This window comes from Hemibagrus wyckioides, linkage group LG07, assembly GCF_019097595.1.
Source record: "Hemibagrus wyckioides isolate EC202008001 linkage group LG07, SWU_Hwy_1.0, whole genome shotgun sequence".
NCBI classification, from domain to species: Eukaryota; Metazoa; Chordata; class Actinopteri; order Siluriformes; family Bagridae; genus Hemibagrus; species Hemibagrus wyckioides.
Genome location: NC_080716.1, coordinates 5,876,564 through 5,943,404, shown reverse-complemented (window position 1 = coordinate 5,943,404; position 66,841 = coordinate 5,876,564). Strand labels below are relative to the sequence as shown.

Here is a 66,841-nt window from a genome sequence, read left to right as displayed (position 1 = left end):
AAAACTCCGCCCCCCTCCTCCGCCAATCTCCTCCACCTCCGCCAGCATCTTCGTCTGATCTTCAAGGTAAATACACTTAATAAAACCAGTTTATTTCTTTACATTCTTTTTTATTATGTATTATTATTGTTTTATACATTATTTGTTATTTATAAAGTACATTTTTCTTATTTAAAAACACATAAAAAAAAATTGGCTGGAACAGATTAATAGCATTTCAATTCATTTTAATGGAGAAATCTAATTTTATATACGAGCAAATTGAGTTACGAGCTCAGTCACAGAATGAATTAAACTCATAAGTCAAGGTATTACTGTATAATCATCTAGCACAATGTATAAAATTTACCGCAGGTTTGATTTCCTGACTCCCCTGTCCTCACAAAACACAAAACCATTAGGAGAATAATGGGGAACAATGCCATTGGGATATTTTCTGCAAGGTTGACAATGTTACTTTGGGACACCTTGGGAAATATTATTCTCCATCCCTAGATTATACTACACCTCTTAAATTAGACACTTCTGAATGTTGTGAATCCACAAACAAGTTGTAGTGGGGCGAGGAGCTGGTCGGTTAGAGAGGGGTCCAGGATATCATGGGCATCAGCCCAGGAACATTCTTCTGGGCCATATCCTTCCCAGTCCACCAGATACTGTAAAGCGCCCTCTGAGGCATCACAAATGTATGAGGGCACGTACTCTGTAGGCGGGGGCCCCGTCAAAGTCCAGTGGCGGCGGTGGTTCACAACCGGGGGATTCAGTGTTCGGTGGGGTGCGGGCTGGCTTAAGAAGTGACGCATGAAATGATGGCACAATGCGGTATGTGGCAGGAAGCTGGAGGCAGTAGGTGACTGGGTTTATTTGCCATTCGATGTAAAAGCGGCCTATGAAACGAGGGCTGAGCTTACGGCAAGGGAGCCTGAGTTTTAAGTTCTGTGTGGACAGCCAGACCCACTGCCCCACCTGATAATCGGGGTGTGGGATAGAGCTGGACGATTAATCGTTATGATCGATTAATTCGAATTTATAGTTTATGTCGATGTTGAAAAAAGACTTCGGCTCCTCCTTGTCTTTCAGTGCGTTCTTCAGTCCGACCGAAGAAACCGCGGCATCGCAGAGCGAGGATCAGAGGACAAGTGTGTGTGTGTGTGTGATCAGGAAGACTCGTATTTGGCTTGTTCAGTACTCAAATGTTATAAAACACATCTATGCAATACAGTGGAATGCTGCAATAAGTTTACCATCCTACCCTGTTAGTCAAACCTTTATTTTATTTATTTATTTATTTATATTTTTTACTATTATACCCTCATTGGGGGCTGAGCCCCCTTAAATGAAAATCCTAGACTCGCCCCTGATTGTGCCCATATACACAGATGTAAAATGCTGTCTGGCACCTGTTTGATTTTATTTAGCGTGTTAGTTGCATGTTGGTTTTATTTAGCGTGTTAGTTGCATGTTGGTTTTATTTAGCGTGTTAGTTGCATGTTGGTTTTATTTAGCGTGTTAGTTGCATGTTGAACTGATTTACAAAATTGTTTTTCTTCAGGGATTTTTTTTCAGGTGACAATTATTTATTTTATAAAAAGTGATTTAAGTTAAGTCTGCAGTTTGCACTTTACAAATCACTCATATTTTGTTATATTACTTTATTTTACTAGAATAATTAGAACTTGTAAAGACTGGTGAAAGTTTGCATTTTATAAATCCCCAAAAAAGGTTTTTATGTTGTATTGATTATTGTTTTTCTAAAAGTAAATTTGAAAGTAATTTTGCACTTTGCACTTTTAGTCCAAATTAGCAGTTCATATGTTTGGTTATATTGTTTTTGCTCAAATTAAAAAAAAATCTATTCTATTGTCTCTAGTGTTTTATTAAATTTTTTTATAGAAAAATAATCGTTTTAAAATCGAAAATCGAATTTTGTTTTTAAAAAATCGGAGATTCAATTTTTTGGCCATATCGCCCAGCTCTAGTGTGGGAGTCTGTGACGATTGGCCTGAAGTCTTTGGCGACGGATGGCCCTTTGTAGTCGGACATGTGCTCTCTCCCATACCCCTTGGATACGGCAGGCCCAATCATCTATGGCAGGGATATCTGAGGGCTCACCAGACCATGGGAATGAGGGCGTTTGGAACCCCAAGGTGCAGTGGAATGGTGTTAGTCCAGTGGAAGAGTGGATGAGTTAGTTTTGAGCATACTTGGCCCATGGCAGAAACTCACTCCACCGGTGCTGTTCCCAACTGCAGTACACCCTGAGATACCTCCCGAGCTCTTGGTTTAGTCGTTCCGTCTGTCCGTTCGACTGGGGGTAGTAGCCCGAGCTCAGGCTCTTGTTGATCCCCAGGTGGTCACAGAAGGCCCGCCACACTCGGGAAGTAAACTGGGAACCCCGTTCAGATAATATGTCCTCCGACAGACCATAGTTCCTAAAAACCTGATGGAACAATGTTACAGCAGTTTCCATAGCAGAGGGTAGCCCCTTTAGTGGCACCAGTTTGCAGGCCTTGGAGAATCTTTTGATGGCCACAAGTCGATGGAAATGGGTGAAAAATAACGCCCAGTGGGCTTGGCGGGAGTGCAGAATCTGAGATCTGCATATCTTTGATAGTAAGTTCAGTAGAGTCTGAGGATGTTTTTGCATTGAATAGAGAGCCAGAGGGGTTGAACTGAACTGAAATATCTGACTTTGCACCTTTAAGCAGTAAAAACTGTGGTGCACTGTTAGGATATTGTTTGTACCAGTAAAGCCAAATGTCATCACTGCTTGACTGATGAAAATGAATTAATAATTAGTAACTACAGTGAGAATCAGTGATATGTATCTCACTATGTATAGTAAGTTGTATAGTTGAGCCATTTCTGAACACAGCTCTGTGAGGATTCTGTATAATAGTGCTGTATGTGCTGAACTTTACACATCTCTAGAAGGCCACACCCAGGAAGTGATGCTGTTGTAGCATAATTTTACACAGATCATCACTTCACAGTATCAGTGAACTGAATCACCAGCACAGTACAACATTATTCCAAAACCACACTGGGAATTATTATTGTCCTTTTCTCACTCATTTGCAGTCAGATATATACAATATGAATATGCACAGAACTTAAAAACTGTCATGACTGAATGCATTTTCACCATTAAACACAATTCTTTACCACACAAGTGGTCATATATTCTGTAGTATGCTTTCTTAGAGCTTCTTATTAAACTATTGATCTGTATTTAAATGCATTTCAGATGCATTTGTCTATATCTTGTTTACACATGAATATACAAATACAATATGAATCACTTAAAACTTTCAAATGGAAATTAGTATGTCATGTTAATATAGACTTATTGATATTAATAACTGGTATAACAGGGTGGATAAGTAACACTGTTTTGTCAGTTCAGAGCTCTCTTATATAAATGAAAGCTTTATATCTACATTCACCACTGCAAATGAACATTTTGTTCAATATGAAAATAAAATAATGAATAATATAAATGATCTACCAACATCAGTTATAGCTATGTATCTATAATCTTGTATAAGTACATACAAACCCTCTTTACCTAATAAACAACATAAGCAGCTGCTTAGTGTCCTGCAGCTGCAGCTTAAAAAATGTTGGCTAATGAAAATATGTTGTCAATTAAGCTTGAGTGCTAGCTCAATATAATTAATCATTTCTGATCATAGAATATAATCATAAAAATCACTGAGAGTTTACTTTTTCATACCTTTCATCTATTTACATGATCATACTCATGATGAAATGTTTTGTAAAAGGACATTGCCTTAGCTCACATGCAGCAAAGTAACATGCAGTTGTATTTACATGCATAATGACTGTCTGAATAGATGAATAAACACTGGTTACAATGAATCATAATAAAGTGTAAAGAAACTAAATCCCTATAAATATTTATATGTACTGTATGTATGATTATATGACATGCATGGTATATGATATTCTTTTGAGATGTTGTGTATTAATCATTTTATATTAGCTCTTACATTCCAATTGCATTTACAGCACTGGGTAGTGTGTGATGGATAGTGGTGTGATGGAACTCCCAGTGTATTTTTATCTGAAATGCTGCTGAGTTTGTATTTTTGTTTTTGTAATTTGTATATAAAAAAATTACATTTCTAAATGTAAAACAATAAAGAAATTTACTTATTAATAAACTTTAGTTATTTATTAATAAACTAAAAAGTAAAAACTAAAAGAAAACAATTTATTAATTCACATGACATACTTTCTGTACTTTTGCCTCTAATTGTTGATCATCAGGAGTGCTCCCAGCACCTGCTTTTGACCTAACACCTTTATACAGTAAAAACTGTGGTGCGCTGTTAGGATATTGTTTGTACCAGTAAAGATCAATGTTATTGCTGCTTGTCTCACTCATGAACATTTCAGAGTAACAGTGTCTGTGTCTTTCCTAACAATGTTGTCATCTTCATCCATCCAATATTTCGCAAAACTGCTTGTTGCATGGCAAGTATTTTGCACGCAAACACAAAAAATGTAAAAGATTAGTAATTTAATTCTTAAATATATTGGCAATTAATACAATTATGTAAGTGATGAAAATGAATTACCTGTAGCTACAGTGAGAATCAGTGGTATGTATCTCACTATGTACAGTAAGTTGTATAGTTGAGTCATTTCTGAACACAGTTCTGTGAGGATTCTGTATAATAGTGCTGTATGTGCTGAACTTTACACATGAGGGAACACGTCTCTAGAAGGACACACCCAGGAAGTGCTGTTTTAATGTAACTGTACAGAGCATTTCCACTGTTGCAACAATTCCACTGTTGATGATCAAGCCACTGCATCCGACCTCATCTTTTTAGCATATCTTTTGGAGTTAGAGACCTGTTATAGTTGCAAGCAATGATGATCGGGCCCAAGCAATGGTGCCATCGCTGCCCAGGCACACTGGACAGAGTGGACACAGTGGGTACATGCATTTAATGGGGGAATACCAAAAGGACAAAAGTGACAATTTGGGTCTAATGAAAGTGATCACAGCAATGTACACTATGGCAAAAAGAAAACTGACTCTCCCTCTAAACTATATTATTATATCAGTATATATATATATATATATATATATATATATATATATATATATATATATATATATATACATATACATACATATATACATAGAGAGAGAGAGAGAGAGAGAGAGAGAGAGTCACCCAGAACAATTTATACACATTTCAGGAAAAGAAATACATTATGATATTATGATAATAATATGATAATATTTTTAAAATTGTACTAATATTATAAACATATTTTTATAATATTATAAACTATTTTTCTTTTCCTGAAGTGTATATACATTTTCTGCCTGAAACATGAAGCCATATTTAAAAAAATAAATAAATAAAATAAATGGGAAAGAGCTTCTATGGACATAGCCTAGTACTGCAGGAATCAGGCCAAAACCATGTCTAGTCAATGGACTGATGAATGTAAAAATCTGTTGTGAGCCGTTAGAGCATCACAAAATCATGAAACGAAACAAACTTAATCACAACCAGTTGTTCTTTCTATGTAAAAGGTTTTGAAACTTTAGGACATTCCACTCTTACAATTATAAGACATATTAATCTTCTTCTATTATGTCCTTATTTAAATCCTCACCATAGCAACATCATTCAAAATATCACAAATTCCTTCACAGTTTCACATCAGCCATGTTGTGACATTATTCCAACTGATTTTGAACCAAATCATGTGAAAGTAAGGGACGAAATATTAGATTTCTAAAACTGACACACTTCCTGCTGCCTATGCCTAGGCAATAGTGCCTGGTGGCACTATGACTGAAACTCAAAGTAGTCAAGTCATTTGTTCTCTTAATATACAGTTGAGGTTTGATGTACATCACTCAATGTACACAGAAGTTATTAGCCACTCCCTGTTTCCTTTTATTCACCATATGTTTAAGGGCTCCTCACAGCTGAACCGTTTGAGATATCAAGAATCCCTTCACAATGTTAGATCCTCAATGTCTTCTGATCATATTGGACCCTGTTTGGTCAAAATCATACAAATCCCCTAGGAGGAGTATATCAAAATCCACTGGGTGCATTTTTCAAACATCTCAAAATAACTGATTTCCTGTTAAGCAGATCCTGTGACAGGTGGATGAATGTCATTTAGCTCAATGAGATCTAAATGTTTACCGGGTCTCATGCAAGTGAATATGAGCTCTGCGTTTAGATTCCTGACAAAGTTCCAGGGGGCACTGTGTACGCCCTGTGCCACGCCCAGGGACCAGCCACACTGGTCTTTATCACCATGGTGTAAAGAGTAATTATTTGACTGATCATTGCTTTCCTCTCAGCTCCAACCAGTCTGGCAATTCTCCACTAGTCTCTGTCAGTAACAAGGCATTTCCATCTGCAGAACTAGCACTTGCAGGAGCTTTTTGTTTTTCACACCATTTTATCTAAATTATAAAGACTATTGTATGAAAAATCCATAGACTAGGAAAAAGTGTAGACATTATATTTTTCTTTTGTTTTGTTTAAAATATTGTTGGCAGTTTACAATACATGGAAACAAAAAAAATCTGGTGTTTGACCAATGTATGTTATGGCATATTATGAACAGTAAATATGCCATATACCAAGAACAGTATGGTGATGGGATTACCATACAGGGCCATAATACTTACTGTCCATCCCTGCAGGTATTGAAATATAACATGAATAGTACATCATAGCTATTTATAATTCTAAATAATAATGTATCAGTCACATAATGTGGTTTCCTAACTGTTGTGGTTTTGCATGCAGTGCTGGTTGTTCCAGTCTCTTCATTTTTTGTTTCCTTTACAACAGCTATACTGTGGTGTGTGTGTGTGTGTGTGTAAGCAGACCCAATGTGTGGCAGATAAAAGATGACTGCAGCAACCATTTCCATTTCAACCAGAACCACTGTGCTGTTACTAGCAGCTTATAAAGTACAATGAAGAGCAAGTAAACTCACTGCTGGCCTGCTTGAGGAATTCTGTTCAACAATGTTTTTGTGAGATTGCTAGCTTGTTAGTTGCTAGCTTGCTTTGTCAGCTCTTGGCTCTGTTAAGATCTGAAATTACATGTAGAACAAACAGAACCCTAAGCAACAACAGTAACAGAAATAGCATACAACTGTCAGAAAATAATTGGGGTATGTTCCCTATCCATATTAGATATACTAAATAGTACACAAATGGTGTGATTCTTCACTGTCATTTACACAGCCTATCTAGTGTATATTATGTTTTTTAACAAATACCTAAATTTCATCTGAATGTAGATTTATCTTGTAAATGAATGTGCACTGATAAGAAGAACACAGGTGAACGTTCCAACTACAAACCGTGGATGACTGCAAAAGTGCGTGCTCTCCTGAAGCTGAGAGACTCCGCCTTCAGAGCTGGAGACAAGATGGCCTTAAAAACAGCAAGGGCCAAACTGTCCCGAGCCATCAGAGTGGCGAAGCGTGCACAAGCCCAGAGAGTCCACGGCCCCTTTAAGGACAGCAGAGACTCCCGGCGCATGTGGCAGGGCATACAGGCAATCATGAACTACAAGACCACATCACCTGCCTGTGATATGTGCTGAATGACTTCTACGCTGAATGACTAATATGTCATGTGATGTTTATGCCTAAAACAGAACCTTGTGGAACACTGAACATAACCTTGGTATGCACAGAGAGGTCACCATCTAGATCTACAAACTGATAATGGTCAGTCAAATAAGACCTGAGCCAGGAGAGTGCTGTTCACCGACAAAATGTTCTAGCCTATCAAGTAGAATAGTGTGGTCAATGGTGTCAAAAGCTGCACTAAGATCGAGTAGCACCAGTATGGAGACACAACCCTGATCAGAAGCCAGTAACAGGTCATTGACCACTTTAATCAGTGCTGTCTCTGTGCTATGATGATGGTCTAAATCCTGACTGATACATTTCATAAATGTTATTTCTATGCAGGTATGAACATAACTGCTGTGCTACTGCTTTTTCTAGGATCTTGGGGATAAAGGGCAGGTTTGATATTGGTTAGACAGCTGACAGGGGTCAAGGTCAGGTTTTTTAATCAGGGGTTTGATTACTGCTAGCTTAAGTGATTTAGGCACATAGCCAGTGCTAAGGGAAGAATTAATAATTTTTAGAAAGAGTTCGGTAGCTACTGTTTAAGGAAAGACGTGGGTAAAGGATCTAGGATGCAGGTAGAAAGTTTTGATCAGGCTCTTGAAGTGGAGTGAAGCATTCTAAGCTCTGATCGGAAATAGTTATATTATCTAAAGGATTATCTATCAAATAATTTGGTTTTAAGTTTTTGCCTGATATTGTCAGTTTTTTCATTGAAAAATGAAAGTCATGAAGTCATTGCTGCTGCATATAGATGGTTTTGCTACAGTACTAAATAAAAATTTAGGATTATTTTTATTATCTCCAATTAGGGCAGAGAGATACAGTACGCTGATCTAGCTGTCTAATTTTTGTAGCTCAGAAGGCTTTCCTTCCATGCTAACTGAAATACCGCCAATTTAGTTTGACACCATTTACATTCTAGTTTCCTAGCTGATAGTTTTAAAGCTCGTGTGCTTTAAAGCTCATGTGTGGTCGTTGTACCAGGGTGCTAGTTTCTTCTCTTTAATTGTTTTCCTTTTAAGTGGAGCTACAGTGTCTAGGATGTTGCAAAACATTGACTCCAGGTAATCAGTTGCCTGATCAAGTTCTGTGGGGTCAAACGGCAAACCAATCATGCATGATAATTATGGGAGACTATTGGTAAATCTCTCTGCAGTAGCAGATGTAAATGTACGCTTGATACGGTAACGTGGCAAATTGCGTATGGAAGTATAATAGTGCCAAAATTCCTAAAAAAAAATAGCATATTGAATCTGAACTGAATAAAAACTTGTCACAAAAAAGAAGTTTGAATTTTTCTGTTTTGTATTTACAAAAAAATCTTCATTATTTTTCAACCTCACAAATTCAGATGGAAAAAATTCAGGTATTAAAATGCAGGTGGAAAAAATTCAGGTATTAATATTCAGGTGGAAAAAATTCAGGTATTAAAATTCAGGTGGAAAAAATACAAGCCTTAAATTCAGGTGGAAAAAATACAAGCCTTCAAATTCAGGTGGAAAAAATATGAGCCCTCAAATTCAGGTCGAAAAATTCAGGTCTTAACATCCGGGCTATTACAGGGAGAGCAATGGATTGCTTGATGTCCTGGCCCGTGTCTCAGTGCACATTGGAACACGGCCCTGTAATTAACCTGCAGTGGAGACACGCCTCTGAGTGAGAGTGCATAGGGATTGCAGGCTGTGAAGGCAATGGACCAAGGGGTAAGTTAAATTAGTTTAATTAATTAACAGGGCAGTATGAGTTATTTTAGTGCACTGTTAATTTTTTTTTGTGTGTGTGTCTCCGGCACAATGGTAGTCAATAAGTGAAGTTACCTTCTTTTCTTAGACTAATATTAGCTAGCATGCATAGTGTTAGCAAGTCTTGCCCGGCTATGACCAGTCTGGTTGCAAATGTCAGTGTAGTCTTAGCTAGGTAACTAGTTATATTTTGTGGTAGTCATTAAGCCATTGAATGTTTTTTTATTAACTGTTTGCATGAATGGCCGTGTTCTTGTAAGTAATGCTGCAACACTGTAAGGTCAATTACAGTTGGTAACTTAACACTAATACTTACTTATGTAGATCAGTCACTTAATAAGGTAAAAATTAGTTCAAGTTAATTTACAATTTTTGCATTAATTCATTTCCCCTCAGCACCTGCTTCTTACATTAATTCATCAGAACATGCCCAGGAGGGAGACCCCTGTTGTCATCATTCAGCAGGAACAAGGGGCAAGGGGGTGTCCACGTCTCGAAGTCTCATCTGATCATATCAAAAACCTGTTTCCACTATTGCCAACATTCTAGGGATCAGTAGACGGACTTTGTTCAGATGAATGGCAGATGATAATCTTTCAGTTCGAGCTCTATATAGCAGTCTCACAGATGAGGAGTTGGATGTTTCTGTAACAGCTCTGAAGCAAAGCATGCCTCACTGTGGCTACAGAATAATAAGAGTGGCATTGAAGGCACAAGGATACCAGGTGCAGTTTGACCGGGTAAGAGCTTCAATGCACCGAGTTGACACAGAGGAAGTCATATCACGTTTGACAATGATTGGGTGTGTATTTCGAAGGACTTACTTAGTCTCTGGGCCAAGGGCAATTATGCACATCGACACCACAAGTCACAAGTTGATTCGGTAAATAAATAGATTGTGAACTTTAGGCTAGTAATAGAGTTTACTTAGTTAAATCATTTTACTGTTTTGATTTTTGCTGTTAACAAAACATTTGTATAATTTTAGCTACAACAGTCATTTTTGGAGGTGTAGAAGGCTTTTCACGGAAGGTACTCTTAATTAAGTTACATAAGTTAATTTTGAAGTGAAGAAAGTTATTCAAGTTGTCTTATGTTCCTACTTCTTTAACTTCATAGATAATGTAGCTTGGTGCTGTGCCTAACCTTACTTGAACTACACTGGCTTTTTTTCAAGATGCTGTGGAGACTTTTGGCTGTCCACTAATGTACATTACTGATAAGAATCACAGTCCAAGTATAAAAATAGATTTAATGGGATTTGATTTTTTTTTATCTATACGGTATGGCACCCATTCAAGAAATACTATAAATTAGTTAAAGTACCAGAATTACCTTAAACTTATTGTTTACTTAAATTTAAACCCAAACTGGTTTTTCTCTAATTTGGTATACAAATCCCAAAATGTGTTCAGGGGTCTTGGGTCAGGAGAGTGGTTAATTCTAGGACAATCGAGCTTAATCAGAATATGAGAAATAAAATTTACTAAAATGCTTGTCACCTAAATTTGCATACTAACGTTTTTATATTTTCAGGGTAAGAGCTGATCAGGGAGTTGAAAATGTGGATGTTGCTCGACTGATGTTTACAGTCCGTGGGACAGACAGGGGCAGCTTTGTTTCAGGAAAGAGTGTCCATAATCACCGGTGTGCTGATATAGATTATATGTTTAGAACCATATTTTTACATTTATTGATGTTTCTGCTTCAAAAAAATTATTTTGACTTTTCTTATTTTGTGTGGTTCATTTATTTTAGGATTGAGAGGTTGTGGCATGTTCTCTGGGCATCTGTAACAAATGTCTATTACGATATTCTACGCTCTTTAGAGGAATATGGCTATCTTGACATTTCAAACCCAACCCACCTATTTTGCTGTCATCATGTGTTTCTTCCACGGCTTCAAAATGACCTTGACCTGTTTCGTGGCACCTGGGACAATCACCCAATTCTCACAGAGGGCAGTATGACACCTAACCAGTTGTGGGCAATGGGAAGTGTCTACCATCCTGTACCAGAACCCAACATAGAGGTATGTTTCCCACTTTTGATAGCAGTAAGCAAAATGCATTTGTGGTGGTATCATGCTTTATTCTTTTAGGATGAACGATAAATAAGAATGTGATTAAAGTCTGTTGTATTGAGATCCATAGGTAGGCCTTCATGTGTTATGTTAAATGAGCGAATATTTGTCTTTTAGGGACTTAGCATACCACATACTGACTGGGAGAGTAGTGGCCTCATAGCAGATGAACACACCAGCATCTTTATTTGAGGACTGAATGCCCCTTGATTGATGGACAAATGGCAGCACTACAGGAATCTGTAGACCTCAAAGCAACCTCCCAGACATTTGGCTGGGACATCTATCTAGCAGCGCTTCAATTTTGCCAGTCTGTTCTTGTGGAGTAATTGTCTATATTAAAAGCAGATCACATTTATTTAGAACTTGACATTAATGTTTCAACTAAGCACCTGTTGGGAAGAACTTTGGGTGTTTTTTGCTTTAAACTAGCACTAACTTGTTTGGCCTAAACTGACATTCAGTTACAAATGCTCTATATCAATGGAACAAAATTGATAGAAAATATTGTTCACAATGCAAAATTATAAAATACATTTATTTTGACATAATAAAACAGTACAACACATGGAAGCTGCATTCATTTTGACCAAAAAAAATTCAACTGAAAAATATCTTGTCAACTTATTGTGTGGTGGGTGAAGTAGAAGCATATAACAGGCCATTTTGGCAAACACTGCAAACACACTAAACTGACCACAACTCTACTACTATTTGAATGTGATATAAACAAACAGTCATATTACTGGATATTGCTAAAGTTACATTTAAACATTGAAGCTGTGATAACACAAATAACTGCTAAAGTAAAGAAATTGCATAACGTTGCCACAGGTGAGTGATTAAGGCTAATGTTAGACAAGCCCAAATCCATACTTGCATGTCCCAATGCACCTAATCAGGTCCATTTTGAAGGAGTGATTCTTTGTAGTGGCCTGGCAATGGTAGTATACAGAAGCAGGTAGAGGATCTTGGGAGATCACCTCTTACAACTAGGTTTACTACAGCCAGGTTTTCTTTCACAACTTCCCATCCAACCCAAAAATTCAGCAAGTCTTTCAGCTCTTTGCTGGATGCTGAAATGTAATATATATTTTTTAAACTTGGAAGTTATATTGCCATTTATGATGGCAGCATCATTTGTGCTCTTGGACACTGCAAATTGCACAATTTTTATTTTTATATTACATGTCACTGAAAAAGATGCATAGCCAGCTAGAGATGAACAATTATGTGTCATGATTTATAAAACATCATTTACATCTGTGTGTAACGACAAATTAAGCAGGCTGTATAGAGTCGGACATACTTTGCAGGTGCCAAAATGTCTATGAACACATACCTGCATCAATGTACTGCTTTAAGTATCCAGTGATATGCTGGGTTGTTTCAGCTGGATATTCCTCCTCCTCCTCATCGTCATCATAAGTAGGCCAGGATATCTGAGAAAGCAGCATCTACAGCAGCAAGTTTCAGTGCCTATGACTAGAAGACTGTTGGCAAATACTGACTTTGAATATACATTGCTATGAAAAATGATTTGCCCCCTTCTTGGGTTTGTTTTTTTTGTTTGCTTTTTTTGCATATTTGTCACATTGAATGATTCAGATCAAACAAATTTTAATATTACACAAAGAAAACCCAAGTAAATATAAGCTGCAGTTTTTAAATGATGATTTTGTTTTTTAAGGGGGGAAAAAAGCTGTCCAAACTTGCCTGGCCCTATGTGTTATAGTAATTGCAAAACAGTTCTAATCAGTCCACAAAATACTTGCCCAGAAATCTTGGGGATAATCAAGATTTTTTTGGCAAATGTGAGAAGAGCCTTTGTGTTCTTTTTGGTCTTTCGCCTTGAAATTCATTGGGTACGGCAAGAGAAATTTAATTCAGCTGAAATTTGAATCAATTACTTTTACATGGGGCTAGGTAGGTTTGGACAGCTTTTTTCCTTTAATAAATAAAATAATTACTTAAGAACTACATTTGGTATTTACTCATGGTTTCTTTGTGTAATATCAGAATTTGTTTGATGATCTGAATCATTTAATTATGAATATATGCAAATTAAACAACAATCAGGAAGGGATAAATGCTTTTTCTCAGCATTGTATTCAACATTAATTATGAAGAAAAGTGCAAAATGTATACCCAATGTATAAAATCAATCATTACCTCTGCAGAATAAGCATCCTCAGATTCCATTGGAAAGAACATCACATCATTCCTTTGAGTCAGAAGTGGCCAAAGCAACGTCTCCTTAAGTCCTTGTCTGATTTGTGTAATTTGGCGTGTTCTTCTCAGGAGAAGAACACGCCAAATTAAACAAATGATATGATTAAATATGATTATAAAAATATTAAATATTTCTCAGAATGCATGAGAAGCCCTTTCTCACTGTACAATTTGTGTTAAATTTATTGCTTTTTAACTCAACAATCTATGTATAAATACGTTTCAAACTGAGAAAAATCATAACATTCACGTCTAATATGTAGTTAAGATACATCATAACCAAAAAATTACATTACCACATGTGGAAGCAGACGTTCATTGAGCCAATGTCTGTTCTCTTTAATTGGACCAGGAAAATCCCAAGACAAACAAAGTTCCAAAACGTTATCACGTTGGTTCTCATCCAATGTATCTGGTCCATTAAGCTAAAGTAAATAAATAAATAGTCAGTACAAAACCACCCAAAGACAGAAGAATATTTGTTGAATAATTAACAAAGTATCTGTACTGTATATACCTACCAGGTTGATTGTCTCTCTCAAATCAATATCAGGGCAGTCCTCCAACAGTATAGTGGCTGTATGATGTGAGCCACCAAGCAGAACATGAACAAAAGCTCTGCTGAGCCCTGCAAGGCATTTACCATTATCCACACATGGCACTTCCGTTGTGGTGTCTGCTGTATCGTCAAATGTTCTACAATTTTTTTATTTTTTCTCACATAACAGGTTTTATCAGTCTCGTATACCTTTCCCCACAAACGCTGGCATGAATTTCTAAAACATTGTGGGTCATTTGTTCTTGACATATTGGACAGCAAGCCTATGGGGTATAACACAAAAAATATGGAATGGAGTACAAATTGCACACACAAAAAGGAACAATATGGTTCTAACAAATACAGCAAGTTTTACTTAAATTGCAGGCAAGCCATAATCATCAAAGTCAAAACAAACACCTGAAATATATCAGTCTGTGTGTAATGAATCTATATAATAATTGAGTTTCTCTTTTTTAATTGAATTATTGAAATAAATCAACTTTTTGATGATGTACTAATTTACTGAGATGCCACTATATATATAGCAATAGTACAATTGTTCACACATGCAAGTTTGAGTGTAGTAAGCAAGACCACCTATTCATTTTTCTCTGGTTCTACATCATTGTTGTCCACCACAGCAACAGAGCATGATTTAATGTGGTCAGGAAGGACTTGAAGAGGATACAGCAAATTTCCCTTCTTACATATTGCCTTTGGCATATTCTGAAAGGCCTCAGATGTTGGTGGCAATGGACTTGTGTCAAGCTCCTCCTGGAGCAGAGCTACATATATAACAGAATTGTCCTTTGCTCTTGCAGATTTTACAATTCTCCCCATGTAGTCACGGTCTGCTGGAGCTATCACACTTTCTGCTTCCCCAAACACCCACAAGGGAAAACAAACGCAGTTATCCAAATATTACATACTATACACATCTACATTACACATACAAAAATTAATGAAGCAATAACCTGCCTCCAAAACTTACCACCTGATCTGTAAAGTAACCATCCACCTGTTACATCCTTCAACTTTGGGTACAATTCAGTGAGCACATCACATACCTTTTAAAAGGAAAAACAAAACACAATTCTAAAATTACAACATGTTAGCCCTGCTGTGCTTTAAAATTAACCAACTAGCTAGAGACAAACACCATATACCTCTTCATGAGTCATGTTGTCATCTAAATTCCCATTTCCAGCCTGAGCATGAAGCAGATGGTCTTGGTCATTTGGAGACCTATCATTCTGTGCTGGAAGAAGGTAAAACAGCACCTGAAAGGAACAGGACATGCACCAGAAAAACTGCATTTTCCCCTCTGGTTTGCAAACAATCCTGGGAAGGATCTGTTGAAAGAGAATTAATTTTACTAAAGTTCGCTGGCAACATCTTTTCTATAAAGACACTGTCTATCCATTGTATTTTATTGCATTCTAGTAACATAAAATGTGCTAAACCTGGTCATTTCTGTCTGAACAGATGTCCTTTGTGTATGTCCTCCTCGACTGTGTGGTCTGTAACTATATTATAAAGAGTGAAACAAAACATTGTTTACAAAATATACATTTCAATTCCCAATGTAGTATTTAAATCTTTAATGCTGGAGGCATGAGGCCACAGTACTATGCACTATGCCATCGTACCACCTTACTAACTGTGTGTGAAAGTACTACCTGCTACTGTTCTGGCTAGGCCCACCAGAACCTCATTGGACATTGTTCAAGAGGGACAAAAGATTTCTGGCTGACCTTAAAACTTTCTCATTGCCTGCCTGTGAAAATATCGGAATATTTAATTTTGAGTTTGAATAAATTATTATTCTTATTATAGTATTGATACAGTGTATTACTCAGTGTATACCATACAACCACAATCATGAGGAAGACTGCTGAGTTGAAAGTTATCTAAAAGATGATTACACTGAGTTATACATATTCTAACTAATAAATAAAAAGAAAATCACTCTAGCTTTTGAAATAATTATTTTAATGAACTTTGAACCAACTGAACAGGTTACTCTCCAAGTTTTCTGAATCTGTCCAACTAAGCATTGTTTAGCTTTTGTGTTTTGTTTCCTTTTAAAAGAAAAACAAAATTAAATAAGCTGCATTACACTTTAAGTGCTCTAGCATGCAGGTTGTGCTCCCGTGAGATTTCTACCTCAGCAGATTGTTGCACACAACATGCCATATATATATATATATATATATATATATATATATATATATATATATATATATATATATATATATATATATATATATATATATATATATATATAGCAAATATAGTTATTTGTCTGTACAAATACAGACTGCAGTATCATCTCTGAAAATCCCTCCCTAACATACATAAAAGGTTTCATGCTGGAGTTAACAAATATTTGACAAAATGAGTCCTATTTGTCTCAGAAGGTATGAACACCATTTGACAAAAGTTTTGCAATGTTAACAAATCCAACCAACATTAACTGATTACAGATTATTCTCTTTTCATCACTAATGCTAGTGTAAACTAGCACTGGTTCCAGTAGTCAACATAAAAAGACTTACACAAATAGTAACAATGCGCAAGGCTTCATGATGTTTGTTAGTGTCCATGTGCTTGATTCTCAGTATTTTTTCTACTCCTGTGATATGGTGTGTTTCCTCCTTGTGCCTAGTGTGTCCATGATAGATTCTGGAGCCACCGTGACCCTGATCATGATGAAGTCTTTACTGAAGATTAATGAATGAATCCATTGTGGTATTCAGTTATGTAATGATACACATTTAAATACATATTGTATTTAGTCATATTAAAATGTTACAATCTGGGAATTATGTTCTGTTGGCTGAATTTACCATCTACTGATTAGGTCAGTAAAACATTTTAAATCTTCATCTACTGCCATCTGTACAGAGTGTGTAAGCTCTTCTCTCTGGCAATACAGGTCCATCACAGACATAATTAATTGCAGCATAACTAACCAGGTTTTAGACATATTTAGGCAAACTGACTGCATTTACTGCTAGATTTGTTTATATGGGTCTTTATCAAGCACAAGACTTTTTGATAATTTTGAATAGTTTTCCAAAGTTTAGCCACAATTATATCTGATGGATTTTCTCAGCAGCCACACATTGAGTACATATACTACATATATAGTACATACTAATAGTGTGCAGAACACTCTATTGACTGTGTCTAAACAATTATCAGAGGCAGCTCAAATCCTCTCTTCTGATTCTTCCAAATTAATTGATTGAAAACAGAATAATCACTGAATGGATGAATGGATGTGGAGTTACAAATGTGTGTATTGTACATCAGAAGCAATATTATGTTTATTTTTATAGTTCATTAAACATCAGACAATGACTAAGCACAAGTTCAAAATAAAATAGAGTGGTAATTTTTTTAAATGAAATTATAGATGTAATTTTAAAAAATAATTTTTATTCATTTTCATTTATTTTATATCTTTAAGATATTGGTAATACCACTGTATATTATCACCTGTAGTAGTAGTGAAATTGCAGAACAGAATGATGTCATTACCTTCCAAGACATGCTTTTCTGTTATAAGATGCTCAGTCATTTGCATTGATGTGCTCGCTGTGGAAAAAAGAGAAAAGTAATAAACAAATGAATGAAATAGGAAAACTTGTAACTAATGGAACTAATACTAAGACAACAAACCTAGAAGAAACATTAACAGTAAAAGATTAAAGAGCAGCATGATAGAGATGGTAAGCTGCTGAAAGATAAAGCTGAAGGAGTTTACTGTCATAGCCTGTGGAGCTCCACCCTTCCTGCAGCTGACACTGTTGATCAGAATATTTGTCACCAGGGGGCAGAGGGACACCAGGGTTTATTAACTGTAATTACTGCACCACACAACCAGTCTCAATTAAAATATTATTAATTATAAATGAAGCCAAATATTTCCTTACATGAGAGCAATGTCATAATAAATGAAACATCTCAACAGATAATGACAAAACATAATTCAAAATAATATTCTTTTTGTATTTAAAAACAAAAAAATCTACTACAAATTTTAATTAAACTAATTTTATTCTACAGTTAAAGCTTCCTCATGAGATTTCTTGATTTAATAGGTTTACATTAATACCAGGTGAAATCATGCTTATACTGTAATCCAGTTGAATAATTAGAAACTTTTTTTCCTTAAGTTTCGTATGTGCAATGAAATCACATTTTGATAAGCAATTTGATGTTTTTATATAAATCATACACAATATGTTTTCTTAAACCTGACTGATCAAAAGTAGGAAGTGCTGCTGGTGTTGCATGACTTTCACAGTACCTACTACTTCTGATTCAGTATCTACTTCTCGTCTAGTGATACAGTACGCATTGATCAGTATATCAATGCAATGTTTGTAGTATGAATACAGTCTGGATATTCTTCATCCGTTATGGTGACATGGTGACCTGAAAAAAACTATAACAACCTACCAGATTAGAGCACCTGCACCTCTGTCACAGTAAACATATTTAAATAATACTTATGGTTGTTGTCTGCATTTTGATGACATTTGGAAATACAGGACAGCAGAGACATCAGGCAGGTGCTTTTTTAAATAAAAATACAGAAGTATCATCATCTAGCACATTGTGTAAAATTTACCTCAGGTTTGATTCCCTGACTCCCCTGTCCACCACAAAACAAAACCTTTAAGAGAATTATGGGAAAAACGCCATTGGGATATTTTCTCCAATGTTACTTTGGGACAACTTGGAAAATAATATTCTCCTTCCATAGATTATACTACACCTCTTAAATTAGACATTTCTGAATGTTGTGAATCCCCAAACAAGTTGTACAATATTGTGCCTCTTAGAATAGATGATCAATCTTAATTTATGTTTGTACATATAAATGAATGGAAATAGAATGAATAAGGGGAAAAACTGGCCAACAAAGTACAATGAATTAAATTTAAAAACAGTACACACCAGCAACAAGTGCCTCTTTATTTTATTTCTGTTACTTCAGCTGCATATGTTACTACAAATGTCTTTTGTGTCTGTGGTTAACTGATAAGTTGGTAAATCTTTGATATTTTAGTTGGTATATCTTTGATATTTAACATGTAACATCAAATGAATTATTTCATAGGTTTTTGTACAGTCTCTCATTGACTCTGTATCACTATGCTGCTACTCTAAGAGCACAGTGATAGAGTGCAGAATCTGAGATCTGCATATCTTTGATAGTAAGTTCAGTAGAATCTGAGGATGTTTTTGCATTGAATCGAGAGCCAGAGGGGTTGTACTCTTCATCATCTGCTGACTTTGCGCCATTAAACAGTAAAAACTGTGGTGCGCTGTTGGGATATTGTTTGTACCAGTAAAGCCAAACATAATCACTGCTTGATTCATATGAACATCTCAGAGTAACAGTGTCTGTTTCTTTCATGACACTCGTGGCATCTTCGTCCTTTGGTCCACTTTTATCTGCAAAACTGTCTTTTGTACAGAAGAATATCAATAAAGACATTATATAGATATCAAAACATTAAAAATTGGTATTTGTGTAATATCCAGTATATTGACATAAAGACTACATGAATTAATGCTGTATGATATGAATATTAGTTAATTCCATTATTAAACTGTAGAATAATAATAGAATATTAGTTAATTTCATTAATTTATGGAAGAATTGATGGAAATTACCTGTAACTAGAGTGAGAATCAGTGGTATGTATCTCACTATGTACAGTAAGTTGTACAGTTGAGCCATTTCTGAACACAGCTCTGTGAGGATTCTGTATAATAGTGCTGTATGTGCTGAACTTCACATGTCTCTAGAAGGCCACACCCAGGAAGTGATGCTGTTTGTTTATTTTACACAGATCATCACTTCACAGTATCAGTGGCAGTGAACTGCGTCAGTAATACAGAACAAAAAACACTGTTACTTCACAACCCACTGCATCAGACACACTATTTTATCATTGTAAAATATTTATTCTTCAATAAAAAGATATAAAGGATAAGAATATTTTGGCCCTTTTATCAATTTTAAACCATTCAAAACATTTAAGAGAGAATTCTGTCTTTGCTTCACACTTTCTTTTTTTCCTTTTTACAAGCTTTTCCTAGAGTCTCTGCTTGCACTCCGTTACATGACAAGAGCATACCTAATAATCTCTGGTCTTTGTGTGTGTAACAGTGTTCCATGTTAAAACTGAATAGTCACTTATGTAAAAATACCAGGTCCAAACACCAACTGGTCTGTAGTGGTTATACCATCTGTAGAGATAATGCTATATGGAGAGCAGGTTTCTTGTATAAATCTTTAACACAAACAAATTAAAGTACACACACCATATAAAATAAAGTAACAAATTAAATCAGACATTGCAGTATAATATTACACAGACATACTCCATCCCAACAGAAGCGACAAAGCTAATTCTTATATCCTGCAAAGCCTAAAACTCATTCCTTAGTTCTCTAGAGTACCTCATAGCTGGTCTGAGTGAATAGTCTCAGATGCTAAACACCGATCAGCCATAACATTATGACCACCTGCCTTATATATAGTTGGTCCCTTTTTTGCTGCCCGACCCATCAAGGCATGGACGCCACTAGATCCCTAAAGGTGGACTGTGGTATCTGGCACCAAGATCCTTAGCAGCAGATTCTTTAAGTCCTAACAGTTGTGAGGTGGGGCCTTCATTGATCAGACGTGTCAGTTAAGCACATTCAACAGATGCTTGATTGGATTGAGATCTGGGGAATTTGGAAGTCAAGTCAACACCTCAAACTTGTTGTTTGACGCAACTGTTTTTGCTTTGTGCCATGGTGCATTATCTTGCTGAAAGAGGCCACAGCCATTAGGAAATACCACTTCTGTGAAAGAGTGTACATGGTCTGCAGCATTGCTTAGGTAGGTGGTACATGTCAAAGTAACATCCACATGGATGGCAGGACCCAAAGTCTCCCAGCAGAACAATGCCAAAAGCATGACACTGCCTCCGCCGGCTTGCTCTCTTCCCATAGTGCATCCTGGTGCCATGTGTTCCCCATTTAAGCAATGCCAGTTCTGATGCTCACATGCCAATTGTTGGTGCTTTTGGCAGTGCACAGGGTTCAGCATGGGCACCCTGACTGCTCTGCGGCTATGCAGCCCCATACGCAACAAACTGTGATGCACTGTGTATTCTGACACCTTTCTATCAGAAATGTTTCTTTCTTGGACCACTTTTGATAGATACTGACCACTGCAGACTGTGAACACCCCATAAGAGCTCAGTTTTGGAGAAATTTCAAATTCAAATTTTATTCAGATTTTATTGGTCACATATGAAATCATACACAGTACGACATGTAGTGAAATGCTTTTTACGACTGTCTTACACAAAAAGAAAGAGTAAAAAAAGAGAGAAAAAATATATATATATATATGTATATATATATATATATATACACTATATTGCCAAAAGTATTTGCTCACCCATCCAAATAATCAGAATCAGGTGTTCCAATCACTTCCAGCGGATGCTGAGGCGCATAGTGCGAAGAGGTCACCAACTTTCTGCAGAGTCAATCGCTACAGACCTCCAAACTTCATGTGGCCTTCAGATTAGCTCAAGAACAGTGCGCAGAGAGCTTCATGGAATGGGTTTCCATGGCCAAACAGCTGCATCCAAGCCATACATCACCAAGTGCAATGCAAAGCGTCGGATGCAGTGGTGTAAAGCACGCCGCCACTGGACTCTAGAGCAGTGGAGACGCGTTCTCTGGAGTGACGAATTGCACTTCTCCATCTGGCAATCTGATGGACGAGTCTGGGTTTGGCAGTTGCCAGGAGAACGGTACTTGTCTGACTGCATTGTGCCAAGTGTAAAGTTTGGTGGAAGGGGGATTATGGTGTGGGGCTGTATTTCAGGAGGTGGGCTTGGCCCCTTACTTCCAGTGAAAGGAACTCTGAATGCTTCAGCATACCAAGACATTTTGGACAATTCCATGCTCCCAACTTTGCGGGAACAGTTTGGAGCTGGCCCCATCCTGTTCCAACATGACTGTACACCAGTGCACAAAGCAAGGTCCATAAAGACATGGATGACAGAGTCTGGTGTGGATGAACTTGACTGGCCTGCACAGAGTCCTGACCTCAACCCGATAGAACACCTTTGGGATGAATTAGAGCGGAGACTGAGAGCCAGGCCTTCTCGTCCAACATCAGTGTGTGACCTCACAAATGCGCTTCTGGAAGAATGGTCAAAAATTCCCATAAACACACTCCTAAACCTTGTGGACAGCCTTCCCAGAAGAGTTGAAGCTGTTATAGCTGCAAAGGGTGGACCGACGTCATATTGAACCCTATGGATTAGGAATGGGATGTCACTTAAGTTCATATGCGAGTCAAGGCAGGTGAGCGAATACTTTTGGCAATATAGTGTATATATATATATATATATATATATATATATATATATATATATATATATATATATATATATATATATATACAGGGGTTGGACAATGAAACTGAAACGCCTGGTTTTAGACCACAATAAATCATTAGTATGGTGTAGGGCCTCCTTTTGCGGCCAATACAGCATCAATTCATATTGGGAATGACAGATACAAGTCCTGCACAGTGGCCAGAGGGATTTTGAGCCATTCTTCTTGCAGAATAGTGGCCAGGTCACTACGTGATGCTGGTGGAGGAAAACATTTCCTGACTTGCTCCTCCAAAACACCCCAAAGTGGCTCAATAATATTTAGATCTGGTGACTGTGCAGGCCATGGGAGATGTTCAACTTCACTTTCATGTTCATCAAACCACTCTGTCACCAGTCTTGCTGTGTGTATTGGTGCATTATCCTCCTGATACACGGCACCGCCTTCAGGATACAATGCTTGAACCATTGGGTGCACATGGTCCTCCAGAATGGTTCGGTAGTCCTTGGCAGTGACGCGCCCATCTAGCACAAGTATTGGGCCTAGGGAATGCCATGATATTGCAGCCCAAAACAATCACTGATCCACCCCCATGCTTCACTCTGGGCATGCAACAGTCTGGGTGGTACACTTCTTTGGGGCTTCTCCACACCGTAACTCTCCCGGATGTAGGAAAGACAGTGAAGGTGGACTCATCAGAGAACAATACATGTTTCACATTGTCCACAGCCCAAGATTTTCGCTGCTGGCATCATTGAAACCGACATTTGGCATTGGCACGAGTGACCAAAGGTTTGGCTATAGCAGCCCGGCCATGTACATTCTCCCTGTGGAGCTCCCGACGGACAGTTTTGGTGGAAACAGGAGAGTTGAGGTGCACATTTAATTCTGCAGTGAGTGGGGCAGCTGTGGTTTTATGTTTTTTGGATACAATCCGGGTTAGCACCCGGACATCCCTTTCAGACAGCTTCCTCTTGCATCCACAGTTACTCCTGTTGGATGTGGTTCGTCCTTCTTGGTGGTATGCTGACATTACCCTGGATACCGTGGCTCTTGATACATCACAAAGATTTGCTGTCTTAGTCACAGATGCGCCAGCGAGACGTGCACCAACAATTTGTCCTCTTTTGAACTCTGATATGTCACCCATAATGTTGTGTGTATTGTGCTATTACTCTGTTAATTAAACCTTCACACTCTGCTCTTACTGGTGGAATGTGCAATCAATGAAGATTGGCCACCAGTCTGGTCAAATTTAGCCATCAATAACAGTGAATATAAATATGAAAAATAAAATAAAATAAAAATAATATAATAAAAATATTAACAAAAAAATAGTAGTATAATATATATGTATACAAATATAAAACAAAAATATAATACACTAATATAATACAGTACAATGGTTAACTTTGAAATGGTGTTGCAAAAAAATACACTATGTACAGTGACCATATGTAGATAACATAAATATATATGTAGATGTCTGATCCAGTGGTCTAGCCATCACAATTTGGCTTGCTCAAATCCATACACTTGCCCATTTTTCCTGCTTCTAACACATCAACTTTGAGGACAAAATGTTTACTTGCTGCCTAATATATCCCACCCACTAACAGGTGCCATGATACGGAGAGTAATAATACATATCAGTGTAATTCACTTCACCTGTCAGTGGTCATAATGTTATGGCTGATCAGTGTATATAGTTTACTGTTATGTATGTGAAGACATGCCTTGTCTTTAGTGCACTTCTAATTTAATTACAAATTGATCCTAGGACTCAAGGCAAAACTGCATTGAGTATAACAAAACTGCACCACAGTTTTTGTACAGTGCAGCTGGATTTCCTGTCACTGTGGGCTCCAGAGCACAGTAGTATAGAGCAGAGTCTGATACAGCAGCAGAGGAGATGTTCAGATCCACTTGTTTAGTTTTATCATCAACTTCAGCAGACAGACGTGGTGGCATAGGGTCAGTTTTAAATCCACTTAGAGTGATGAAAAAAAGGAACTCAGGTTTAGATTTTGGATGTTGTTTGTACCATTGTAGGTTATTTACTGAACCACTGTTTTTGTATCTGCAGGACAGAGTAACATCATCACCTTCATCTACAGCTTTATGAGGGAAAAGTGGCTCTATTGGATCTGCCATGGAGTCACCTGTCATAGAGAAGAGAACATAATCATTTTTATTTTTCAGTTATATAACTCATATTATACTTTTTCATCCATTTAACATCATAAAGGCTAATTAATCATTAATGTAACACTTCCTTTCTGAGAAGGTCAATGATAACTTACCTAATGAAAGCCACAGACACATGAATATAACAGTGAACATGATGAATGGTGTTAGCAAAATGACAATATTCTGAGGTCTTTCTGTACTTTATTATATTAACATTTCAGAGGTTCATGAAGCTCCACCCCTCAGCATCATATGACAGTGTCACCAGTTTTACTGACAGATTCTTGACTTACTGCATCCTGACATTACATTCAGTCTCACATGTGGAACAAGACATTTATCATTCATCTAATGAGGTAATAAGGTTTTAAATATTCTGCCAGGGGTCTCAAATTCATTTCTGGACCATATAAGTCCAATGTCAAGTGGATTAGACAATTAAACAATTAAGTACTTGTTTGTGTATTTATGTGACTACCAACATTGCACTTAAATGCATTAAATACATTTATTGCTTTTATCTGAAAGCTTTATCTTCAATCTAAAAATAAATTCATTAGGCAAAAAATAAAAATCCACATCATAGGTACAAAATCTACAATGTTGAGTTTCTTGAACATTTCCTGATAGAGACATGGTTACAGAGTGACAGCAGCACATGTTTATTAGTGGCTGGGTTTATTGTTTTATTCTGCCTCCTTGTGGAACAACAGAAACTGGCACTGTTTTCTGAATATTTTCATTCAATTACTTTCAACAGTGACAGGAAATCCAGCTGCACTGTTTTGTTATATTGAAAGCAGTTCTGAGGATAGTTTTGAATTTAGATGCCAAATTTGGGGATTTCTGTTTCTCTTGTGATTTATAAAGAGTTTATATTTTTGACACATGTTGGATTATTAGGAGATAATTTAGGATTATAGATAATAATAAGATGAAATAATATCTTAAGATATTAATTTTAATAAGAATAAGAATTAATAATAAAAGAATAAGAATTAAATTGTGTTAATTCAATAAATTGAATTAAAGTGCATTAAATTAAAAGAATAAGAATTAATAAGATAATAAGGATTTCCTGTCACTGTGGACACCAGAGCACAGTAGTATAGAGCAGAGTCTGATACAGCAGCAGAGGAGATGATCAGATCCACTTTCAGACTAATATTCTGTATTACTGTATATTACAGTATATTACTGTATAATGTATATTCTGTATTATTCTGACTATATTCTTTTCTAAACTTTTCTAAAAGTCAGAATTCTAATTCATCCCAAAAGTGTTGAGTGGGTTTGAATTCAGGGCTGTGTGCAGGTAACTCATTTTACTCAACACAGAACTATTCCACTGTTGCTGATTAAACCACTGCATCTGACTTTTATTATTTAAACATATCTTAGAGTTAGATATGTGTTACATCTCATGATTTAACATTATTTGATCATTTTTAATTTATGTGTTGAGAATCCTGAATCAATAATATATGATCCTGTGCCCATTGTAGTCTTAGATTTCTGTTCTTGGTGAACAGGAATGAAACCCGATGTGGTCTTTAGCTGTTGTAGCTCATCTACCTCAAGAATTGATTATGGACCACCATTTCAGTAGAGCTTATTTATTTCCTGATTGTGTGATGGAAACTGTTTTTATTTTCCACAATTCTTATTCTTAGTTATACATACTTTCAGGTATCCTGTAATTCTCAAAAATATATTAAAGACCCTGAAAAAAACACACATGATGTGTGTTTATAAAATCTGATGACACTGTGCATGATGACAGGATAATGCTAGGTGAAGTGCAGGCCAGTTGGTGGTTGCATGTGTAAAAGTTTAGTATTTAAAACAAACAAACAAAAAAATCAAAATAAACAATCAGTAATTCCTATTTCCTAAGTAGTTCTCCGTCACTCATTTAGTTTTTCCTAATGTTATATAAATGTTTTTTTTTATTCAGTTAAACATGTTTATTCTGAAGCTTAAGTTTATTTAGTCATTCCACTTGCTTTGCCACAGCCACTAATTTTCAGAATATTTTGTGATTAAAGTGGCTTTTGTTTGTCATGTTTCTCAAAGGTGTAATAAAGCACGTTTTGAAGTTACACTGCATTGTGTTAAATATTTAATGTTTTAAAGGATACATTTGTAAATTGTATTAAAACATGTTCAAAGAAATATCTAGAAAAACAAATAATTTTTTTAGCAGACCATTAATTAATATAATAACATTTGTAGTTTACAGTAAAAAAAAAAAGTGCAAATAAACAATAATTAACTGTTAATGCTTTTGACAGTAATTTACTGTTAATGTAGAAAATAACAGCTTTATGCTGTATTTCCAAAAACAGTAACCAACCGTAAATTTCAACAACAGCAAGACAGTTAATTTAACAGTAACTTGCTGGCAACTGTGCTGCCAGTAACTTACTGTTTTTTAACGGGACAATTTTTAAGAGTGTAGGTACGTTTATCAGAAAATTATTTGGGAGTGGACAGGAGTAGGATTAAATTAACAAAATAATGAAATAAAATAGTTAATAGTGTTTCTCTGACTCAGTGTCAGCTCTCGCACTTTATTGTAAAATCATTCTGATTGAATAGTTATTATTTAAATTATAAAGTACAAAGTATACAAAGTACAGTTAAACTACTACCATACAACAATATATGATGTTTGATATCTATATGTTAGTTTTTATTGAATATGATCCCAAACATAAGCAGAATTTTGAATAACCTCAGAATTATCTTTGGACTTTTTAAAAATTAACATTTTCCTAAGTGCAAACAGTATGATTATAAAGATGGCAGCACTCTGCCAAATAAAGAGTTGCATTTTTCACCATGGTCCAAGATCCCTCGAAAGAAATCATTGTTTCATTCTTCACAGCACTACAACAGAAAGAGTACATAGTAATACTCATTTGGCATATGGCATTTGGGCAAATGCATCCTGTACTATTAAAATATTTATTGGGATGAGTAATATTTGCCTACTTGCTTATGCAGGCAACTTTTGATCTTACCTTCCAAAGAGATCATAACAGCAAGTTTGAATTTTTGTATTAGTGGTATTGAAGACAAAATTTTTAAAAACATCAATACAATCTAGTTGAGGACATGAAAGGAGGCCTGGAAGTGGACAGAGAATACAATTGTTAAAAGTCATGAACATTCCGAATAGACTTGCTGGATGCTTCACACTTCAAAACCTCTGACCTCTATTTAAAAGTCTCTAAACTATGTTAACAACAATATAAATATATTATATAAAAATCTAAATTAAAATAATTTTATATTTAGTTTCAAAAATACATTATTAAATTTAGCTGATTGACTTGATAAATATGTTAAACATAAACTCAGCAAAGAGTTCCTTTATAGCTGTACACTTCACCAAACAACAATGCTAAAAACTTGCAAGGCAGTAAAAATAATCCTGTATATTGTTCTTGCTTAACCACTATCAGTCATAACCATTAACCACTGATAATCTTGGATTCTGGGTGGAGAATGATATGACAATCTTGATATGACTCTGCTAAAAAAAATCTGTTATCTGTTTTTACAGAGAGATCGGTGTATTGTGATATGAAGTGTCCTTTCATCCACCCATACTGATCATGGGTGATGACCCTGTTTCAAGCTGGTAGTGCACACTTTGAAAGCTATTACCTTAAGTGAAACTTACTAAACGCCATTTTGAAATGGTAAGTACAGCATTATGAATGAGACAATATGTAAGAGATAACTTTTCAAATATAATGTAAACCTACACAGCTAATGTGTTCAGTATTTAAACATATTTCCCTGTCAATCATCTTTCTATACTTTTCATCTAACATATTCTAAATAAGGTATCCATTCTTGACTGGGTTCAGAAAACGGAAATGGAAAAAATAAGACAAAAAATGGATCCAGCCTGAAAAAAGTGTGCTATGAAAGATTTTTTTGCTAGATTGCCCACCATTAATTACGCAACAAATGCAGTGAAACATACTTTATTTACAAATGTAGAGAAGTGGATTACTTTTTACATGTGTGCATCTATGTTAACCCCCTAAACATAAGGAAAAATAAATATAAAGTCCCATGGCACACATGTTTGCTTAATATGAAATAGGCATTTACAATTAGCAGCTTTTTGTTATCAGTATGAGTACTGATGAGCTCTGAAGAACTAATACTTATACTTACTCTAAAAATGAACATTATTGCATCCTGAAATTAATGCATCCCTACTTAGTATGCTTCAAAGATTTTTATGGTTATAACATGCTTACTAGACAAGCACTAGTAAGCACTTCTAAGTCATATTTACAATCTCAATGTCTAGGGCTCAGTATATTCTCGATATGTTACACTGAACATTAGCTGATTATATGAAACCTTGCCTTCTCATTTGTATGTTAATTTATTTTCCTATTTTGTTAATAGCATTTTTGCCTTTTTGAATTATGCTATATTGTATTGCAATTGACAGGATATTTCAGCTATAAAATGATAAATTCTTCGTCTGACTGTCATACTACCTCAGTTCCTATGAGTACACAACATAATAAACAGTTATATAACTAGTAGTCCATAATGACACAATTTGAAGATTGCACAGATGGGAGGTGATGTGAAAGTCAGATTACTTATACCCCTATAATATTATACAAAACTGAGATATGTCTGTGAATGGTTGTGAAATTGCAGTTGATTAGCAGTTACAGTGCTTGTGTGTATTACTTACCCGCAACAGAAGCATTAATCAGGGACACACAAGTGCCTGTGAGCAAGGCTCTTAGCACTAAAGCAGAAATATCACTTTTTCTTGAAGGACAAATGGAAGCTGTGAAAACAAAAATATTGACATGCTCATTATCAACACATAATTCTCATGATTCTTCTGGTTCACTACATTTTGTAACCTACAGATAATATTTACCACCTTGCCTGTAGAGTCTTAAAACATTTTAAAATAAAATTTCAAGATGAAAGGTAATAAAAATGTCAAATATACTGCTGTTAACAATTTAATATTTAATTCTGAGCTTACAATTTATGCCCAATTTAGATATCATTGAAGCCTAATTTGGTCAAATTGAAAAATTGGAGTAGTAGAGGCTGATGGAGCCAGAGTCTGAGCAGTATTTACAGCCAGTGAAACAGTGTATCTGTAAATGATCCACAAGAGGGGGTCGCACACCACACGATCTGACAACAACTCTTGTCACTCAACGCCGTCCCCAAACCACGTTTTGTCACGAAAACGCGCAACAGGAGGATCTGGAAATGCTGCGAGACTTTCGGTAGAGGTTTGTTTTGAAAATGGACATTGGCAGGGGTCTCGCTCTAAATAAATGTTAATTTATTAAAATAAATGTTGTGTCCACACTATTTTTGAAGCCATGTTGCTGCTGCTGCTTTTCTTCCGGTGACCTCAACTCTGTTGACTTGCTCTCTCATTGGCTGGAGGTCGCAGCTACAAATGACACCGTCGCCGACCGTCACAGATATTTAACATGCCAGATATCTGGATTTTGTCTGCGACGCATCAGTGAGCCTCTTTGATGCGTCGTTGAGTAGTTCACACATAAAGATTGCCGAGCGCTGATCACCCGCTGATTTTCCCACGATCACAGCCCGATCTGTCGGCGAGCTCGTTAATTTGCAAATCGGGCTTCAATCGGGCTTAAAATCCTGTAGTTTGAACGAGGCTTTAAGAAGCAGAGGGGTTTGTTAATCAGTTTCAGCTGCTTTGGTGTTAACAAAATTAACAACAGGTGCACTAGATGGGCAAAAATGAGACGACCCCCAAAACAGGAATTGTTTTTTAGGTGGCCACTGACATTTTTTCCCTACTCATCTTTTCTGACTGTTTTTTAGTAGTTTTGCATTTGGCTAGGGTCAGTGTCACTATTGGTAGCATGAGACTTCATGAGGGTGGCCGGAGGACCCAACATCCTCTAATGGGCACTGTGCTCACTGCCCAGCACCATGGAGCTCAATTGGCATTTGCCATTGAACACCAGAATTGACAGGTCAGACAATGGTGCCCTGTGCTTTTCACAGATGAGAGCAGGTTCACCCTGAGCACATGTGACAGAAGTCAAAGGGTCCGGAGAAGCCGTGGAGAACATTACGCTGCCTGTAACATCTTTCAGCATGACCGGTTTGGTGGTGAGTCAGTGATGGTCCTAGGCAGCATATCCATGGAGGGACACACAGACCTCTACAGGCTAGACAATGGCACCCTGACTGCCATTATGTATCGGGATGAAATCCTTGGACCCACTGTCAGGCCCTACACTGGTGCAGTGGGTTCTGGGTTCCTCCTGTTGCACGACTGATACCATTAAATGGCCCCCATGCTTGCCTGACCTAAATCCAATATAACACCTCTGGGATATTATGTTTTAGTCCTTCCGATGCCGCCAGGTTGCACCTCAGGCTGTCCAGCTCAGTGATGCCCTGGTCCAGACCTGGGAGGAAATACTTCAGGACAACATCCATCATCTCATTTAGATAAATACAAACACATGGGGGCCATACAAACTACTGAGAACCATTTTGAGTTGCTGCAATGAAATTTCAGCAAAATGGACTAGCCTGATGCATCATTTTTTCGCTTTGATTTGAATTCAGCCCTTGTAGGTTGATAATTTTCATTTCCATCAAATGATGTGGCATCCTTTCTTTCCTAACACATTACCCAGTCCATATTAGTATAGATATCCAGCATGATATTTTTCCCCATTGAGATCTGATGTGTTTTCAAAATGTTTCTTTACTTTTTTGAGCAGTGTACAATAGTGCTTGAAAGATTGTGAATCCTCATCAGATTTCAACAAGTCCTTAAAGCAGACAAAGTAAACCCAATCAAACAAATGAGGTAAAAATATTATACTTAGTCATTTATTTGTTCAGGAGAATTATTCAGTATTACATTTCTGTAAGTGGCAAAAGTATGTGAATCTTTGTTTTCAGTCTCTGGTGTGACCTACTTGTGCAGCAATAATTGCAAGTAAAAGTTTCTGGTAACTGTTGGCCACAGCTTGGAGGAATTTCAGCCCATTCCTCAGTGAACTCTGCGATGTTGGTAGGTTTTACTTACATGGACAGCTTGCGTCAGGTCCTTCCACAACATTTCTATTGGCTTGAGGTCAGGACTTTGACTTGGCTATTCCAAAACATTAACTTTGGTCCTATTTAATCATTCTTTGGTGAATGATGACTTGTGGTGTGCTTGGGGTTGTTGTCTTGCTTCTATTGAGATTCAGTTCACTGAGTGATGTCATGAAATTTTCCTTTAGAATTTACTCGTATAATTCTGAATTCATTGTTCCGTCAGTGATGACAAGCCATCCTGTACCAGATGCAGCAAATCAGGCCCAAACCATGTTTCACAAATGGAATAAGATTTTTATGCTGGAATGCAGTAGTTTCCTTCTTAAAATATAACGCTAGGTTTTAGAGTGCTTTTTGTTGGTCGACCACTCTGGGGAAGGGTAGCAATGGTCTTAAATTTCTTACTGTGGATTTGTGAAATCCAAACTCTTTAGAGATCATTTTGTTACCTGTTCCAGCATGATAAGTGACAACAACACTTCCACGAACATGTTTTGTGAAGAGATGAACAGATTTTGATTGATAATATTGGATCATTTTCCTGAATAAGTAAATGACCAAGAATTATATTTTTCTCATTTGTTTTTTTGGGGATAACTTTGTCTACTTTTGGGACTTGAAAATCTGATATTTATGCAGAAATATAAACAATTCTAATGGTTTCACAAACTTTCAAGCACCGCCATATAATATATCTTGCTTTTTTGGCTGATCCTTTTCTAATAATGTTTACAGAGGTTCAGTTTGATAATGTTATCTAGCAGGTAGATAGATTACAAGCTAGCTTAGGCATCACAATGAGCCACATTTTTATCTGATGAGAGTTGTTGGATACAATTATCTGATGAGAGATGTTATACCAATTTGCAACAAAACAAGCCATGGCTTTTCCACAGATCTGCCAATGTTGCACAACATAATCTCTTTGATACAAAGTTCAAAAGATGTCAAATGAAGTTAGCTGGGCAATCGGTCTCATATTGTCATACATATTTTGAATATATAGTCTATATACTAATTTGATAGGTATAGTTTGAGAAGTACCACTTGAATATACAATACAATATGCAGATCTCATTTTTTACATCTATCGGTACACATAGATGTAACAATTATACATTTACTATACATATACATTTCACATTTACTGAATTATTAATAAATTTCTACAAAAGTTTATCTCCAAATATTTAACACTAAAGCTTAATAAAGCTTAATGAAAACTGGACCATTGTACTTATTTCATTGAATACCCATCTATGAACTTTTAGCACATTAATTTTTTTCTTAGCTTAGATGTTTATGTAAAAGTTGATACTCACACATTCCTCCAAGCACAATTCCAACTGAACTGAAGTTTGCAAAGCCACACAGAGCATAGGTGCTGATGATCTCTGACCTGACCTTAAATGATAAACACTATGTACTATGGGAGGCAATCACTTATACTGCTTTTTATCATGTTTTTTTCTTAGTCATGTATTATCATAAGATAATTTTAAAGTTTAATTAAGTCAAACATTTAGTAGATAGAGAAATAATATGTGTAGGCCAAATTCAGAATGTATTCCTTCATATTTACATTTGAAACACGACATACTGTGGTTAGATTACAATGGATTTCAGATACTTGGCTTTAGAATAGACAGAATAGAACAACTCACTGAAATGTATTTTCCCAATTCTGTGCTGCCATTTAATCGATTGTTTTTCAGTTCTGCCAGCTTCTGATAAGCTATGAATTCATTAAGGAACAGTTTTGTCCCAATAAGTTCAGCCACAATGAAGGACTCATCAAATGGTATGCCCATCATGAAGGCCACAGGCATGAATACATATGAGCAGATGAGCTAAAATGTTGGAGGCAAATATCACTTTAACATACATCGTATTATTTATTAGCTATTATAATGAAGTACATAGTGATTGCAATGATACTGGACCTCAAATGTGATGTCTGGATATCCAACCATTCCTCCCAGCCAGCACAAAGTTGCATTGATAAAAGCTAAAATGGCAAGAAATCCAATCAAGTTGGCAGCTATGTTAGCCACAAGCCCAACAGAAGCAGATGCTCCAGAAGAAGCAGCCTCCAGGATATTCTGCTCACCACTTATGAAGAACAACAAATAGACAAATAAGTGCAGCTGTTGGACAAATTTCACGTATTAGGAACATTATTGTGTCACAATTGTTTTGGAACTCACCCGCCTTCTAATTTGATATTGTCTTCAGATTTAAATTTGCTCTCTTCTGTTTCAGGATATGATAGTTTGGACATGGCCAATGCACATGGTGCAGCCATTACAGAAGCAGCAATTAAAGAGGATGCATCAATCTGGGCAGCACAAAAGATTTTGAGCAGTGAACTGTACAATTTTTTGCCATTGTTCAAGTTATTGCTATTCAGTTGTTAAAAACCAAAAAACAAAACAAAGTCAGTTGTTTAGTACCAAATGGGCTGGTTTGAGTATTTTCAGAAACTACTGTTCTGGGAATTTCTGTCACTATAGTTTACATAGAAATGTGCTAATAACAAAAAACATCCTGCAACTATCGTAGAAAATTCTTCTGCCAAAGAAGTTCTTGAAGTCTGAGAGTTTTGATAGATTTTATTGAGAATCTATAAATAATTATGATTATTATGATTAATGTACACTTTGTTCTCTAAAATGTTGTACATAACACCCAGTTGATGAAGGAGATCAGAATAGAATGGCCAGACTGGTTTGAGCTGACAGGAAGTCCATAGTAACACAAATAATCATGATTTACAAAAGTGGTGAGCAGAAAAACATCTCAGAATGCACCAGACATTAAATGTTAAACTGTAAAATTAGAAAGAAAAAATCCCCTGGTCTTTTTCTAATCTTTATGTGCCCATTATATCCACAGACCTTGTTCTTGGCTGTCCAGAATGGAACCTGATATAGTCTTCTGCTTTTGTAGGCCATCCACCTCAATGTTTTGTGCAGATTGAGATGCTTTTCTGCTCACATTGGTATGAGATTTCCTATGAGCTTTCTTCCACATCAAAAAGGCATTTCCTCACACAGAACTGTCACTCACAATGTTTTTTTTCTCTTGTGACTGTTGTTCACTAAAATCCGCTGTGTCAGAAATACCCAAACCAGTTATTCTGGCACCAATACCCATGCCATGGTTAAAGTCACAGAGACCCTTTTTCCACATTCTGATGTTTGATGTGTAAAATAACTGAAGCTCATGACCTTTATCTGCAAGATTTTATGCATTATACTTCTGACACATTATGGCTGTTAAAATAACTCCATAAATGAACATGCGTAAAGGTGTTCCTTATAAAGTGAATGTTAAGTGTATTTTTCTGTGCTCCAGCGATGTTGAAAAGATGCTTAATCATTACTCAATAAAAAAATGAGTGACAATTTTTCTCACCCCAAATGAAATGAAAGCTCCCATCACACTGCCAGCAATTGTGGCAAAACCTCCAACAATGACAGCATGGATCTCAGAATTGGTCATGTCTTTTAAATAGGGACGAATCATCAATGGTGCTTCTGTCTAAAAAAAAAAAAAAAAAAAAAAGCAAAGATGCACCACTTACTAATTTCTTTGGTGGAAAAAAAGTTTACTTCAGTTCATATTAAACAAATAGTAAAAGGTACAAATTATGCATTTATCTGGTTGTTAGATAATTACATTAATGGGTTTAATAAAGAGATTACAGGATTAAAATTATATAAATTAATAGTGCTAAACATGATGTCTGTCACGGGCTCCCCAACCTCAACGCTCACTCGCCGAGGGCAGCAGCGACTGTATTAAGACAGTTGAAGTGTACGTGCCGTAAGTGCATGTTCTGTTTGTCTGCTTGCCTGCTTTTCCTGATTACCTGAGTTACGTTTTGCCTGCCTGCCCATTTGCCTTTCCCTGAGTTACACTTTGCCTTCTGCCTGCCTGAGTTAATAAATTACGTTTGGATTCTCTCTCTGCCCCCTGAGTTCCCCTGTTACAATGTCTGGTTAGCATAGCCTATAGTAAAGCACAAAGCACAAATTTAATTCCATCTATTTTGAAATTACAATGAATGCATGCATATTAGGCAGAATGTATTTTCCCTAAACAGAGACTCCTTCTTTTAGCTAGTACATATAATTATACTGACTAGTGAAATAATTCTGACATTTAAAATAATATGTATTATGTTACCTGTCCAACAAATATATTCCCTGTAACAGACAGTGATTCTGTAGGAGAGGTACCCATTGTTATCTGCATAATCCAGGAAATCTGTAGAGACAAACAAAATGTTCACAAATACACTTATTCCATGGATATTAGATACCACAATATTATACTGAATCTCACCTTAATGATAATCCATTGCATAACACCAAGGAAGTAGAGCACTGACATAACACTGCTGAAAAATACCACAATAGGCAAAGCCTACAGAATAATAGATATAATCAAGTGTTAGTTGTTTTATAGATCACACAAGAGCAGTTTAGTGGGTGTTCGACAGAAAGCTGATCCTCACTGACCTGAAAGGCAAAGATGCCTGATTCTACGAGATCGCCAAACACAAAAACTGAGCCAGCATGGGTGTAGTTTAAAAACGTCTAAAAAAACAAATAAACAAACAAACCAAAAAAAAAAAGTTATATAAGTATGTAAATGAAATAAATATGTACAGTAACTGTAGCAGTGAATGTTTTTAATTATTTATTATAGTTATTTAATTATGTTTTATACATGTAAATTGTACATGTATACTGTTTCACATGCATGCCTAAATCTTCATCTCATACTGTTTAATGAAACAATATGGCAAATACTTTTTAATTTGAACTTATATAAATGCCTTTAAGACAACAGCAATAAATAAAGACCATTATTTAAATCAGTCACCCTTAAGAGCTCACTGATTCATATGTAAAATCATTTGCTAAACCTGGATTTGTGCTCCCAGCCATTCGAAAGCTTTGAAACCAGGCTCAGTTCTTATGACAAACAGACCCATGACAAATTGTAAACCAAGCCCCCAGAAGACTGTCCTCCAGCACACCTGTGGAGAAAGAGCCAGAGTTTCTGTATATTTGTTTAATACCATTATAAAAAAGGGCTTATTACCTGTGGAGGTAAGAGCCAAGGGAGAGAGAGCTGAGTTTTGTGTGTGTGTGTGTGTGTGTGAGAGAGTGAGTGAGTGAGAGAGAGAAAGAATGTGTGTTTATGTGCTTTTTAAATAGTGACGCTGAAAAGCAAATCTTATGTGTACAAAATGTGTACAATTTGTGTAACGCAATAATTATTTAAAGGATTTTGGAAAGAAGTCATTAATACATGTAATGCATAATGCATAATAATGCATGTAATAATAATGCATATTTATGTGCATGTGTTACATCAGTGCTCACTTTATATCTGTTTGCAGAGAAGATGAACAAGCCGAGGAGAAAGAGACAGACACCACCAAAAGAAATGAGCTGCTCAGGGTTTTGCCTTGTGTCAAGTACCAACCAAGTCACCAACAATCCTACCACCACTAATATAAAAACCCTGTAACATACCAAGAAAAGAAAACAAGTCTGGTTTGTCTTCCTAACATAGATTAATTAAGTTAATTGTTTTTGTCATGATAAAAAAAAAACCTTTACATTTAGAAATTATGTTTAAAGATCTGGGAATATATAAAGAATAATATGTGTGACAAGTTAGGAAAGGTTGAGAATTATTGTTTAGAGCAAAGGTAAAGTGGGTGTTACCAATTCAGGTTTCAAAGCAGAAAAAACAGCTCATATTCAAAGTATATACTTACCATTTTATCCACCTGATGTTGGTTTGAAAACATCCAACGGCAGGCTTTAAGAAGTGCTTTATAGTGTCTCCCTTGGTCCTTTTCACAAAATCATACAGTGCAAAAAACACTGCCACACTGGTCAGGACAACAAGAGCAATGGCTCTCTGGAAGTTCAACCAGCAGGCAGCAACAAAATATGCCACATAGCCTGTATTGTAAAATGAAATACAAGACTTTTAGGATTACAGGAATACAGTGATATTAATAGAGTGAAATGATTTGCATTTTGTACCTGCACTAAGTATCCCCAGGACAATGTATTTGAAGATTCGAGAGTGAGTTTTCAAGAAGTTTTCAATAGCCTTGATGGGTTTGAATATATTGCTATGTATTGTCCACAAAGAAAATATAGTTATGTGCTTTATGTATGCATTGATTGTAATTTTATATTACTTGTAAGTTAAACGTTTGTAAGTTAAAAGCATTCGAAAAGGTTTAAGGATGCAATAGCCATACTATCCATACACACCTTATAAATGATTTGGACTCTTTTTCTGATTCTTTCTCTGCTATCTGAAAGTTGTGATCTGATGTAGTTTCCTCCTAGAGACCCAAATAGCTTACATTTCATTATTTTAAATAGGTAAATTACACAATCACATCATTAGCAGATGGCAAATTCCCTGAGCACCTACCTTGTCCTCAAATCCCAGATTATCCACTCCATTTCCAGTACTTTGACTGACATTTTTTAACTCTATGTCATCAATATTCACTGCAGAAAATTATAGAACATGAAATGTAATAACAGCCTAATAAAGCACAATTGCAATTTTTCAACACTCAGTAAAATAAATCTCCCATCTCTAAAACAAGAAAGCCCACAGAATTAAAAAGAAAAACAAGTAATGGCTTACTCATTGTGCTTCCTCTTCAAATGAGTGAAAAATGTGTCGTTGTAAAACCTTTACTACCAAGTAGAGCAGTAGGATCTTATTACTAATTAACTGCATGGTTATGTGGCCATTTCCTATCACATCTGTGATATCATTCTTGTAAGCGTAGCCTACATGCTTGTTAAATAATTATTGTAAGCCACAGCCACCATTCGTAGGGAGGGGTAAAGGATAGGACAATGAATTAAACTTTTCTTAAGTCATAGGCTTAGATTTAACTGTAAATGTTATTTAAATCATTAAAAGGGGGAACAAACAAACAAACAAAATAAACAAATGAGTAAAACACTAAATCCTGATAGTCAGTCTTATTATGTATATTATAGATAAAGAAGGTCCAAGTCCATGATTGTTCAGGTCTGTGGATTTGGAGGTTCACCCACCAGCAACAGTGTCCTTGGAAAAATGTGATTCATCGAATACAAAGTGTTTAGCTCGCCATCCCCATTGCCAAGAATAGAATTCAGAATCGAGTGTAGTATCCCAGATAGCCAAGTAGTGCTGGTGCAAAGTTGCATTCTGTCAGTGCTGGCCAAAAGACAGTAAATGGACTTGACCCAGCCTGTTGGACCAAACCAAAGTGACAAAGCATTAACTGATATTTTGAGTGTTCACACTGGTCAGTTTTTAGTGTTCTAGAATGCTGCATTTTTTTAAACTATATAATACCGTGATAGGCTATTTATTTGTCCCAACAAACAGACAAAGCAGGTTTCCTCTTTGTGGCCAAGAAAGGGGATGGACTGCATTAACTACAGTGTCCTCAATCAGTGTACAGTGAAGTAATCCTATCATTCTAGCATTCAGTACCATCAACAGTGGTGGCTGGTGCTAAACAATCTTGGGGGGATTATGTGTCATTACTGCTAAGAAAAAATATTGAAAATGTTACTGTTAAAGTGAATTTGAGTTCAATGTGGGTTTATTATCAGTAATGAAGTAATGAAGGTAATTATTAAGAAAAACACTCACACTGGAAACTTGAGTGCTGGAAAAGCACAGAGTGTAAGCTCGACCACGATCACTTGACTGCTGCTAAATTTGCTAATTGGGTCGATCTGGTCCAAGCTCCTTATTTCTTTTCTTCATCCAAATGCCTTGTTAAAGGGTATTTTTGTAAAGATTTTTCTTTCATCTCGAGATATTTTGCTTGCTTCCACATTAATCAGTACCTGTCCCCTAATTGACAATCTGCTGAGTGGTAATGAGACTTGTTTGTCTGGCTCCCTGCACACTCATATGAACGAAATACAGTTTTGATTTTTTTATATTAAATAAATGATAATATGACTAACAGTAGAAGAGTATGACTAAATGATTTTATTTCATTATTAAAATATATAATTATTTTTCTGTTTAAATATTTTATTAGGAATCCAGCTGTAAATCAATTGCCATTACATTTTTAGATATAGGCAAATAAAACATCTGCAAGCAATTGGAACTTACATTCAAACAGATATGCATGAAAAAACATCAGGAGTAACCATTTTAATTTTTGTTCCAGAAATTTTGTAATTTTGGGCACAAAGCATAGGAGTGCGACAGGTTGAAATCTGACACTTGACATTTGTCACATACTGGTAATACTTCTGGAAATATTTTATGTAATTTACATTTAGAGTAATGAAGCCTGTGAAGTATTTTGAACTGAATAAGACAGTGTTTTGCATTAATGGAGCATTTATGGACAAGTTCAAGACTTTGTTCCCAGATTTCAGTAGGGATTTCCATCGCAAGTTTTTCTTCCCATGTAGATTTAATTTTGTCCATAGATGGAGTTTTCATCTGTTCTAATGCTTTGTACAGGAAAGAAATGGTACTACTCTCACTATGGCTCTTACCCAAAAATGCATCCAAATACATGGGTTTAGCTGTCACATAATTAGCAATGTTGGACCTCACAAAATCTCTAATTTGAAGATACCTGAAGAAATGATTAGAAGGAATATTATATTTCTCACACAGCTGTTGGAAAGAAGCAAATTTTTCATTTATATATAAATCTCCTGTTTCGTAGCCCTAAATGCAACTGTTTTTGTGTCTTTAACTGTTTCCAAATACGACTAGAATTATGAATAATAGGATTGTGATTATAAACAGAACTAGCTATACTTGTTGACAAAAGTATTGCATTCATGGAATATGGGAGACATTCCTCCTTTTACAGCACCAACCAACTCTCCCCCATCTGAGATAAATCGATCCATGACGTCAGAGTTTTCAAGTTCGCAGCCCAATAGTAATGAAGAAAATTAGGTAAGGCGAGCCCTCCATGTATTTTAGCTTTACACAAGTGCTGTTTGTAAATTCCATGGCCTTTATAATCCCAAATAAAAGGAACCAATATAGTGTCCAATTTTTTTAAAAAAGTTTTGGGCAGGAATACGGGAATGTTCTGCACACATACAGAAACTGTGGGAGAAATATCATCTTAATTGCATTTATTCTGCCCACAAGAGAAATAGGAAGCGTCCTCCAGAAACCGATCATAGATTTAAGTTTAAACAAAAGGGATTGAAAATTAGCCTTAACTAAGTCAGAAAACTTTTTTGTTACTTCGATTCCTAAATATGTGAACTGTTCTGACGCAATTTTAAAGGGCAAATGAAGAAGCCAAGAAGAATCTTTGGACCTGACTGACATCAATACACTTTTATCCAAGTTAATTTTATAACCTGCAAATGTACCATATAAATTAATCAATTTAAGAATATTTGGAATGCTGCTATTGGGCTCAGAAATGAATAAAATTACATCATCTGCATATAATACTAATTTGTTATCAGTACCCTTGGTTTGGTAGCCTTTGATACCCGGATGGGCCCGAATGGCCTCAGCCAGAGGCTCAATCGCTAGTGCAAACAAAAGTGGTGAGAGCGAGCAACCCTGTCTCGTACCTCTCTGTAATTCAAAACTAGGGGATATTGTTTGATTAGTGAGAATTCTTGCACGTTGGCCAGAATACAATAGTTTAATCCATGAAATGAAATTACATCCAAGATTAAACTTCTTCAATATAGCAAATAGATAAGGCCACTCTACTAAGTTGAATGCCTTCTCTGCATCCAATGACACTATGGCTAAATCATGCACCAGGTCTCTGGAGGAATACATGATATTAAAAAGACGTCTAAAATTAGATGAAGAGTAGCGGTTTGGAATAAAGCCAGTTTGATCTGGATGCACCAAGCTTCCAATCATCATGATAAGTCTACGTGCCAAAGTTTTTGCCAGAATTTTTTGGTCCGTATTTAGGAGCGAGATCGGCCTCTAAGAACCCAGTTCCTCTGGGTTCCTTCCCTTTTTCGGGACTACAATAATAATAGCCTCGCCTAGGAAAGGTGGCAAGGATTGATCCATAAATGCCTGCTGGTAAACCCTATATAAGTATGGTCAGGGGCATCGCTAGGGCTATTCATTCAGGGCTTGAGCCCCGGATGTTTTTAATCTAGCCCCGAATGTTTTATCCCGAATTTTCCACCGGAGTGTAGAGGAATTAATGAAATGTTGATTGTTTTATTAGAGCACTGTTGCCGTTTACTGTACACGATTTTGACTGACATCTCTGCGCGCACACACACACACACACACACACACACATACATACACACACACACACATGCTCTCGCCAAAATACCGTGAGAGTGTGCCCTCAAATATGCTCTAGAACTGTTCTCGCGATACTTTAATGTCCTACACCCGTCGGTTTGCGTGGCAGCACTTTCACACCACATGACTTAAATACCTTACAGCCCTTAAATGGGACAGCAATAAAAATGTCAGAAAACACAACAATCTTATTATTCCGATAAAAGTCTAACTTCTAATATTTAATGTTAACACAGTTGATTAAAGTAGGCTAACAAATGTGTTGTGTCAAAAAGGAGGCCCACTGTCTTTGATTCTGAAAACCCCTCACATATAGGACTCTTTAGAATATTATTCCATACCCAAGACCTACAAAAGCCTTAAATTAGATCATCCTAAAGATAGATCTAAATAAAATCTAAACTGTTAAAGCGCTAAGACATTACAGTCTGAACCTCATGACTTTCTATTATTCAACTAATGCAGTATTTAAGTTAAAATACAGACATGACTTAGGTGAACAATGAACCAGAACAGACTCCATCATTCGGCTGTTCCGTCTATTGATAAAGGAATTCTCAGCACTAGAAATACTAGTATGATAATTGACTGTTTTGCTCAAGGCTCAGAGATACTCTCTGATGATTCCACCCTCAAAAAAATAGTATAGAAAAGTCATCAAGAGCATGAAGTAGACAAGATACAAGCAGTAAGATAGCTGAGAGAATGAGAGATGAGAGAACAATAAGAGAAGAGAAGCTGTAAACAAAGAATAATTCATACAGTAGTGGCAGCATAAATCAGGAATGAAATAATAGGTGCATGTATAATATAGCTTATTGTAAAATAATAGTAATAATAAAGGATCTGCATGGCACTGCCTCACACATAAGCAGTAAGAGATAATATTGCATGGTATACCTGTGTGAGAGAAAATGTAATGAATTTAATGAACTCCTTTTTTAGTAGCAATACTCTGAAATGATGGGAGGAGTCAGAAAAAAGATTGCATTAAATTTTCTAAAGTTGCATACTGTTTGTGTTAATTTGTGTTTATTATTAAACAATATTACATAAAAATGCCCTTACAAAACGTGTTATTCTTGCTTACCCCCTCTCCTCAATTAGCCCCGGATGTTTTGGGCTCAGCCCCTGATGTTTTCAAATCCTACATACGCTCCTGAGTATGGTGATAGTATTTCATTAAAGACTTTATAAAATTCATTAGGTAATCCGTCTGGGCCAGGGGCCTTGCATCCTTTTAAAGAATTTACAGTGTCTGATATTTCTTTAATAGTAATTTCGGCATTTAGCTCCTTAACTTGCTCCTGATTTAATGAGGACAGGTTCTGTTGATCTAAAAACTGAGCCATAATTGTAGGTTCCAAATGTCCTTTAGATGAATACAGAGATTGATAGAATGAACAGAACCTACTATTTATATTCTTAGAGAATGTAAGTTCTCCTGTGTCTGATTTAATTTTATATATTGTCTTCTTCTTTTGGGTTTTCCCTTCAGGAGTCGCCACAGCGAATCATCTCTCTCCACCTATCCCTATCTTCTGCATCCTCAACACTTACACCCACTAGCTTCATATCCTCATTTATTACATCCATATACCTCCTCTTTGGCCTTCCTCTTTTCCTCCTGCCTGGCAGCTCCATGTCCAACATTCTCCTACCAATATACTCACTCTCCCTCCTCTGGACATGTCCAAACCATCTTAACCTGGCCTCTCTAACTTTGTCCCCCAAACGTCCAACATGAGCTGTCCCTCTGATGTACTCATTCCTAATCCTGTCCAACCTTGTCACTCCCAAAGAGAACCTCAACATCTTCAGCTCTGCTACCTCCAGCTCTGACTCCTGTCTCTGTCTCAGTGATACTGTCTCTAAACCATACAGCATGGCTGGTCTCACCACTGTCCTGTACACCTTCCCCTTGATTCTCGCTGAAATTTTTCAATCACACAACTCCCGAACACCTTTCTCCACCCATTCCAACCTGCCTGCACTCACTTCTTTACCTCTTTCCCACACTCTCCATTACTCTGGACTGTTGACCCCAAGTACTTAAACTCCTGTACCTTCTTCACCTCTTCACCCTGTAATCTTACTGTTCCACTTCCCTCCCTGTCATTCACACACATGTACTCAGTCTTACTATGACTGACTTTCATTCCTCTTCTCTCCAGCGCAAACCTCCACCTCTCCAGGGTTTCCTCCACCTGCTCCCTGCTCTCACTACAGATCACAATGTTATCTGCAAACATCATTGTCCAAGGAGACTCCTGTCTGACCTCCTCTGACAACTGGTCAATCACCATAGCAAACAGGAAGGGGCTCAGAGCCGATCCCTGATGCAGTCCCACCTCCACTCTGAACTCCTCTGTCTGCCCTACAGCACACCTCACCACTGTCCTGCTCCTCTCATACATGTCCTGCACCACTCTGACATACTTCTCTGCTACTCCTGACTTCCTCATACAGTACCACAGCTCTTCTCTTGGCACCCTGTCATACGCTTTCTCCAGGTCTACAAACACACAGTACAACTCTCTCTGACCATCCCTATACTTCTCCATCAACATTCTCAGAGCAAAAATTGCATCTGTTGTGCTCTTTCTGGGCATGAAGCCATACTGCTGCTCACAAATTTCCACTACCTTCCTTAACCTAGCTTCCACTACTCTTTCCCATAGCTTCATTGTATGGCACATCAACTTTATCCCCCTATAGTTGCTGCAACTCTGCATGTCACCCTTATTCTTAATGATCGGCACTAATACACTTCTCCATTCCTCAGGCATCTTCTCACTCTCTAAAACCCTGTTAAACAGACTAGTTAAAAATTCCACTGCCACCTCTCCTAGACACTTCCAGACCTCCACCGGGATGTCGTCAGGACCAACTGCCTTTCCACTTTTTATCCTCTTCAAAGCCTTCCTGACTTCATCCTTTCTAATCTTATCTACTTTCTGTTCCACAGAGTTCACCCCTTCTACTATTTTTTCCCTCTCATTTTCCTCATTCATCAGCTCTTCAAAAAAAACCTTCCATCTCCTCTGTACACTCTCCTCAATTGTGAGCACCTTTCCATCTCTATCCTTAATAACTCTAACTTGCCGCACATCCTTCCCATCTTGATCCCTCTGCCTAGCTAACCTGTACAAGTCCTTCTCTCCATCTCTAGTGTCTAACCTAGTGTACAACTCATCATACGCCTTCTGCTTGGCCTTAGACACCTCCCTCTTCACTCTGTGCTGTAACTCCTTGTATTCCTGTCTATTCTCTTCAGTCCTGTCCATGTCCCACTTCTTCTTATCTAACCTCTTCCTTTGAATAATTCCCTTGAACTTCCTCATTCCAACACCAAGTCTCCTTATCTTCTTTCCTCCTTCCAGATGACACACCCAGCACCTTCCTTCCTGCCTCCCTGATCACTTCTGCTGTAGTTTCCCAGTCATCTGGCAGCACTACCTGACCACCCAGAGCCTTCCTCAACTTCTGTCTAAATTCCTCACAACATTCCTCCTTTTTCAGCTTCCACCACATTTTCTTCTCCATCTCTATCTTTGACCTCTGCTTACAGACCATCAAAGTCATCCTACACACCACCATCCTATGCTGTCTGGCTACACTCTCTCCCACTACCACTTTACAGTCACTAATCTCTTTCAGATTGCCTCTTCTACATATGATGCAGTCTACCTGTGTGCTCCTACCTCCACTCCTGTAAGTCACTCTATGCTCCTCCCTCTTCTGAAAATAAGTGTTAACCACAGCCATGTCCATCCTCTTAGCAAAGTCCACTACCATCTGTCCTTCAAGGTTCCTTTCCTTAACTCCAAACTTGCCCATCACCTCCTCATCACCTGTGTTCCCCTCACCAACATGTCCATTAAAATCTGCTCTTATCTCTCACCTGTTGGAATATTTTCTATCACCTCATCTAATTCACTCCAGAATCTCTCTTTCTCCTCTAACTCACAACCTACTTGTGGGGCATAACCACTAACAACATTCAGCATCACCCCTTCAATCTCCAACTTCAGACTCATCACCCTGTCTGACACTCTCTTCACCTCCAAGAACATTCCTCACAAACTCCACCTTCAGGACCACACCTACCCCATTTCTCTTACTATCCACACCATAACAGAATCCTGCTTCTATACTGCGAGCCTTGCTACCCTTTCACCTGGTCTCCTGTACACACAGTATATCCACCTTCCTTCTCTCCATCATATCAGCCAGCTCTCTACCTTTCCCTGTCATAGTACCAACATTCAGAGTTCCTATTCTCAGTCCTACACTCTTACCTTTCCTCTTCTCTCTCTGTCTACACACTCTCCTTCCTCCTCTACTTCTTCGACCAACAGTAGCCCAATTTCCACCAGCGCCCTGTAGGTCCACGGTGCCGATAGCTGTCGTTGTTAACCCGGGCCTCGACCGATCCGGTATGAAATTTAGAGTACTGACGATTCGCATGGTTAAATTTGGCAATGTTTTACGCCGGATGCCCTTCCTGACGCAACCCTCTCTATTTATCCGGGCTTGGGACCGGCACAGAAGTCACTGGACTGTGACCCTATGGCTAGATTAATTTTATATATTGTACGTTCCATTTTTTTAATATTTTTCCATAGTTGGATGTTTCGTATTCTCCATTTCTAATTCCTGAATTTGCACTTCCAATACCTCTGACCCAGGCTTACTTCGTTTTTTTTTATACATTTGATATGAGATAATACAATCTCTAATGAATGCTTTAAATGTATCCCATAACACTCCCATAGAAATAACAGGTTTGTCATTAAACTCAAAAAAGGTTTCCATTTCTTGCTTTAAGTAATTATTAAAGACTTTATTTGTAAGTAAGTGTGAGTTAAGCCTCCAGTTTCTTTGAGGTTTCTCCATGTTATCTATTTTAACAGAAAATGTCACAGCACTATGATCGGAAATGTTATGATACTTAGCCATACAGACCTGAGGCATAAGTTTACCATCCGGAATGAAATAGTCTATACGAGAATAGACATTATGGACTTGAGAATGAAAGGAGTATTCCCTAGACGTCGGATACAGAACTCTCCACACATCAGACAAATTAGAATTGTTTATATATGCATTTAAAAATTTACTGGAATTGGAGCTAGCTATTTTTTTTTGTGGGGGATGATTTATCTAGATACGGATCTAGGACAGTTGAAATCACCCCCATTATAAGATTTGTATCTGAAATATTTGTGATTAGTTCAAACATTTTTTTGAAAAACTCAGGTTTGTCACAATTGGGTCCATAGACATTGACTAGTGTCAGATGCACAGAATATATTTCTCCAATCACTATTATCTATTTATCTGCAATAGTTGAATTATGTTTAGTTGGGACTCCTTTACGGATAAGAATAGCTGTTCCTCTAGACTTGGTAGAGAAATTGGAATGATATATTTGTCCGATCCATTTGCATCTCAGTCTGGCATGGGTGTTATGTTTCAAGTGAGTTTCTTGTATAAACATGATATGCGAAGACAACGATTTTAAATGGGATAGTATTTTTCCCCTTTTGACTGGTTCATTCAGTCCTTTAACATTCCAAGTCGAGAAGTTTCCAAGAATTTCCTTTACATTTAGGTTACTAACCATAACCCGTGATTACAACTGACATCTTAATCTGCTCCAACCCATTACCCACACATCTGCAGTCATTACTTTGAAAAAGCACTGACCCACCCTACCAACAGAACTTCAAATAAACAAACACAGAAAAAAAATGTACAGCACCATTAACCAGTAGTAGTAGTAGATGGCAATAAGAACGAGTAATAAAAAACAAAGGGCAAACAAAAGGCAAGCCAACCTCCGCATATCACCTCGTAGGGACTTCACTAGAGTCCAATAATTGTGTCCGCTACATAAAGAAACTTCGATAAGACAACAGACCTACATCTCGGACTTGTAGTTCAAATTTACTTGTCTGTGCTAAACTGCTCAATCGCAAATTTCCATGCTTCGTCTGTGTCTGTAAAAAACTTCTCACCCTCGCCAAATGTCACCTGCAGCTTCACAGGATACTGGATACCGAACTTCACACCGGGCTTATCTTGCAGGAACTGCCTGACTCTGGCAAAAGTTGCACGATGCTTGAACACTGCCGCAGGGTAGTCTCTGAGATCTGGATGGGGTGGCCGTTAAAAGTTAGCTATTGATGATATTTTCCATGATATGGCCGTGGTGCACTCTAGCAATTAACTGACGTGGGGATTCACTGTCATCTGGGCGAGAGCGGAGAGCTCGGTGCGCTCGGTCCAGAATAGGAAGCTCGTCTAGACCAAGTACCTCCATGAGCAGCTTCGCAACAAATTCTGTAGCACCTTGACCATTTTCCATTCCTTCCCGTACGCCTGCAATTCTTATGTTATGCCTTTTCGAACGGCCTTCCAGATCGATGCATTTCTCTGTCAATTTCTCCACCTCTATGGAGAGATTTTTGACCTGAGTTTGCAGTTTTGTCACAACATCAATTTTCAAATTGCATCAATTTTCCTCTCCAGCATCACCATCTCTCCCTTCAAGCTCTCTTTAATATCAGTTTTTACCTTACTCAGATCCTCTCGTAGAGATTCAATTGCAAGCAGCACTGTGTCGTCCTTCGCTGTTGAACTGCCTTCCTTCATGGCGCTCACGGCCTCGGTCAGACTTTCTTCCTCTGCATTGTTTTTCTTACCGTGCTTCTTCACCAGCATTTTAAGCAGTCAAATTAGTCTTGAAATTGAACATATATAACGATATGTAAAAGCTACGGTATGATTAATGAGCTGTCTGTTGTCTCGTTTCATGAAATTTAAATGAAAATCCACGGAGCTACAGAAAACACGTCTTACTCCATCTTTCACCCGGAAGTCCACAAAATATATAATTATTTTTAACGTGTTAAAGTAGCATTCTCCTCTGCATTCTACCTTTAAGGTAGCCGTGCCCCAGTGCCCCCTATTGACCAGGTGTCACTGACCATCAACGGCTGCTCGGACTTATGGCCTTCCTAGTTTTTTAAGAACAAGGTCTCAGCCATGGTGGACAGTAAAGTATCTACAGCATTTCCTGGGGTTTGCAAACATTTACAGGGAGTTCAGCTCCATCGCCCTTCCACTCATTGCTCTATTAGGGAGAGTCCAAACACCTAGCATGGAATCCTATGGGAGATGACACAACTAAAGAAAGCATTTTGTGTTACCCCCAAACAAACCAGGCTTTTCATTGTGGAGGTTTATGCTGCTGAAACCGGAGTGGGGGCTGTGCTTTTGCTGTGCTTTGGAGAGAAGACCAAGTTGCATCCATTGGCCTTTTTTCACATAAGCTGTCCTCAGCAGAACAGAACTATGACATGGGAGGCAGGGAGCTGTTGGCTGTATGCATGTTCTGCAGCTCCAACCCTGAGGACTGGGCACAACTCACCTTTCCACACAGCTCATTCCAGTATTTGCTTGGCTACCAGACCCCACTCCTTCCATGGAATGTCAACACCACTGATTCCCCTGCAGTTGATGCCTGGTTTGGATGCCACAACTAAGTGTGGGAGGCCACCCTCACCCATAAAGTCAGGGCTGACTACCAATGCGGCTCCAATGCCTAGTACCATCCAAGAGACAGAGTCTGGCTGGTAACCAGAGACTTGAGGAACCCCACAGCCTGAAGCTCAGCCCCAGGTATACAGGCCCTTTCCACATCATCAGGCAAGGCCCTGAGAAGCAGTGCTGGGTAAAAACACAGACTCCAACTTCCAGCCACCAACAACACTCCTACATTCTCAGTCACCTGACTTTTGATTATGTTCCTTATATTGTATGTTTGTTTTTATATGTTTGTTACCCTTTTAAAAGCACTGTGTATTTAGTTGTTAATTATGAGGTATAAGCTTTGTTCATGTGATCTGTGATGTAACAAAGGCCATGTTTTGTTTAAACCCCATGGGGTTTATTGTTTAGCACTCCTTTTACCAACACCTATGTTTGACTGTTCACTCCCTGTGACCTGTTTATGTTATAAAACCTTTACTGCATTTGCATCCTTTAAATATAAGAGAGTACATGGGATTATTACTTATGCCTAAGTGCCAGCTTTCCGTATCTTCTTGTCCCACTTTCTGTTTAAACCATTTCATTTTGTCAGTGTCTAAGTCCATTGCCATTTGTAGTAGTTTATGTTTGTACCTAAAAAAAATTGGTTAACACAAGCAGCAAATGACTAGGCTAATATATTTACCATCAACTTAACGTCAGTTCTATGAGGTGCTTAATGTAAAAAAGACATCCTGATATTTAGTGACTTGTTTCAAATAATATTTTTTTCAAAGTTTCAGTGTGTCACAATAACCTTGGAGAGGTAGATGCAAATACATGTGTGTATCTACTATCTTTTTAGCTGTATTTTTGTCAGTGCTATACTGTCAGGAAGTCATACTTGGTTGTAGGATGAAAATGTAGGTGGAAAAACAGAATTATTAAAAAAAGAAGAGAAAACCATTCAAATAACGAAGTCAATAGCGAACATCAGGATCCAATCACACTAGTCATAGTCAAAAAGTCTTTTTGAGTCAGATGCATATCTTTCGTTTGAATGTTGTATACGTTTGTATGTTACATAAGTAAAGTGTGTATAAGAGTGTATAAAAGTAAATGATAGGCCCTACTTGAATGAGTGTGTGTGTGTGTGAACAAGAAACAGGGAGCAGGGGATGGACATAGGCTCACGTGCCTCTGTGCGTTTGTGTGTATAAGAGAAAGAAAGTTGTGGAAAATAATCTATTAATTTATTACCTTTTAATAATGCATGTAATACATTTAATAAAGTTTGTCTTATTGTTGCTCACAAAGGGACTCTGGACTGGTACATAGGGCAATTTGACATGAGAAAAACAAATGTCACTGTTATCAAATGACCTTTATTCCTAGGTGTTGCAGCAAAATGTGCATATCAACATAAGAAGAAGAGTGTAACAAACAGTTCCATTGCCTAGGCAGGTTTCAGTAAATCTGTCTAATAAATTTAATTTGCACCAAGTTATGCAAAGGCTTCTTTAGATGAGAAGTAAAATACCTGATAGATTATCAGGCAGAATTCATAGTGTTTCAAATAATGATAAGCAAGGAGTTCCTACATTTCTTATGCCGGCTTCATACTGCACGATTTTCATGGGACCACTGTTACTTTTTTACACTGCACGACAACTTCAGTCACTTCTCTGTTCACACTGCACAATGGATCAGCGACAGGGGCTTTCACACTGCATGACTACACAATAGGAAGAATCTCCGACAACTCTGTCTGTTTTTTTGTGAGCCAAATGGTCAGTGCGGGGAACAAGGATTGTGCATTCTGCATAATTGACCAAATGAATAATTTTGCAATGTGCTGCTGCTGATGCGGCTGGTCAAGCAAATGTTTCTGCTTTATTTCTGTTTGATGTAATTGTAAAGCTTGTTTATTTTGATATAACTATATTTGAGACATTTTTTGTCTGATAAAAACCTATAAACTCTGTTAAACTATTATATTGTGCTCAAACCGAAGCCGTGCTGAAATTGTGGTCTATAACTCCTCCCCGAACTGCCCACTGCCTGTATCTCTCTCTCTCTCTCTCTCTCATTGGCTGTAGGTCATCGCCATGGTATGTTTCAGTCAAAGCTCCTTTTACACTGCACGACTTTGAGTCGCCGACAGGTCTAGATATTTAGCATGGCAAATATTTCACAGGATTCACGACTCATCAGCGACCAAGTTAGACCGAGTTTTTGGCCATTCACACTGCACAATTGATCACTCGCATGCACACACACTGCTTTGCCTTGATTTTGCAAAACTAGTTGGCGACTGAAAACCCGGCATTAGGGACAGCCTGATCTAGTGCAGTCTCAGCCTTGGTAGCTGTAGATAACATAAACAAATGGGTGATATCTAGTGGCAGGAAAGAAAGATAGTGTAAGAGAAATTAGAACTACTCAATTAAACAGGTTAATATGTCCCTTCCTTGGGGTTTTTAAGATTGTGAACTATGTAAGGCTCCTTTATTGCTTAAGTTTACTTTTATAATAAGGTTTCTGCTGATTCTGAGAATTTTTGGTTTCCTTTATTATCCATCCACAAACCAATGTGGGACAATTCCTAAGAAACAGCATAGGGGATAACTTTATGCAGATTCTACATTGGTACCATTAGTATCTGCTGTCTGCCTGGGTAATCTGCACACTATTATTGACAATACACATTCTGTTGCAACATGATGTGATGCTACATCAGGCTCAAAAGAGGGCACTGTTTTATCTTTTTTATTTATTTATTTATTTATTTATTTATTTATTTATTGTGCACTGAAAGCTGAAAAAAACATGAGCCCAGAGGTACTATAAGTAAAGATTATGCTTGTCTCAAAAGTACAACCTCATACACTGAGTTCGACACACTTTCTGAAGTCTTTTATGAGATATGTATGCATGCTTATTATTGGATGTTTTATTAATTTTAATGAATCGATTGAGTAAATGATTCAAAGAATCATTCAGAACATACAAATAGACATACATATTGATGTAAGAAAAAATTTCCATTAATTTAGATGACATCACTCTTTCACACTGTAGACAGGGGAGGCTATCAGGTAGGGCTCTATCTGTGGCTCTGAGGCACAGGAGATCATCAAAGAACAGGTTCTACAAAACAGTGAACATAGCAAGAAAAAAAGCAGGAAATGCACAGATGCTTTGCAGTGAATACAAGACACATGTGGGTTTAAAAAGACAGGCTAATCAACCTCTGCTACATGCCATTCAAGATATCAGTGATCCTGATCACTTCTGCTGCCTAGGGTTAGCTTCAACAAGATAGACCTACTGTAATGTTATAACCAGAATTAAGTTCCATGTTACACATTTTACACTTTTATAGTACAAAATGAAGTGAAGGATAATATTTTATAACCAAATTATGCAGGGTCACCCAGATGAGGACTGGTTCCATTTTGAGTCTGATTCCTCTCAAGGTTTCTTCCTAATATCGTCTCAGGGAATTTTTAATGGCCACCATTCCCTTGCCTCTGGCTCACTCATTAGGGATAAATTTTAAATTTAGAAGTTCTCATACTTGATGTTGGTAAGGCTGACTTACAGAAGATGTTTATCTAATTTAATTTATTCATTTTTTTATAGTAAAGTTCATTTTAATAATAGTAATTTTAAGTAGTTATAACCTACACACACACACACATATATATATATATATATATGCTGCTTGATCACAGGCCAGGAATTGATCCCTCTGGTTGGGTCACCAGGACGAGGGGGTCTGAAGTTGAAAGACCTGAAACCCCCAAAGACCCCTGGTACTGTCACTGATAATGAGTCAAAGAGCATCAGTGGATGTATCTTACAACCAAGCCATTCTGGCTAAGCCAGTGACATCCAGGAATAGACTGGATGACCATCACAAATAGAGTGGCGATGGCTCAACCATCATCAAGCAGTTCAGGACAACCTCGCTGCTCAATGTTGAGGGGAAGATATTTTTCAGTATCCTTGCCCAGCGGCTGAATGAGTACCTCCTGGAAAATGTGAATAATAGAGTGGTGATGTCTGGAGAGATAGACAGCCCGAAAAGAAGGCACCCAGGATAATAAGGTGCCCTACCTTCTGGAAGGAAGAACCCTACTTTGCTATGAAAATTCCCAGAAAGAAACACCCCAGGGGAGCCCGAGAGGGGGGTTGAATGAGCACCCTGAACAGACCAACCAGCAGGCAACGACCAATGCAAACGAAGGAATGACTGATATTGGTATGTATATGCAGCAACAGTTGCAAAAACCTGCAGGGCTTGAAGATTCACCAGGCCAAGATGAGTTGTGTGGTGAGGGTGCAGCCAGAGCAAAGCATAGGAAGTAATCCTGGTAAGATAGAGGAGGAGCTAGGCCGGGAGACACCCCACAGCGCCAAGAACTTCCAAGTCTCCAAGATGTCCAGGCACCACATGCAACACAACATTAAGTGCGGGTGAGGTGGCCTCCAGCCAGCGAAATAAGTGAGTGGCACCAGTTCACGATGACATAGCCAGCATCCTAGAAGCAACAATGAAGGGGGGAGTGGACAAGAAACTATGCATCATGGCAACCATAATTGTCAGCATTGTCTCTGAAAGGTTTGGGAAAATTTATTAAATGGGCCCAGATGTGTTTTAAGCCTGTGAAATCTAGGTCTCTCTTAGTCAAGAGAGGTAAGGTAATGGACCAGTTCCATTTACAAGACTGCACCTTAAGTATAGTTCAGCTTTATCTCTATGTTTAGCTCTATGTTTGTCTGTGTCACCTGTACTTTGTCTTTGTTATGTGTAGCACCTTTGGTCTAGGAGGAATGTTGTTTCATTTCACTGTGTACTGCATTAGCTACATATGGTTGAAGCTTCTTTGACTTTTTTTTTAAAACATATAACAATAAACACAGGGAAAAATAAGAACTAGTTCAAGTGCTTAAGGAAAGGGTAGGTCTTCAGACGTCATTTGAAGACAGTCAATGACTCTGCTGTACAGACATCTAGGGGAAGTTCATTCCACCACCTTGGTGCCAGAACAGAGAAAAGTCTAGATTGTATACCTACCTTTTACCCTGAGAGATGGTGGGACCAGTTGAGCAGTGCAAGTGGACCTGAGGGCTTGAGGTGCAGTGCAAGGAGTAATAAGATCTTTGAGGTAAGATGGTGCTGGTCCATTCTTGGCTTTGTAGGCAAGCATCAGTGCTTTGAATTCGATGCGTGCAGCTACTGGAAGCCAGTGGAGGGAACGCAGCAGTGGGGTGGTGTGGGAGGACTTAGGCAGGTTGAAAACAAGCCGTGCAGCTGCATTTTGGATCATTTGCAGTGGACAAATTACATTCAGAGGATAAGATCTGCCAGTAAAGAGTTGCAGTAGTCCAGTCTAACAGAGACTGAACAAGCACTTGAGTAGCCTGTGTGGACAGGAATGGTCGAATCCTTCTAATGTTGTACATAAGAAACCGACATGAGCGTGTCACATTAGCAACATGGGAGGAAAAGGACAGTTGATTGTCCATGGTTACCCCAAGGTTGCGAGCAGTGGCTGAAGGGGAGATCATTGAGTTGTTCAGGGAGAATGCAAGATCCTGGGCTGGGGATGAATCACCTGGGATGACCAGCAGTTCAGTTTTGCTGGGAATAAGTTTCATGGAGGTTATTCTGCAAGAGATAGTCAGATCCCTAAAGACCCCTGGTAGTGTCACTGATGATGTGTCCAAGCATATCAGTAGATGTATCTTAAAACTTGTCCTCGAAGTTGAAGTGTTAGAAGCAGGAAAAAGGCCAGGTGTAAGGATTTGAGTGAGTTTCTGTGATGGCTAGACGACTGGATCAGATCATCTCCAAAACTGCAGCTCTTATGGGGTGCCCAAGGAAGGAACAGTGGTGAACTGGTGACAGGGTCATAGACTGCCAAAGCTCATTGGTTGACAAAGTTAATGTTGGTTCTGATAGAAAGGTGTCAGAATAAACAGTGCATCACAGTTTGTTGCGTATGGAGCTGAATAGCAACATACCACTCAGGGTGCCTATGCTGACCCCTGTGCACCACTGAAAGCATCAACAATGTGCACACGAGCATCAGAACTGGACCACGGAGCAATGGAAGAAGGTGGCCCTGTCTGATTAATAACATTTTCTTTTACATCATGTGTATGGCCGGATGCGTGTGCGTCACTTTCCTGTGGAACACATGGCACCAGGATGCACTATAGGAAAAAGGCAAGCTGGCAGAGGCAGCGTCATGCTTTGGGCAATGTTTTGCTGGGAAACCTTGGGTCCTACAATCCATGTGGATGTTACTTTGACACATACCACCTACCTAAGGAATGGTGCAGACCATGTACACCCTTTCATGGAAACGGTATTTCCTGATGGCTGTGGCTTCTTTCAGCAGGATAATGCGCCATGCCACAAAGCAAAAATAGTCCAGGAATGGTCTGATGAGCACAACGAGTATGAGAATGAGAAATTTGGGCAGGAAGACAAAACATTTGAATAATTAATTTTTATAATCCATGTGAAAAATTAAATCACTGACAAATATCGGGAGAGAAGGTTATCAACAAGGTGTGGTTTGGGAATTTTAATGCACACAATACATTATGGGGTAGCATGAATACTGACCACAATGGAAGAGAAGTGGAGGAATTTATAGAACTAAAAAATCTGGTAGGTATCAATAATGGGAAGTGAACACATTCTGATTTATTGTAAAATTCCAAAAAAAAGTATCCAAAGTAAAAGTTCAAAATGGATTGTGGAAGGATCAGCAGATTGGACAGTACATCACGAGTAATGTGAACGAGAACTAGTAAACTTAAGCCACAATATAGACAATGTAGAGCAATATATTAATAAAAATTTGTGGAATTCTACATAGAATAGCAGACGAAGTAATAGGAAAAAGCATAGGGAGAAAAGCTCAGGTAGGAGATGCCTTGGTAAAGTACGAAATATGTTTTTAACCCTTGTGTGGTCTTAGAATTCTATATACTCCCTTTGTTCAAATGGTCAAAAAACTCTAAAGTTGTAACAATGCACCACAGGAGGAAGCAGGGTTTGGAACACCAAGCTTTACTGAATGCCAACAAATACAAAGAGAAAACGCAGGAGTGGCAAATAAATGAACTCGAAACAGAGAGAATAGCAGCATAAAAGGGAAAATAAGGCAAGTAACATGGACCAGGTATGCCGGTCAGCCTTAGCTCACCAATAGTAGTACATACAGTCTTAATACTCGCTGCTGCCACTGCCGAGTGAGAGCTTTAAATAGGCGCTGGGGGAAATTGGGTGCAGGTGGCGCAATTAGTGTTCAGGTGATTGGGAGCGTGGAAGTGCTGTTGGGGCCGGCATGCCCATGACAAAAGTAAAGCAGCTGAATTTAATTTCAATCCTTAAATCTATTTTGAATGAAGAAACAACCTCATTATTCATCTCAAACTCTGTGAATGTTTAGGTTTTCCCAACTCAGTGTGCAGTATTTTGTCAGTATTTAACATACATCTGTAACCAAGTCCTTTAGGGCGCTTACTGGATAATCACTAGTCTAACTATTATTTAGTGTGAAACCAGTACTCAGGGTTGGGAAAAGTGACCTGTTTGATGGGGCAAATATTATAATGTGGAAATAAATTCTCGTTAGCCGAGCTCATCAGCTTGGTTCAGGAGTTTAGCATTAGCACCAGTAGGCAAGTTTGCTAGCAGGCTAACTAAATATTACATTTACATCAACTGAACCAAACAATTGTGTAATAATTACAACAAACAGACAAGCTCTCTCAGTAGATAACATTAATCTATAATTTATATAATTTTATTTACACTGGCTAGCAAGCTGCCCAATCACAAGACTTAGCATGTTTAACTATAAACAGTAGCCAGGGTTCTTAAAGGTGTCCTACTAATGTATTATTAAAATATTATTATTATTATTATTATTATTATTATTATTAAATATTATAAAATATTATATTGTATGTATATTATATTATATTGTATTTTTATTGTATATTTATTGTAAAATCAGTGTGACATTAAAGGATAAAGATCGTCCTACTGTGAGGGGCTGAGTGTTGTCAGGAGGGGCTCATTCTCCCCGCAGGATGCGGTAACCATTGTAACCAGTGATTTCCGGTGTTCTATCAATTCATCCTACTCATCATCATTTTCTACCCAAGCTCTTGGAGCATGCGCATTCCAAAAATATGTCATGTTTTGCCCTCTTAGTGTCCCGCCCATAAATCCGTCCTACTGCTGTTAGTGACCTGTGGATTGATTAATTATTTTCCTAGTTTGTGTGGTTGCATTCGACATTATATTTGATTTTCGTGTCTATGTTTAACAGTCGACTTGTGCATTGACGGTTAGTATTCATTTTTTTTGATCATTTGTGCGATTTAATCATACTTTTTTTTAAATTACAATTAAGATAAATTACAAAATGTGAGCATTATAAAAATACGCACTGACAATAATGTTCTTATACACTTGTTAACTTTTATTAGTTATAACAATAACCACTACCTACGCTTGTCATAATCCAAAGAAGTAATGCTAGTTGTCCCGACTTCTCATTATACACGTGTTTATGTTGGCACCTGAAACGCTCGCTAGCTAGTTATCTCTTATGCAAATTAGCATACATCAGTCATTATACACATGATTTACTAGCTAATTAGTTTTCCTGCCTATGAAAATGGCAGACTCTCAGGCTATGGTCACTGAGCAGAAAATAGTTGTTTTTTTTACCTACTTGCTGTCATGCAAATTATAAGTTTTGTGAACCTTGGTTTCAAAATAGTTAGGCTACATCAAACTGCACTCTTTTTTTATTCTTCATTTTATTACTCAAGTAGGATTGTCTAATGTTATTTACACTAAAATTTACACTAAAATGTGAAAACCGTTGGTTTATGTGTGCAGGATTTTCTGATATTTAGGAGATTCTAATAAGGTAGAGCAAACTGTGGTTTAGCCAAAGCAGAGGTTGGTGTTTAATATTTAAAGTGGTTTCCTAAAATGTTATCTACATTTTCTTGTTACTTGTATTCATAATATGTATTACACTAATTAAGGGGATTGTTAATATATTATTTGCATTTTTTATTTTATTTTTAATATTGAATCTGTATGTTTCCAGCTATGGAAAAGAAGTAGGGGGAAGTGTACAATTATCTTTCTTCACAGTCATACCCAGAAAGACATGACAAGTCACAGAGACAAAACCTGAGGAGATTTGCCTCCAAATTCCAGATAATGGGTTGGTAATTTTATAATAAAAAATCTGGCATAATGTTATAACATATGGAAACATATTTCCTAAAGCTGTTAAAATTGCCATATAGATGGAGAACTCTGGTCTGGGAGCAGACGAGTGATTAAAACCAGAGAGGAAGCGAAGAATGTCTTTGAAGAATTTCATCCTTCCCCAATTGGAGGGCACACTGGCGTCATTAAAACAAGAAATGCCATATCTCACAGATTTTACTGGTTTGGCATGACAGTTGACATTGAAAACTGGGTAATTGGTGGGTTTTTTTGGTTTGTTTGTTTGTTTTTTTGCAGTGGTGTAGAGATGATATAAACTTTGCATACCTTACAGATCTTACAATGTGACAAGTGTCAAAAAGTTGGGAAACCTTTGACTGTCGATCAGAAACTGGAGTGTATTCAGGTACATTTTTCATGCATTTTTACAACTTAACTATGTTAGAAAAGTGCTAGGACACAAAGTGCATGTGATCTAATGCTATTTTGATATGATAACCATGCACACATCATACATACATGCACACACACACACACAGTGGCCAAAAGTATTGAAACAAAAGTGAAATACAAAGCTTTAATGATATTCTTATATATTTTTCTTAATGACAATCAAAGGAGAGAATAATTTATGTAATGAAATTGCTACACAGCAGTCAGTATTTAGAAGTTTATAACATTTAATTTATCTTATAATATTTATAATATGAAGTGCGTTATTCTTCAAAACCTGCTGGATCCGGCTGGGCATAGAGTCAGAAGGACGCCTGCAGTACTCACTCGTTCAATTCATGCCTGCTTGATTGCTTCCTGAAAATCATGTACAGAAATGTGGCACAGAGGTTCATAGTTCACTTAAGAATTACTGAGTTTTAGGTGTTTTTGTGCAGAGCTGGACACCCTGCCTTCAGATAGTTAAAGTCCCACCACATATTTGTTACATTCATTAACTAAACCAGCTGATTCTAATGAGCACAACTCTTCAGCCTGATAGACAAGAACTAAGGGAACTAAGGGGTCTTCGTGGATTGGACTTTGTCTCGTGCATTCCATGGGTGCTTGATCAGATTTGACGAATTGTGCTGCACTGACTTTTCTGTGAGATCGGACTGGACAGGCTGGCCTTTAGTCCCCACAGGCAGAAATTAACCTTGGGTTTCCATGACACTGTTACATACAGTTACTGGTATATAATTTTATATTCAGTGCAAATGTGTTAGTTATGTGGGGTTAATGTTGCAGCTGATATACAGTGGTGTGAAAAAGTGTTGGCCCCCTTCCTAATTTCTTATTTTTTTGCACGTTTGTCACACTTTAATGTTTCAGATCATCAAACAAATTTAAATATAAGGCAAAGATAACACAAGTAAACACATCATGCAGTTTTTAAATGAAGGTTTTTATTATTAAGGGAAAACAAAATCCAAAACTACATGGCCCTGTGTGAAAAAGTGTTTGACCCCCCCTGTTAAAACACCTGTTCGCAATCAAGAATTCACTTAAATAGGACCTGCCTGACAAAGTGAAGTAGACCAAAAGATCCTCAAAACTAGACATCATGCCAAGATCCAAAGAAATTCAAAAACAAATGAGAAAGTAATTGAGCTGTATCAGTCTGGAAAAGGTTATAAAGCCATTTCTAAAGCTTTAGGACTGCAGTGAACCACAGTGAGAGCCATTATCTACAAATGGTGAAAACATGGAACAGTGGAGAACCTTCCCAGGAGTGGCCAGCTGACCAAAATTACCCCAAGAGTGCAGCGACAACTCATCCAAGAGGTCACAAAAGACCCCACAACAACATCCAAAGAACTGCAGGCCTCACTTGCCTCAGTTAAGGTGAGTGTTCATGACTCCACCATAAGAAAGAGACTGGGCAAAAATGGTTTGCATGGCAGAGTTCCAAGATGAAAACCGCTGCTGAGCAAAAAGAACATAAAGGCTCATCTCAGTTTTGCCAGAAAACATCTTGATGATCCCGAGACTTTTGGGAAAATACTCTGTGGACTGATGAGACAAAAGTTGAACATTTTGGAAGGTGTGTGTCCCATTACTTTTGGCATAAAAGTAACACCGCATTTCAGAAAAAGAACATCATACCAACAGTAAAATATGGTAGTGGTAGTGTGATGGTCTGGGGCTGCTTTGCTGCTTCAGGACCTGGATGACTTGCTGTGATAAATGGAACCATGAATTCTGCTACAAAAAAATCCTGAAGGAGAATGTCCGGCCATCTGTTTGTGACCTCAAGCTGAAGCGAACTTGGGTTCTGCAGCATGATCCAAAACACACCAACAAGTCCACCTCTGAATGGCTGAAGAAAAACAAAATGAACACTTTGGAGTGGCCTAGTCAAAGTCCTGACCTCAATCCGATTGAGATGCTGTGGCATGACCTTAAAAAGGCGGTTCATGCTCGAAAACCCTCCAATGTGGCTGAATTACAACAATTCTGCAAAGATGAGTGGGCCAAAATTCCTCCACAGCGCTGTAACAGACTCATTGCAAGTTATCGAAAATGCTTGATTGCAGTTGCTGCTGCTAAGGGTGGCCCAACCAGTTATTAGGTTTAGGGGGCAAACACGTTTTCACACAGGGCCATGTAGTTTTGGATTTTGTTTTCCCTTAATAATAAAAACCTTCATTTAAAAACTGCATGATGTGTTTACTTGTATTATTTTTGACTGATATTTAAATTTGTTTGATGATCTGAAACATTAAAGTGTGTCAAACATGCAAAAAAATAAATCAGGAAGGGGGCCAACACATTTTCACACCACTGTATAAACATACATATACTGTATAAACATAAAGATGTAGTATTACACCTAATAAAATAGATTTTTTTTCTTTCTAGGTGTCTGATGTCTGGGAACTTGTGGGCATTGATTTATTTGGACCCTTGCCAAAAACTGCTGATGGCTTTCAGTATGTTCTGACAGCCACAGACTATTTCTCAAAGTGGGTTGAGGCCTTCCCATTGAAAACCAAAACTGCAGCTGAACTTGCAAAAAATCTTTGTTCAGTTATATACAAACATGGCTGTCCTAAAAGAATACTGTCAGATAAGGGGAGCGAATTTGTTAATGAAGTAAGTGCTTTCTAAAAGTACAAAAATGAGTTGTAAGGGAATTTTTGCAGTTGTTTTGCAGTCTCAAAATCACTTTTTTTTTTTTAAGATCAACCATGCACTTTGTGAACTGTTTCGCATTAAAAGGAGTGTAACAGCAGCCTATCACCCCCAAACTAACGGCCTTGATGAAAAGACCAATGATAACATTAAACGGTAAACTTTACGAATAATAACGTTACCTGGCACATTACATGAAATGAAAATTTTTAAAAAGATAGTATGGTATTATTTATATTTCAGAGCCCTCAAGAAGCTAGTAAACGATCAGCAGAATGATTGGCATACCTATCTGGATGCAACACTTTTTTCTCTCAGATCGAAGGCACACAACCACAAAACACTCTCCGTTTCTTTTAATGTATGGTAGAAATGGCAGTATTTCCTTCAGAGGATCCAGTGGACATGCCGGTAAGTCCTTCCAGAATTTATACTTGCTTTGTCAGAATACTCTTTTTAATTATGTCTTTCATATTTAACTTGAATATTTATATTTAATATTTAACTTGAAAAAAATATTTCACTTCATTTACACAGCTATTCTATCCCTAATTGTTTGGAACTGTAGCTTTCCAACATAATTCTTCTTCAAGAGTCTACATACTCTAATATTTTTAGACTTTGTTCAGTCTAAAAACAAGAAAGTGGAGGTAAACAAACAGTTGAAGAAAATGTTAAAAAGTCACAGGAAAAACAGAAGCAAGCATATGCCAAAAAGGTTCCGAAAAAGTACCGACACGTGACATATGGTTCTGCTGCTGGATATGTGAAAGCGTGGAAGAAAAGGAGGGAGAATTGAACCAGATTTCTCTGGTCCATATACAGTTGGATCTGTGTGCGGCAAGTTGGTTACACTGCAAAACAAGGAAGGGACTACCCTCAAAACTAAATACAACATAAATCATTTAAAACTGTACAAAAGAAGCATGGACAATGAAACATCTGCACCACGTTCTGCACCATGTCAAGCTGAAAGTTCCTAAACAGCATGATGTGCAGCAGTAAAAAGTCCATCTGTTATTGTGTTTGCCACAAAAAATACTCCACAGAGTAATGAAGACTCCAAAGAGGTAAAAGCAGTGACAGAAGCCATTAAGCCTGTATGTGCACTGCCAGAAAATCTAAAGAAAAGCTGTGAAGAAGAAGGTGTCGTATTTAGAGTTATACTTCTGACCTGTTGGTCATTTTTTCCAATTTCCCTTGTCCACCAGTTCGTTATTTGAATAAGGTGGTTTGGCAAGTTTGTTTTTCCCTCCTGTTGGTCACAAGTTAGAAATATGGAGTTGACCAATTAGAATAAATAGTCTTATTCTTGGATAGAACCAAAGGGTGCATTTAACCTCATGTACATTGTTAACTGTATTATATGGTTTTCATGCACTGGGTAATATTTTGAAATGTTTTAAATATTAATATTTTCCTTAATAATACCTGGATCATCCCATGATTTAAGCATGAGCTATCTCACGAAGTTTCTAAATTCATGTACATGCGAAGTAACTGTGGTACAAACATGGTGCTGAGCAGTACATTTATGACCACTCCCTGTTGGTGTTAACTTGATGCAGACTGTTTTGCTTATTACTCCTTTCCAGTGTTTGCCCTTGTTGATTTTTCTGGTGCTAGAAATGCTGGCCTGCCATATTTGACAGCTTCAAAAATGTCTGTCAGAAACCTGTCAGGGCTGGCAAGTGAGGACCCAAATGCAGAACACAGTCAAAGTTCAAACTTAGAGTCTTTATTAAGAACGGCACAGAAAATGGCAGAGTTCTCAGACAACACCAATAGAAAAACTGAAAACCAGGATAAAGCAGGCTGGGCAGAATCAGTAATAGAAACAAAGTCCAATAATCCAAAAAGGGGAACATGTAGAAAACAATGCACGCCGAGTCAGCAACCACATACAGTCCAATAATCCAAATCCAGAACACAGGTTAAACATAGAGTAGGCAGAGTCAGCAACCACATACAGTCCAATAATCCAAATCCAGAACACAGGTTAAACATAGAGCAGGCAGAGTCAGCAATCGCATACAGTCCAATAATCCAAATCCAGAACACAGGTTAAACATAGAGTAGGCAGAGTCAGCAATCGCATACAGTCCAATAATCCAAATCCAGAACACAGGTTAAACACAGAGCAGGCAGAGTCAGCAATCGCATACAGTCCAATAATCCAAATCCAGAACACAAGTTAAACATAGAGTAGGCAGAGTCAGCAATCGCATACAGTCCAATAATCCAAATCCAGAACACAGGTTAAACATAGAGTAGGCAGAGTCAGCAATCGCATACAGTCCAATAATCCAAATCCAGAACACAGGTTAAACACAGAGCAGGCAGAGTCAGCAATCGCATACAGTCCAATAATCCAAATCCAGAACACAGGTTAAACACAGAGCAGGCAGAGTCAGCAATCGCATACAGTCCAATAATCCAAATCCAGAACACAGGTTAAACATAGAGTAGGCAGAGTCAGCAATCGCATACAGTCCAATAATCCAAATCCAGAACACAGGTTAAACACAGAGCAGGCAGAGTCAGCAATCGCATACAGTCCAATAATCCAAATCCAGAACACAGGTTAAACACAGAGCAGGCAGAGTCAATAATTGAAGCAAGGCAGAGACAAACCAGGCAGACAGGAACTGAAGAAATAGGCAGGATGACTTCTCAGAAGCTCAAGGCTGACTGAAGAGACCATCTGGCAAGGAGCATGGGCCACCCGCTGGCTTATATAGGACCGACAAGCATAAAATGGTGGAAATGAGATCGCGAAACTGGAAGTTGCATCCCGGAACCGGAAGTGGCAAAGCGGAACCCGGAAATGCATGCCTGACAAAACCGGTACATCTGCTGTGTGTAGCTGTGTCAAACTCACTATTTTCTGGCCTTTTTGGATGTCTCTTTAAGGTATTTAAGTAATGCAAACGTTGATGATAATAACAACTGTGCTGTCAATAATTTGCAATTAAAATAATCATCCCACAGATGAAATTTCCTTTAGAGGACATTTGGCTATGCCCTGTGAACTTTGGAGCACACTGGATGCTTGTGGTCTTTTTTTTCTTTTTTTTTTACTTACAAAATATTTGTAATATTGAATCATGTCCCCTTTTTTTCAAAGATCATCTGCATGACCAAAAAGAGCATCTTAATTTTAGATCCATTGGGAAAGGAAACGTTGTATGAACGTAAAGTTCTGCGAAACTGGAAGTAACCCCCCTCACACTTTTGAACACATGGCATGATGTTTTGAATGTCAAAACTAAAAATGTTTTTAATGATACCTAGAAACTTTCTGAAGCTGCGAGGTCGTGACGAGCATGGCAAGTACAAACCCTCCCACACGAAGAACAAGAAGACTCGAGCAGCTGCCGAGTTCTAATTTTGAAGGTGTGTTAGATAACCTATACTGGGCTGTTCTTATTTTTTAGATTTATACTAAAACATGAATTTTGCAGTTTGCAGAACTGTATCTTTTAGAGAGCAGTGTTCAAGATGTGAAGACAAGCAAAAGTGCTATATCCTTGGATAGAACAGAGATTGCATGTGCACTGCTGACATATCGAGGTAAGTTTAGGGACATTCAGTAGTAAATGTAGTAGATTACAAAAGTAACACACACACACACACAACCCTTTAGCCACTACTATAACAGGACTGGTGCTGGATTGAGTGTACTGGTCATACTGGGGGAAATTCCCGCCACACTAAGGCATGGAGGAGAAATCTCAGACTAGTACGCAAGTCTCAGTATAAATCTCAGACTAGTACACAAGTCTCAGCATAAATCTCAGACTAGTACACAAGTCTCAGTATAAATCTCAGACTAGTATACAAGTCTCAGTATAAATCTCAGACTAGTATACAAGTCTCAGTATAAATCTCAGCCTAGTATACAAGTCTCAGTATAAATCTCAGCCTAGTATACAAGTCTCAGTATAAATCTCAGCCTAGTATACAAGTCTCAGTATAAATCTTAGACTAGTATACAAGTCTCAGTATAAATCTCAGCCTAGTATACAAGTCTCAGTATAAATCTCAGCCTAGTATACAAGTCTCAGTATAAATCTCAGCCTAGTATACAAGTCTCAGTATAAATCTCAGCCTAGTATACAAGTCTCAGTATAAATCTCAGACTAGTATACAAGTCTCAGTATAAATCTCAGACTAGTATACAAGTCTCAGTATAAACCACTCTTATAGTTATCATTACAGAAATAATTAACCTCATTACCGAAACTCATGATTATTAGATGTTAATTTAATTAATAGAAATATAGTACTTTGATTTTAAATGCATGTGCAGAATCTTAAAATTATGTTCTCTCAGGTTTGTCACGTCATTTTGAAAAAATGTCAGGTTTCTTCAAAATATAAAGAAAACATTGTTGTAAATTGTGGACGGTGTTGCGGTAATGAGAGAAATCAGTCAAAAATTAAAAAACTGTTAAATTAAAAATAAATATTATTTCAGAAGATGAAGTAACTGTGCATGACTATTAATAATCCATTTTTAAAACTGT

The 66,841-nt window shown here is 37.5% G+C and overlaps 2 protein-coding genes and 1 long non-coding RNA gene across 11 annotated transcripts; 1 reads left to right on the top strand and 2 right to left on the bottom strand.

The window, feature by feature from the left end:
- Positions 1-12,076: 12,076 nt before the first annotated feature.
- Positions 12,077-24,460, bottom strand: LOC131356035 (uncharacterized). Of its 9 annotated transcripts, XR_009204981.1 has the most exons (10): positions 17,816-24,460; positions 15,733-15,795; positions 15,436-15,621; positions 14,867-15,336; positions 14,477-14,550; positions 14,250-14,356; positions 14,025-14,153; positions 13,669-13,789; positions 12,839-12,953; positions 12,077-12,572 (listed from the first exon to the last, which is right to left on the bottom strand). XR_009204981.1 is itself a non-coding variant. In XM_058394778.1 (3 exons), exons 1-3 carry the CDS (start codon positions 13,708-13,710, stop codon positions 12,391-12,393), a joined length of 339 nt encoding a protein of 112 aa, XP_058250761.1. In that variant the 5' UTR covers positions 13,711-14,013; the 3' UTR covers positions 12,077-12,390. The 9 variants fall into 9 exon arrangements, 1 of the variants encoding a protein (XP_058250761.1); XR_009204977.1 differs by adding an exon at positions 15,949-16,046 and having other exon boundaries at positions 14,250-15,336; XR_009204980.1 differs by having other exon boundaries at positions 14,477-15,336.
- A 264-nt stretch (positions 24,461-24,724) lies between these two features.
- Positions 24,725-39,099, bottom strand: LOC131356034 (sodium/nucleoside cotransporter 2-like). Its single transcript, XM_058394777.1, has 18 exons — positions 38,708-39,099; positions 38,486-38,565; positions 38,320-38,393; positions 38,083-38,174; positions 37,809-37,998; positions 37,408-37,549; positions 36,945-37,058; positions 36,535-36,612; positions 36,359-36,439; positions 36,200-36,280; positions 35,426-35,551; positions 34,216-34,346; positions 33,952-34,120; positions 33,673-33,858; positions 33,331-33,412; positions 29,631-29,729; positions 27,919-28,024; positions 24,725-27,784 (listed from the first exon to the last, which is right to left on the bottom strand). Exons 1-18 carry the CDS (start codon positions 38,709-38,711, stop codon positions 27,670-27,672), a joined length of 1,950 nt encoding a protein of 649 aa, XP_058250760.1. The 5' UTR covers positions 38,712-39,099; the 3' UTR covers positions 24,725-27,669.
- A 25,943-nt stretch (positions 39,100-65,042) lies between these two features.
- Positions 65,043-66,106, top strand: LOC131356037 (uncharacterized). Its single transcript, XR_009204982.1, has 3 exons — positions 65,043-65,225; positions 65,607-65,708; positions 65,777-66,106. It is a non-coding gene; the product is annotated as an uncharacterized LOC131356037 (long non-coding RNA).
- The last annotated feature ends 735 nt before the right edge of the window (positions 66,107-66,841 follow it).

Bases quoted from the DNA above. Each gene is read 5' to 3' on its own strand.
- LOC131356034 (XM_058394777.1), bottom strand. The intron at 34,347-35,425 runs GTGAGAAAAATT...TGTGCTGCCCAG, and splicing joins GAGCTTTCATTTCATTTGGG to ATTGATGCATCCTCTTTAAT. The intron at 27,785-27,918 runs GTAAGATCAAAA...TTTCTGTTGTAG, and splicing joins TGTTATGATCTCTTTGGAAG to TGCTGTGAAGAATGAAACAA.
- LOC131356035 (XM_058394778.1), bottom strand. From the start codon at position 13,710: ATGTTCTTTCCAATGGAATCTGAGGATGCTTATTCTGCAGAG. The intron at 12,954-13,668 runs GTAATGATTGAT...TTGCTGCTGTAG, and splicing joins AGGATGCTTATTCTGCAGAG to ATGCTGCTTTCTCAGATATC. The intron at 12,573-12,838 runs GTATGTGTTCAT...ATTACATTTCAG, and splicing joins AAAGCAGTACATTGATGCAG to CATCCAGCAAAGAGCTGAAA.